Source organism: Streptopelia decaocto, assembly GCF_964273445.1.
Source record: "Streptopelia decaocto genome assembly, chromosome: 6".
NCBI lineage: Eukaryota > Metazoa > Chordata > Aves > Columbiformes > Columbidae > Streptopelia > Streptopelia decaocto.
In genome coordinates, this window is record NC_138660.1 from 3,325,837 (window position 1) to 3,392,788 (window position 66,952).

A 66,952-nucleotide genomic window follows, 5' to 3' on the forward strand; every position below is an offset into this window, starting at 1 on the left:
TAATGATGCAAACATACTCTTCTTAATTCATTTCACATAGCACAACTTTTCTCCCTAAAACCTGATGCAATCCTTGACCACTGACCTGTGGTACCTTACAATAATCCTTTTATGATAATATTATCTCTTGAACTGACCATCCAAAGGCCTTGGGAACTGCAGAGTGTTCCTAATTAACTTCTCTGAGACACTCTTTATCCCATTTGTCTTTTTTTCATTCTTATTTTTCAGTGTCACTGCAGCATCTGTTTGTTCTCCTCTGCCCCGATAATTGTAGATAGGGGAAATAAAAATCTAACCTTGCTGGAAATTCATTAATGTTAAAATATTCTCCAGATAAGCTGGTAAATTTCTAAGCTACACAGTTTGACAGGACCTTACCCAAGAATTCACCTTTAGAGTGAATGCAGATCTGCAGTACAAATTAATAATAATTTCTTGAGTATTTAAATTTACTTTTCAACTTAGAGACCTGAACATAACTTCTGTTTTCATGCCGAGAACTGGCAGGGATGAACTGTTCCCATTTTAAGGCAAAGTGAAAAAATAACTTTTAAGAAATTTGAATGTGAATATGTCCTTTTAAGAAGAACTCCACATTATTTGCTACTGTTAGTCATTATTAAATATACATGTAACACCACATAAATAAAGTGGGTACAGAGGTCAGTGTTCTAAAAACTAAGAATTAGACAGTTGTATTGTCATGGGACTTTAAAAAATTATTTCTTAGAGACTTTGTGGGTAATGCGAGATGGACGTTTGACTCTTTCCTATAGGTCTATCAGCATTTCTTTAGATTAAAAAATACAAATTTAAGAAGAAAAAATGCCAATGAAATAACTCCACAGATATTACATTCTGAATTATTTAAAATATCACAGGAGATGAAAGCTGCTTAGAAATGTCCAGGTTGGAGATAATGCATAGTGATCGATAGATGAACACTGTCCTTCCTAACCCAAATGCACTTGGCATACATTATTAAAGAGGTATAAAATTGTCTGATTTCATTAGCAATGCAAGGTTATGCTATAGTTTGTGTGTATAACCGAGGAGGTCAGACAGTATGAAGTTAGTATTTGGATCCATAGTTTTTATTTTCTAAATATTTTAAACATTTGTAGAAGACCAGATTCTGATCTTCACTTTCCCTTCAATTCTTCTGTCTCGGTTAACACCTTCTTTTTCTTTTGAGGGAAATGTGGGGCTGGAGGGGGGGTACCAAGAAGTTCTGAAATTTAAGAGTGCTTGAGGGTTATGTCTTTTTATAAAGACAATCCCTAGAAAACACTCTTGCCATTACAAAGAGCAAGAATAAATCAATGAAAAATAAATGTCAACACTGCACTTGCATTGTTCATGCCTTGGTGTGTTCATATCAATACACTGTATTTTTGAAATTTGCAAGTTTTTCTTTAGCAGCTCTGTTTCAACAGCTTTAGGATGTCTCCGTTTGTTGGGTCAAGCACCTTCTAGCACTTTCTGTATGACATATTTTCTTCCCTCAAACACTCTGTTCTTTCACTTTCATATCTACTCTCATCTCTTCTTAACAGAGATTGTAAATGTCAGTATGTCTTGCTGATAATTTGCTGTTTGAGGCTACTTGACTGGAGCAAAAATTCTAATTCTCATTATGGCACAGCTGTGTTATTTGATTGACTTTGCTCCTGTCATCGGCTAAATCACTTTAAAGCTATTTTTACAGTAATATGAAATATCTGCAGATATTTCTAAAGTTTTAGATATATTTTTAACTACATTGTCTGGCAATAAGTCCACGGACTCATCTGTAGTGGGAATCCCACTGTGCTGCTATGTCTTGACATAATTCTGCCCAGACAACTTTGCCTTGTGAGCCCAAATAAGCAAATCACAGCATTCTAAACTTATGCAGAGAATGGTAGTTCATTATTTTGAGACAAGATCACAGGCCCTATGGCTGTAGATGCAGCTGGAACTCTGACTTGGGGTCTGGGCGTCACTTAAGGGTTTCCATCTTTGCAGGTTACTGGTACTTGATGGGTAATATCTTGTGGTTTTGCTTGATTTTTACTTTCTCTGCCAAACTGATAGAAGTTCATACATTTACTGCCCCGAAATATTCTCTATAGTCAAAATGTTTAGATTAATACTGTGGAATGAGAGTAAATCTTATCCAGGATTGTTCACATGCAAACTTAAAAAGCAGGCAAAACGGAAACTTCTAAAGCATCGTACTTTACTATGAAATGAATAGGTACAGTGAAGACTTTTGCAGATTGAAAAGTGCTTTCACTTCCTATATAATGTATGAATTATCCTGAATCATTAAAAATAACCATATCTGTGCTCAACATTTTCATGAAATTCAAGAAGATATGAATTGAGGTAGAAACGTATGTTGCAATACTATTTGGTTTTATTAGTTTATGCAAACTGACGCTTACTGTGTTAAAAAAGATTATAGAAAGAAAACAAGAATCATTTATATGTCTATATATGTATTTCCTGCATTTCAGGAGAGATGTAAAACATATGGAAAGTGCCATCTTCACTTGTTTTACTGCTTGTCAGTCCCAGCAGTGATTTCTATGTTCCTGTTACTAGGTGCCCAGGCCACTTTGAGTGTCTTTTATAACCTTCTTGTATCCTTTTATCTATCTACCTTGTGTGCTAGAAAGATGAGGTGAGATCAGAATCACTTCTTTACACTGGTGAAAGTCAGTTTATTGGCAGTCAGTCAAGTGCTGCAATTTAGTTAAATATAATAAGATTTTAAAATTCTATTTAACTATGCAGATTTGCAAACTATTTATCATACCACAATGATTAGAATTTTATTACAGCTTTAGGTAGCATCTATGTGCTTTTACGGGGATAGAATTATCAACAGAGATACCAACAGTAGCAGGAATAAAGAAGAAAAGATGCATCTTTCCATTATCAACTTGCTCCTTTAAAGTACTTTCAGCTGTTCTGTCTCCTCAGTAGTCACTGCCATAATCTGAGCCAAACATAAATAAAAAAGAAAGAATAAGCAGCACTTACTTATCTTTTTCACATAATTTATTTTGTGGTTCCTTTTTTATAGATGTGCATCCTACCTTTTATTGTGTATGTATTATTGAAACTATGAAGTCATCGCTAAGCATGCGGATTAAACCAAATTTCAAATGTGATGGATAAAATTGATTAAGTGTTCTTACCAGAGATAAGCACTTCCAAGGTCTCTGGCTTTTCCGAGGCCACAACCCTTGCTGGAAATAGAATGCGGCAATAAATTGAAAAAAAAAACAATGACTCAACCTTAAAATTCCAGAAAACCTGAGAATAAATACACTTCAAGCTTGCAGGAGCAGTATGTGCACATAAGTTCCTTTTTTCCTTAAAGTTAAAGAAGATTTGGAGCAGATCTTGTTTAAAATATACCCAGTTCAGAATGCAGACACTATAATCCTTATCTCTGTCAAAAATTCATCCTAATCCTATCATGTATGAACCTACTATGTAAACCAAGGTCTGTGTTCTTCCATCTATTCCTCATATGGTCCATTGAGCAAGAGCACACAGGGGAGAGGGAGACGGGTACAACTTGTCGTAAGTTACTCAAGCCAGGAGGAAGATTGAATTATGGGTTTCTTGGCCATATAAGTTGATTTTTTAAAATAAAAGAAGGTGGAGGTTCAGTCCCTGGAAAGGGCTGTATCTGGTAATCCATCTCTTTGTGTGTAGTTCCACACATTTTTTATATGAGAATACTTTTGGAAATACATGCTAGGAGCCTAAATAAAATGGGAGAAGGATTCCTATAAAGGACTAGGATCAGCATTTGTGTAAAGACACCTTTTAATTTCTCAGGATGCTGCTCCTTTTTACTTTTGGCTTTCACCTCTAGGGATGCATAGGTTTAATTGGTCACTTTTAAAAATTCCTATGGCGTCAGGGTCTCAAATGTTGACAAAAAATCCTGTGTAGGTTCCATTTTTCTAAGATTGAGAGACTAAGCCTGGCAAATTTGCCCACGTAGTTAAAACTCCTCCAGATTCGGTGTGAATTGATCGCTCTGACCTGCACCTGCTTGATTTCTGCAATGACTTTATCAGAATTGTGCATAATTTTCCTGATGAGCTTTCAGGAGCATCTTTGCCATTGCCAGGGTGTCTCCATGATTTATGCTCCATTCTCCTGTTTGCCCGGTGTTGTGCTTCTTACTGTTGGACAGATGGTTTTATTATTAGCAATTACAACAAAAATCTCCCGTGTGATTTCTGTATTCAACAATGATTTCCATGTTTATTTTTGGTACCCAGATTATTGCCTTGCTTTTGCCAGCACTGGGCTGTCTGTATCCACCCAGAAACCAAATCTACTCAATCACCCTGTATCTGCTGGTTCTGTGGTATTTTACTATTTTTTGTGTTATTGTTAAAAGTAGTTATTCTCAAAACGAAACATTTCTGCCTCGTTTTGTATATTGAATAATTCCAAAATGCTGACCCAGCAGCTTTCCTTTAGATGCTCATTTTCTCTCTAACATTTTGCTACTTGCTAGTACCTCTGGCCTTACCTAAATACAATCATATTTTAATTTATCCACGGATGTTCTCTTTTTTCCTGCTTCATACTTACGTAACATCCGCAACCTTTTTCAACTTTAAGTACAAATAGGACTAATTTAATTCCCCACGATCTTTTTTCCTTCTCAATAATAAACTAGTTGGATGAACCAGAGAAAATATTTTCCCCCATTGGTAAATCTGTACCATCCACCAGGTAAAGTGGTTCTATATTTGTATTCATGCAAGCATTTTCTCTTTTAATATGAGTTTCTCTCTTAACATTTGGGGTTCTTCTGTAGCACAAAATCCAGTAAGAGCACTATCATCCCTTGAAACAGATAATGTGATTTAGTCTATTAGCGTAGATAGGTACTGTGTTATAACACTGCCCCTGAGTCAAGTTACATTTTAGACATAAAAATAGGGATGATTAGGTACCATGGCTAAAATGAGATTTGGTTATACCTCGGCTGCAAAACATTTTTAGCCTGGGCAAAAAATGATTTTCCTCATACCCAGGTAGAGTGTTGATTTTTGCAGTAATATGCCCATGTCCGATGCTGGGAGAGCAGCTCCCCTGCAGTCTCTGGGATTTATCAGACAAACACATCTATACTCTGCTTGTTTGCTTCTGCAAATCCTCTGAAAGTTCTCTATTAGCAGCATCTATGTGTCTTCATATCCTCAGATATAATTTTCATCTACATCTGATGAACAAAATTGCCTCTTTCCATGTACTGTCCTCTTCTGCATGGAGTGGAAATGACTTAAGCTTGGATAATAGGTACCCATTACTTTACCTCTGTAAAGCAATGTTTCAATAGTACAAAGGCCACAGGTTGTTTTATAAGTAATCTAGAAACTACTAGTAATTGAGAAAGTTGAATTAACATCCAAGTGCACTAGAAATGGTCAAAGAAATGAAGTAGATCTCCATTTTATTTCCGTACTTTATATGTTTAATTTTTATGCTAAGGACCTCCATTATTTCCTCATTCTGTCAGACCGTAAAGTCTTTATTTAACGGATATTTGCAATGACTTGAATAAATTGCTGTTCAAAGTACTGCCCCAAAATCACTGTTCTTCATCAATAGGGAAATACAGCCACACTAAATAACAACACTTGTTTTCTGGACTGAGATCATGAGGCACTTGCAGTCACCTTGGAATTGATTTGATAAATACACCGTTCCAATTAGTAACCCTGACGTGTCTTTTAAAAAAATTGAAAGAACTCTAATACATAGAAACTGCAGGGAATCGAAGTATTTTCCTGAGCAATTCAGCAGTCATTTCTGGAGTGTTTGCAACGATCAGCAGCAATGGGAATGCTGGGACATGGGAAGACAAAAAGGCAACGCAAGGGTTGGGTAAGGGAAGCGCAGTGTGAACTCTTAGGATTTAGTTGTCTCTTTGGACTTTGTGTGATATAAGATGCTTGTAGACAAGCTTTTTTTCAGCATGAGAAATAAAGCCCTGGAGCTTCTCTCGCTTCAGGACAGTGTGCCTGGTTTTCTGTCTGTTCTTGGTGCGGTTCATTAGCAATAGGTGATGGAACAAGTGAGCAAAACTATATCTGATGACACCAGGCCACTGTGTTTTAGATGTCTTCCTCTCTGTGATACGTTTGCAGTCACTAGTCATCCTGTCTCCAAACCTGGGTTGTGGTATAGGCTTCTCCAGTTCCAGAATATGTTTCCAGGTCTTTATTTTCAATTGAGACATCCAGTTAACTTGTGTTTATCATCGGATGTGCCTGCTTTTTGGTCTTGTGTTTTGGTTTTTTAGCTGAGCACCGTGATTAGATTGCTTTTTGAATGAAATCCAAGTCTTCTGTGCTGTGCTTGACAGTTTCCAATAAGCCTACGTTTCTGATTCATGGATGCCATGGCTATAACATTTGGCATGGGATAATTTTCCATAGCAGTAAACAAAATGAAAATCCAGAAATCAAAAAGACTCTTACAGGCAAAGGTTGTTGCCCCTTGTGGTCTCTTCATTTTTTTTCCATTTCTATTTTAAAGGCATTTGCAGAACTGAGCTTCCCTGTTGCGTTGTACTACACCCCAGGTTCATTTAAGTACAGAAAATACCTTTTCATTCATTCAGCTGTGAAGCTATTGCTGTTACAAATGGATTTTTCTTTACCAACATCATCCCATGCAGTCAGGTCTGGATCACATCAAAACAATCTACTTGAAAAGAGCTCTTGTAATGCTGCCCAACCTTTTGTTTCTCCTTTGCCATCAGAAGCTCTTCTATCTATTAAGTGCCTCAATAAGAAGTCCTCCTAAATCTTCAAATCTTATGTATCTTTATATCCTTTTTTTTTTTTCCAGTGCACAGTTTGCAGCTTCATCTGCCTCTGATATCTGTTTTCATATAGCTGATCACCACTTCAGAATAAAAGTGTTTCTCAGTAAGATCCAAATTACCCATCCTCTCCCTTCCTTTCTTCTGTTTCCTCCAGGAATATACCATATTTCTCCTTGGAAAATTACAGTAGACTTTCACTTCTTTTCTGCCTGAACCACAAACCTATTTTTAATTTATCAGCCTTTTTATTCCTTTGTTTATTTCTCTTCTCTTTGTGACCTCTGTAACCAACTTCACTTTTCAGAGCCGTACTCTAATCCAAGTGGTATCCAATCTAATAGCCTGTGGCTGTGGAAATGCTTCTTTTCCAATTGCAGAATGTGCTGTAGCATCCAGACAGAGCTGCTTTGCTTTGAGATAAAGCACTAATTCGAGTTATTTAAACTTTTCTTTGAAGCTAACCGGATGAGTTATCAGTTTGTGAAAATAAGGTGTAGTTTTCAATTTATGTTACATTTCCTGACTTCATACAGTTAAATCAAATAATGCCACTATGGTAAATGTAGATAGGGAGCATAAAAACAGAAAGCCCAAGGACAGCGGCAGAGTTGAAGGCAGAATGGTGCAGGTTAGAAAATAGAGGGACTTCATCCTGTGCCCATCAGGTGAGGTTGGTGGTTTAATCCTTTCTAGGCTGAGATGACTATCAAAAGAGTTAATAAACCATAAAAAGCCTTGGGTCTGGAGAAGGAAATAGAGCTGAATAAATAGTCAGAGCAGGCTGGTGGGGTGGCAGGAGCAGCTTGAAGAACGTGCTGCTTCTCTTGACACAGCGGTGGTGCAAAGTCTTTGAACAAAACTAATTAGGTCTCTCTCTTGCAAGGAAAAATTATAAGTTAAAAAAAAAAAAATTAAGAAGCCATTGTTGTATTTTACCCTTTGTTTTGTTCAGTAAGCTCTGGAGTCTGCCAGGAGAAGAAGACTTGAGAGGCTGTTCCAGTTGGAAATGGCAACCACGGGGCTTCCTTATCATTTGCAGCTCTGTTTAAGGTGCTAAACTGCGAACAAGTGGAAGTGTAGTAGTAAATCAGAAATAAAAATAATATGGAATTATGATACGGTGATTTTTATTTTTGTTCAGAAGGAGCTGAAAAGTAAAATCCACCTTTCCAAACTAAGATACCACAGCTGTCAATTTGTATTAAGACAATTTATAACTCTTTGTGTGTGAACTTGCTTTCTCAGCTTGTTAACATCTCTTCCTCCTCATTCTTAACCATGAGAATTAAACAAATGGAGTAAAACTTGCATCATCTGGTTCAGTAGAAGTTCTTGCCAGCTGCTATCATGTTATTGAGTAATGCATCGTCAGACAGATAGGGCATTTGTCATGATGTATTGCATTGATACATTATTAAGGAAACTGCATTCTTTGATATATTAGTCAATAATGGTCCTTAGGAGGAAAATATTTTGAAAAGTCAACCCCCAAAATCTTATTTTAAAAGCTACCCATAAATGCACTGCAAATGGAAGATATTGACAGCTCATGTTCTGATGTTATCTTTCTGTGTGTGGAAGTCTGTATAAGAGGTGACTTGTGGAATTACCAGAATATTTTGCACATTTTACATCCTACAAGCCTCAGTATAAATGGGTATAAAAGGAAATAATAGTAGAAAAAAGCATTTGTTGTCAGTGAGCTACAGCACGGGCAGAGACCGGTCCCTCACAACCTATGGGTGATGTTTTCCAGCCCAGTTCCCACGTCTGGTGTGCTGTTCCCATGGAAGATCCTTGCAGGTTTTAGACTTGAAATCAGTATCAGACTGTGTAATGATCCTTTTCATTTTCTATTTAAGTGACTTTTGAATAGAAACAATCTTAACACACTGTCATCATCTGTCTCTAATTAACATCCCATGCTGATGACTACAATTTTAGGCCATGGCACAGCTTTGTTACTTAGCTAGGTAATTGCTACACCTATTGATGTATCTATTAGAAGCAAATTAAAAGGGATAAATGGAGCTTAATATAAAGTAGTCGTTACCTCCCGTTGAGTAGGTGTGAATGTGAAATATGGGTGAACAATGACAAGTGTCAAAAAGTACACACAGGTGTGTTTCATTTACCATTCTTGTTTGTAATTCCTCCAGTTTTCAAGGACAGACAAAAATACTTTTTACTGTACAGAGACAAGAATGTAGCCTTCAATATGCAAATTACTTGCTAAGTATCATGACCTTATTAAAACAAAGTGTTTTCCCTCCATTCTTGGCTCTTTAAAGAAACTCTATTTAAGCAACACTAACAATGACATGATTCTCCTTCTATGATTATGAAGGCAAATAAATAATCTAGTACATGACTGATCTCATGTCAGTCACATTTTTTTCTATTGAGCAATCTTTCAAATGTATTTTTTTTTTAATTGGCCAAGATATATATGTGTTTTTTCTAAGTTTAGCGATAGCGAGTGAATCAAGGGGGAAACATGAAATACCAAAGAAGATAAATATTTGTCAAGTGCCAACAGGTTAAACTTCCTAAGCAAACATTTTTACAGTGCTTTGATAACTATGAATGAAGGTTTATAAGCTTTTGATGTTACTAAGCGTTTTGCAGTGCAGGGCTCCTTTTGCAAGCTGGTTCTTTCCAACATCATCGGCAGGTGCCTTAGCGCTCACATATTGAGTGATATCCAAATCCACAAAGGTCATAATTTGGAAACGGTGAGTTAGAGTTTCCGTATTTGATATCCCATCAGTGTGGAAAGCATGAAAATGGGCACTTACACTGTATTTTGACCCACATAATGTTAAATAAGAGGGAAAAAAAGAATTCGCTATAACTTCATGTTTATTTTACAGCCTTAAGACTGTTGTTTGTAACAAGTATTTAGGTTGAAGAACTGTAATTTTATTAAAAACAGTTTTCATACGTTTATTCTTCACTAGATGAACCTGAACCTACATCCAGGATCCACAACCACCTTCTCACAGTTAGGAGAGGTTGGGTCTACAGCTAAATTGCAGTAATCAATCTACCTTTAAAACCATATCATTTCAATATGTCCATTTCAGACAATGGTTCAAAATTATGCAGCTTTTCTATTTCCAAGGATTAATATATAATATCCAGAAAGCTGACATTGAGAATAAATAGGGTTCTGTTGCTGATTGAGAACACAAAACTTTACCTATATCAGGCTGGTCTGCATTTTTAGGTGAATTATTTATTCCAGAAGAAGCAGAAAGGGAAGAATACATCTCTGTGGTCAAATTGAAGGTTGGACCTTAGAAGCTGCCAACAATTTTTATGTATAGTTTGACCACAGCAAATAGCATGGTCCTATATACCTTAAACCAGTTTTGTATATATTCTCTGCAGCTGACATGGTCTGTTCCATTAAATGGGAAAACAATTCCACAAATCAGAATGAAAGACTGAAATCTCAGAAAAAAACTGAGATGGAAAACTAAATAAACCCCCTCAATTCACAAGCGTGTCTTGCTTCAGTTGTCCAAGAACATTGCCATTCACTTTTGACACTCTCGTGGTTGCTATAATTAGCGTGATTTCCAAACTGAAATGTTATTTTGCAGAAAAAGTCTGAGAAATTTGTCAGAACTGTCATTCTTGCAAAAAGTTTTGTCTTGGTAGCGTCAGCATTTTCTGAGTGAAATCATTTGTAGAAACAAAAACCCCTGACACCAGATTTATTAAGGTTTTCCCTCAGTATCAAGCCAACAGGAAGAAAATTATGATTCAGAGAGATGCATTTGAGACCCAGTAGTTCTCAAACTATCCCTGAGGACAGTGTAGTGCTGCACTAACATAGCTCTTTTTAAAAAATCCCTGATTAAGTTACTCAAATCATGGGTCACGCTTTTCTCTTGTCTGAAGAACTACTACAGAGTCTTGCTGAATAATAATGAAATTAATCCTGGTGAAATGTAGTTTTTCTTCTGTCAATTACAGACCCGATAGATGAAATAATTTTATAACTAAATTAACAAATTCTTACAATGTACTTTTCTCTATTTTATTTACCATTTAGCAGATGGGATGCAAGGCAAAAAATTCATCAGGTACAAAGAGAAAACTACATCCCTGATCAATGTTTATCTGTCTGTTCAATTTTGAAATTATCTTTAGTGTCTTGGCTCTCCAAAGCAGATGGGCTGTAGGCTTGCTGTAAATCAGCCTTAAAGGAGCTGTCTCAGTGCTTTGGGTTGTAAAATGTAGGTGCTACTGGAATTGTGTGGAGTCCGCAAGGCATCTTTCCCATTTTTGCTGTCATTTCCTTATTACTTTTTCACATCACATGACTTAATTTGGTTTTCCTAATAACTAAAATGATGGTTTTTGCTGAGTATTTTGCTGCTCCTGTTGCAGTGCACGGTGTCCACTCCTGCCTTTATTTGGAAGCTTTTCTGTTTCTACCTTGTTGCCACCCAACAGTTGTTGTCATTGCTGTGCCTAAATCCCAAATAAATCAGCAAATTGGCTGCTATTTAACAACACCTGAAGGTGACAGCACAGAAAACACAAATCTGAATATGCGGCTATTTGTTCCCTAAATTATTTTTCATAATTTTACTAATTTAAATATTGTTAATATTTGTAGGTTTGTAATATACTCCTGCCCCTGTTTTTTGCCATCCCATTTTTAGCACGTTTTGTGTAGCAGTAAAATACTTTCTATAACCCACAGTCTTAAAAAAAACAGGCTGGGAAGGGAAGAACCAAACTGCAGATGGATTACATGAATAACTCGGGACAGAACAGTCTGTGAGTTGTACAAAGTTATCCATCTCCTGATTTTTGCCAGGAGCTCATCATTTGAAGATCTGATACAGTAAAATAACTGTGTATAAAAACTTCGATCCAGTGAGTAAGAATTGAATGTGTTTCCAGCAGACAGAATACAATCCTTAATGTGTAGTTTAACATGATTTTGACTTTGTTTCCATTGTGCCTTCGGGTCAAATTTGAACTTGATGATGAAGATTCTAATACACTATTTTTAGCTTTGTGAAGTTGAACACTAATGTTTCTTCATCATGTCAACAAAGTCTTCAGTTTTGTAAGTAGGTCTCCATTGGGTATTTTTAGGAAAGTCTCCATATGTGCCATGTAACTGCTAGAACATATCAGGAAATATAGAAGAAGCTTAAGTTGAGATCTGAAATTATCACCTTTGAATTTTGCCTGAGTTAAAGAAAAATATTCCTTTACCTTTCACTTCTTAACCCCCATGTGTTTCACCAGCAGGCAAGGAACATCTTGGATGGTTGTAATTTTACCAAAACTGGGGAAAAATCCAAACCAACAAGTAAGGTATGGTTTTAGAAATATAACTAAGAAGCAGGAATAAAATGAAATAATTTTGGGGGGAAAAAGTCACAGCTTTGGGGTCACTGTAAAGAAGACACTTGCCCTGATCTCCAGCAAACTCATATGAATCAAACCTTTGCAGGCAACAGAGGAACTAGGGGATGGGAAAAAGGAAAACTTGTGCTCAGCCACTCTGAAAATGGGGTTAAGCTGCTATAGTTTAGCTAGTTTGTCACTATAATTATTCAACTATATTTAAAACACAGTGTATTTGAATTTCTTTAACTTTTGTAGCTTTCTTTGAGGAAAAATCATGCTATTTATTACTAACAGCCTCATACTGACATTCCTCTCTTTTCCCAAAAGTTTACCTGGTTTTAGCCGCTCATGCATTGAGCCAATCTGCAGGGAGAATTAATATATTAGATATACCAAGCCAGCTCATTTTTCTTCTGTCACTTTTGCCGTGATTAATGATAGTGAAAGTGTGTTTAACTCTGTTCCAAATGACACTTCAGGTATTGCTCAGTGCTTGGATTTTCCGGAGTCTGTTATCATTAACTAAAAATAAATTCAAGTTAAACCGCAAGGGCAGATAAAACTATTTCCATCTTTTTCTTGGTTATTCTTGTTTTGTCCTTTTGGAATGACTGTATTTATGCATTCAAATATTTTGAACGTTTCCAGCAACTGTAAATATTATGCTGTTAAACAGTATTGAAGCTTACTGTATATTATAAATATAGGATGATATATTGGTATTATCTTTAAATTGACAGTTTCAAACTCACAATTGTTAATGTAATAAGAGATCTGGACCCGGAGGTGACTGGGAAATGAAGATCTGTCTCCCATCTGATAAACCAGCTTTAAAGAGAATCAATAAGCTGAATCTATCACATGCTTTTGTAACAATATGCTGCCCTATAATGCCACGCAAAAAATAGCCAGGAAACCATTAAGTACAGGGAATAGTTGTAACCAGGTTTCTCGTAAACCAGAAAACAGGGTCAGAGGGGAGGAAGGATGGAAAGGCGTTGTTGATAGAACTGCAAAAAACTAATTTTAAGGCTCGGAGTGCCCTTGGGTTGAATGTAAATCCCCTCTTGTCAAAGGGCCCTGGGACCTCCTGGCCTCTGTTTATAACCTTCAGATCTTAACTAATAAGACCAAGGTAATGATTATCACCGATTCTTCCCTTCTTTTCTCTCTTATCAATATGAAATTATTTAAAATTGTATTTCTACCAGTAGGTGGGGGTAGAAATTCCCACCGCCGATTAGCAGGAGGGTGAACATTTCCAGGATTTATTTAGATGGTACTGAAAAACCTTGTGAGAAATGCTCGGGAGGTGTATATGCTCAATGCTTCTCTTAGCTAGATCATGGTAGATTGATAGATATTGTCTTTAGTGAATATTTACAACACATCGTGAGGCTCTCCTGGTTTTGAGTCACTGCAAAGCAAAACTACCTATTATTAAGGCTCGGTATTTCATAAGCGACCTGCCCGTCGACCAGCTAGAAAGAGGAAAAAAAATGCATTATTAATATAGATTGGTAATAGTGTGTGAAAACTGTTCAGCTACTGTGAAAACTGCTCATCCACCAACAGGCAAAAAGAAAATTTGAATTATTAATGTGTATTATTAATTCTACCCAAAATCCCTTAAAGGGAAATGAAAGGTTTCAGCATTTCTTTTGAAGAGATTTTCGAGTGGTGAAACCAGGATATGCAGAGTAGCTGTCTACAGCATATTAAAAGAACATAAATAATGAATGAGTTATGGAGCATCATCCCACAAGAAAAGCAAAATATGCATTGTTAATGTATATTATTTGTATTAAATGTAATCCCAAGAAAGATGAATTTTAGGAGCCGGAGAGTGACTGTCTTTGCAGACTTTTTGTATAATCAACGGACAAAATGAAATCATAGATCATGAATGTGCTTTATCTGTCTTGCCAGCTTGGCTTTGAGAATTTCCAAGTCCTGTTTGAAAATTGATTTGACCCAGTGGAAGTTACTGTGTGTGTTGCAGCGATGAAGGGTCAGAAATGGATTATGGCCCATTTAGTCATCCCCAAGTGTTGTCCATGTGGTCAAGGAGAAGAAAAACACTGTGAATTGGCAAACGGTTTGCTTGTCAAATCGATGGAAACTCAGCTGTTTGTTAAGGATGGACATATATATACATATATATATATATATATATAAATGTATATATAGATAAATGACAAGATTCAAGAAAACAGGTAGTATGGAAGTTGATGTGAAAGATGAAGGGTGAAGTGATATTCTGTTTGGACTTTGTTCTTCATTAGTTTGTGCTTTTGCTCCAAAAAGCTTTTCTGTTTTCCCTGAGGTTTAGGATGTGCCTGTGGCTTTAGTTGGAAAGCAGAAACAAACATGCACAAATGTCCTATTTACGTCATCTTTGAAACTGCAGAGAACAGAGCCCAAGAGCTACAGCAAAACTATTAAAACTGTAATCTATATCAAATATGCTGGGTCAAGAAAACAAATTAGATACATTTTATGTCTCAGAATCTCTTGGTTTCAGGTCACTGAGCCCATTTCTTTAAACATGATACATATCTGAGCCCATTTGATAGTATTTGAACACATTATCAGATGTACTCTGTAGATCAAGCCTTATCTCTCTTGATGGTTTACTGAGTCGTAATGTTTTTATTGACTGTCTAGTCTGTTTTGTCAACAGAAATTTCAAACGGGAAATGCCAAAGGCTGGATTTGGTCTGGTACTCAGAAGCCTAAAGGTGGCAGTGAGTATGTAAAGTGATTTTTCGGAGCGCTATCGCTGCACTAACACCAGAGCCCGTGGCGGCTGGGATGGGCGCGTGGTCTAAAACTGCACTAGATGTAGATGTGAGTAGGTCTGTGTTAAAACCAGGTAACTACTCCCTGGACTGACTTGTGTAGTTATTCATGCTCAGGTGACATAGTAGCAGGAGCAGTACTAACATCTGTTGTGTCTGTGCGTTTCCCTGCCACTGCACCAGTGGTGTGCACTTCACTGAGTGAGACCTTTGTCTGTAAAGTGCTTCTGTTGATCTAGTAAAAGTATTATTTTGAGGGTGAATGTGGTCTTATCCAACCTCATGAACTTTATACTCGCCTGCATATTCCCGGATGAGATGACCTATCTTGGTCTATGGTACTTTCATGGTTGTCACCCACGCTGGCTAAGCCCTCACCATCTTCAGTGCCTTGAGGCACTGGGGAGACCGAGGGGCAAATGGCTTTTGGAAGGTTGTTGAGGAAACTTATGTTGGGGAAGGGCAAAATCCAAGTCTCAAGGTGTATGATTAGCTCTGCAGCTACTGCCCTATCATTCCCATGAGAAGTATCTGTGGAGTAAGGGACAGCAGGTGAGTGAGGACCCAGTGGTGGGTTAGAACAAAGGGACAGCAGCACATTCCTTCTGTCACATACCGAGGGCATGAAGAAGGCTCAGACTTTCTTTGAAGCTGTATTCAACCATCAAATCTTTTCTCTTCATCTTCAATTTGTTTTGCAGGTTTATTTTGACTACATTGTTATAAACCAAAAATTGATTATCTAGAAAGAAACTCCTTTACCCAGCAGATCGTCTAAGCTTTTAAATGACACAACACATTTTAGTTTATACACTCTTGTTTTTGCAGACCTGAACAACTGCACAACAGATGGTTCAACTGGTAATGGAGGTAAAAGGCTCTGTAGATTAAAAAAATTGTTAGCTATTTTTATTCCATTTCTACTTGGGCATTTTGCCTCATTTTTGCATCATTGCCTATCATATAAAATGAGGCATTTCTGAATGTTTTCAGCTTTTTAAAACTCCTTCTAATGATGCCCAGTTTGTTCTGTGCAGATCAGACAACCTCAAAGGTGAAAGTTGATCCAGAGAAGATACAGAGTTAAAAGTAGTGGGCTCTTTTTGGAATTTTCGATGTAATGAATATTTTGGCTTAGAATCTTTTCTTTCTTCCATTAAGTCACTTGCCCTAGATAAACTGTGATAAGAATTCACTCCTTGAAAATATTTTTGTCTCAGCATATATTAACCAGTGTAATATGGACATAGTTGCCTTCTATGCAAGTTTGTCAACATTTGTTACCAAATCAGGATTTAAAGGAGTTACAAAAATAACATAGGTTAGCTTTGTGCTCATTGTTGATGTTGACTTAAAGAACTTGTGATTGCATTCGTTGTGTCTTGCTGCTAATGCCATCCTGCAGGAAAATGTCTTGCTCCTTTTGGGCTTCTCAGGTGACTCATTACAAGGTCTCTGTAAAGAGACAAAAATCTGTCAGTCTCACCCAAATTGGTGGGACTATTTATAAATTTCAAGTGAAATGCCCACTTAAGCGTTGTACTGAATCAGTGTCTTGATTTGAAAAGCAATGAGGATGATCCTGGAATTCCCTGCATGCACTTGTGTTCCATACAATAAAATCCCTCAGCTGCTCTGAAGGTCACACCGACCTTTGAGATTCATCAAATGTGTGTTTAATGAGTTGACCCGAGTGTTCGATTTTTCTTAGTAGCCACTTCCTTAATGCCCGAAACATGGATTTGGCAACAATAATTGATTAGACCAAAGAGACTGCATTAAAGTTCTGTAGAGTTTAAGTTTAAAAGTAGCTTACAACTCCCTTTTTCTATGGAGAAGTCTTCAGCTGTCGCTCTTCATCTCTGCTCTGTACCAATGAGACCCTTCTCGTGTTCTGTATGTAAAGGCAAGGGTCTGCTGGCTCCAGTTCAGAAGGGCTGTGTTTGGAGCAATATAGGCGAGAGATGCTCAAAAAAATGCCCGTATTTCCATGTGTGCCTGCAAAGATGCTCTGGCATGTCCTCAGTGCCCCTATACAAATCCCCACATCTTTCCCCTCCCTCACCATCTGTCCTGTCAGTTCCATTTGTTGCCTCTCTTCTCAACGTCTACCATTTTTTAATGATCAATGTGATATTCACAGGGATGGTATTCAAGAAATCTCAATACTTAAAATCTTCTTACCCTAATTGAGTGTTTATCTCTGCTGTTAAATATTCTTGAGAGTTCGTTTATAGAAAAACCTTGAGGTACTTACTAAAATTAATGTGTGCAGTTTGTTTATCTGCCAGAAAGGGAAAATGCGCACAAGGGTTTCAAGTCTCCCTGTTAATGTGCAAAGGTGAGAACTGGGATGCAACTGTGACAGGTGCGAGGAAACTGGGAACAGAAACAAACTGCTTTATTAATGATACAGATGTGCTTTTATGGTACAGCACAGGCTGACTTGCTGGGTAACGTGTCAAGTATTTTTACTAAAATATTCTGCAAAATTAAGGAGAAAAGGGAAAATTAAGGTAAATCCTCAATATTGAAACTGTAATGTTAGCAAGACTTTCTAGTCATGGGAAGCCAACACAGGCAGCTGTTCAACTTGGTTCTGTATCCCCAGGTCACAAAAGATTTGAAACAACATTGAATTTTAGCACTGACATGGGAGGCACTAAAAAGGCCAAGAAAAAATAGATTCTGTGGGTAGGGATGAATTATTTCAGACAAGCTAATTACATCATGCAGAAAATGTGTTATCACTTAATACTTGCACCATGCTTATAAATTGTTTTCTCCTTTAGAATTAATTTTCAGGGTTTTTTAAAATACTTTATTTTTATTTTTAATTTTTATTCCGAATTAAGGTGGTTTACCTTCTGAGTGCTGGCTGGTGCAGAGAAGTTAAACTTGCCAGTGTCAGAAATCAGACTTTTGAATGCTGAAAGAACATGAAATTGCTGAGATCACAGAGCCTCTCCTTTTATCTAGAAAGGGCAAAAGATGAAAGTGGAGGGCTGTAATCTGAGATGTGAGATCCTGCCTAGGAGTCACAAAAAGGTAAATACGAGAACTATGGTAATGGCACAATTCTCTGCCTGCATCACGATTTGTGTGTGTCGCTGAGATTGCAGTATTTAGTGAGGAAAAAAACCTCAGAAATAGTGAATTAGACCCTGAAATGAGAAGAGACTTCATAGCACAAGGACTGGCCCAGTGAAATGATGGTTCAGTGGTTTCTTATAGCTGTGGGTAATAGGGATGCTCATTTGTCACGTCTGCCTTTCGGAGTATAACAGGGCAAAAATCACAGGATCATTACTAGAGCAAGTAAAAAGTATCTATTATTAGCATGAATCAGTGCTAGACAAAGTTTTATCACTTTTCCCTGTTAAGCTTTTGCCATGACATTCTAATAGCCATGTGATTGCAATTTGTTAAAGCATGAAACAGAGATGATAATGGTATCTTACAGAACTAGACAGGAAAAACACAGATATTTCAAACTGGCTTACAGTGGTTCCTAATGTACTGGTTTGTCTGAGTTCAAGGGTACTTTGTGAAGGAGTGATGTAATTATTACTGGTGCTGATAATGCTGAAAACAAGGCTAATTCTAGACTTGATAGTAGAAGATAAAGGGAATTTGGCAGTCATTTGAATAATTGGTTTGAGAAATGCAAAATAGGCAACCAGTAATTTGAACAAATGCAGATTATAAGTAGTGAGTTTGGGGATTTCTATTAATCAGAATACAGAATAAAGAGTAAAAGGTTTAAAAGGTTAATTATTATTTTTAAAAGGTAGTGAATGGCCTAACAGAAAAATGGGATTAATAGAAAATTACTAAAGTATTAACTTAGCAAAATGATCTTACAGTGAATAAACTGACCTCTCTATTAAACAGATAATATATGTATTTCACTTGGATTCTTACAAGAAAATAAGCTTTACTCTTTCAGGATGAATATACTGAATTGTTTGCAAGAATATGAGAACTCAAGTAGCACAGTAAAGATTTAGTTAAATAAAATGGAGAAAGTTCATGGAAGTTGCAGTGTCTAGACTTAAGTGATACATTTGTGCAGAATAGCAATGAGGTTTTATGGCTTGAAATAATCTGTGGGTCATAAATCTGTGGGATGAGTCCCATTAATTTTCCATCAGGACCCAGGGAAAAGGTACTAGGAAGAAATAACGAGAATGTTCAGAAGACTTTGTAACTTCTGTCCCAGGAAAATGCAGCTGTGTAATCTGTGCTCACAATCTGCTGGACATACATTCACAATAAATAAATCTTTACTCTAATTTTAAATACATTAGTTGAAACTGCTAGAGTGGAAATGCTGATAGTTAAGGTGATTATTGTCAGTGTTTCTGTTATATTAACCAAGCAGATGGAGACCAAATTCTTATTCACAAGGTGCTCTCACCTGGTTGATAGTGTGAGTGACAGATCCGGAGCCTTTGGGCTTCATTTAGGGAAGTTTAGTGGGCTGATCTCAGCTCTAGAACACTGACATAGCTCCACTGAGTACATCACTTAACTCAGAATTCGGAGCAGTGGATGTAGTTTAACACAATGATTTTCCAAGGAAGAAGATAAAAGTTCCTTCCTTTGACTTGAACTGTTGATTTTTGGAACTGAAGAGTCATTGTTGACCCTCTCACTGTATTTTTTGCCCCTTTAATTATAGCTGGGGTCTAGGTTTAAAGGACTGTAAAGCAATTATAAAAGCAAGAATAAAAATGCTTCTGCTGCTGTACGTCTGAAATGTTGTTTGAGATCCTGCAAGTCCACACTCTGAATTGTAGAAAAGCAAAGAAATTGATCATCTGGTCGAACTGAATCACAAATAGCAGTGTTTAGTTTGCTGAAGTTCTTACGACAACAGAAATAAGACATTAGTAGTCATTGTTCACTTGCTCTTAATAGACAACACCTAAAAGAATAGGGACAGGGAAGGAGAATTGTCATTAGAAATGGGTTTCTTATTATGTTCCAGTCCCTTGTTTCATCCTCTGCTCCCCCTTTCCTTCCCTTCTCTGCTGCTGTAAATATTGATTTGTGGGCAGGAGGAACAAGGGCTTTGCCTGTGAACATTCTGATCTCATCGGAGAGGGTGGTGACTAGGAAAGGGCAAACCTTAATGGCATTTTCTTGAGCTCAGAAATTACTCTGATATTTAAAAAAACAGCATTATGCTGAAAAACAAAAATAGCTGTCATTGGGAATTATGTAGTCTTGTTCTGCTGAAGAGTTCTGAAAGGTGGAACTCTCAAAGAAGCTCCTTAAGTACTACATCAACTATCTAGCACTAGTAAGAACAGTTCTATTTTTAAAACATAAATGTAAGTAATGGAGTTGCATATTAGAGCAGGGTGGGGGAAAAGATATACTAATTTAATATGCATATATATATATATATATATGTATATATATGTTATAGCAGTGTAAAACTTATGGATTACAGGTAAGATTGCATAGTCCCGCTCACTGGAGAGCTCCAACACAATGCCCTCAAAAGTCAGGTCAGTGGCCTGACACCAGTCTCAGGGCAGGCAGAAACAAAAACATTATTTTAAGATTTATTGTGGGGCTGTTGCATTGTTTTACACAATTACATTGTTTTTATCTTATTAAATTATGTGGCAAAAGGATGGTTCTAAGTGTGAGCTGCATGGAGCGCAGTGTCTGCTCAGAGAATCACTCGTCTGTCATCAGCTGGAGAATGATCCAGATCACACCTTGACACTTCAGAATTAAGACAGCATATACTGGATAAATGGAAAATTCTTGCTTACAGCAGAGCCGTATTTCATCTATTTAAATGTCATACCAGTGCTGTTAGTATTCAGGGGTTCAGGGTTCTCAGCTACCTGTCTGACATCATGAAATGCAAGTTCGAAGTCAATCTCACAGCTCAAATGCTCAACGTGACTCAAATAACCACATACAGTAACAGTGATCTCAAAACCTTCATGATGTATTACATCATCTGCTATTTGATTTCTTTCCAAACCTGTCTATATTCCTGAGAAATCTCATTTTTGTATCTTAATCGTTTTCTTGTCTTGATCAGTAATGACAAACTGAGGAAGCTTTCCCCAGTGTAAGCTGGTTGGCTTACACACAGCTGCACAGCTCGTTTTACTGCCAAAATAAAACGCACAGGGCAGCAACACTGGAAAGAATGTGTTTTGTATAACTAAGACTTTAGAGTTACATTCACAAAAGCAAGCAGACTAGCACTTTACAATGGTATTCAATTTGTTAGAAGAAAGAAAGATTTGATTTAACAAGATAGCTAACTACATTTCTAACTTCAGGTACACTGACATTACATTTGGGCAGATGCCCAATTGCTTTGCTTATCAGTCCCCAGCTGCCATCCAAGTTATTACACTTGGTTGGTTTTAATTTTCCAAAAGAGTGTATAACTATCTTCCTGCAGATCTCTGCTGTTCAGTTTTAGTCGGTTTCCTTTTCTTCAGTGAATCTGAAACTTGGGCTGGTGTCCATCTTTGTGTGTGTGAACCATCTCAAACGTTTAATCATAAAAAACAAATAAATCAGAAACCAACTGGGAGATCTTCATTAGTGCCTAAGTCAGGAGCTCCAATAGTCAAAAAGAATTGTCAGGGTATTGATGACTTAAAAGACAAGTACTGATATACCAGGTGGTAGGATCCTGTAGCCCAATAACCTTGAGAAATTAGCAAAGAAGGAAAGATAAAGCCACTCTTAAGGAAAAAATCATTAGGTAACGCTTTTGTTTCTGATGCATCAATGGATGCAATTAAATTTTTGGCAAGAGCCATGGCATTAAACATTTTGTCCAGAAGGTTATTATAGCTTGAATTGAGAGGCTGGACAGCTGAACAACTATTGTCATCAAAACATACGGGAGAAAAGTTGGCTGTTTAGCAAAGTGCAAGACGAAGTGCTGACCTCCCAGTGGGGTACGTCAGGCTGGCGTCTCATCCGAGACGGTGTCCCCGATCCTACCCTGTGCGAGGCTGGAAGAACCTGCTTCCGCAGCCTGACCTGCAAAGACACAGTGCAGACATGGCACATCGTTATTTCTCCGTCATGTAAAAGGTTTCATTCAATTATCCTGCGTTCTACCAAAAAAGACCCCACACCCTAAAAACAATGCAAGACAGCCAGGAAAAAAAGGAATACATTATTTCTGCATTTAATTAAATCAGATCCTTTTTATAAAGTATAGAGACTTCATTTCTTGTCTAGCGACAGAGACCTTAGATAACACACGAATTATGCAGATTTTCTTTTGGAGACTATTTTTTTTTTTTTTCTGTACCACAATTGTGTCTTTTAACAAAAGCTCATTAAAATGATACGTACTTTAAAGAGAGAGTGCAGTTGTAACTGTTTCACACCCTCTTTGAACAACCTGAGGAGTGTTGTTTGTTGCCCACCAAAAGATGGATCTTTGCAGTGATGGTTTGGTGCCAGGGCTCCTTGGGCATCTGGGTGTAAAGTGAGGGAATTATGGAGCACAGTCATACTTCTTGTTACATATGAAACACATCAGAAGGATACTTGGTTGTGTAGGATGCTTGGCATGTAGTTTTGTTGCCGTGAAACACATCAGAAGGATACTTGGTTGTGTAGGATGCTTGGCATGTAGTTTTGTTGCCTTTGCAAAAAGAAAGCGTTCCTTGTCTTAGGTCCCTGTAGAGTATTTCATTATTTTCAGACCAAGGTAAAGGATAATAATCCACCCTTGTTTATCTAAATAAAGGATAAAACAAAGACTTTTCTGTTTTGTAAAAGAAGTTACAAAGGGAGACAAATAATTACATCGTTCAGCTGAAATGGATCTTTATTTAGAAGCTTCAGGACTTCTCATGAACTTGAAGAGTATGTCCAACCCCTCCGCAGAGTTTTGCTTAAGAACTTAGCTTAATAAAATGAATCATCAGGATATTGCACAGTGGTAGGTGGCTCCGAGCCTGGTAAACATGTATTACTTTTCCTTTAGATGGGGTTTACAGAATAACATCTTGCAATAAAAGGAAAGTATCAAAGCATTCTTCTGGGGATTTCCCTTGGCTGCCAGACTAATTAACCAGAGTGGAACTCTTTGTAACATGACTTTAGACTTTACTGATTATATTTGCCAAGGAAGATCAGCAATGCCTTTTCTGTTGTTTTATTTTGAGGCTTTCTACTTATGGAATTAAGCGAAGTGAAAATTAGACATGTTCTGGTTTGGGTTGTCTGCCTCTTTCCATATGCAGGGATGTAAATTCTCTGACCTCTCTGGTACTCCCCCTGTTAATCCACTGTTCAGTTTTCACTAATCTTGCTAAATACTGTTTCATACAGCTTAAAAACCAAATAGTTACAATAACATAACTTCAGAAACACAAGTCTATCATAAGAAGACAGCAAAAGTAAGACAGAATAATCCCAGCAGGAAGATGCTTGAAGTTTGACCCACCTGGAGTGTTTCTCACTGAAGGACTTGGGTGACCACCTCATGTGTCCCAACTTTGCTTCCTTGGAGATCAGAAGGAGAAATTGTATATAAGCAGGTTTTCAAGAAGGGCCATGCTTTATGGAAAAATCCCTAAAAACCCACGTATTTTGTTATTCAAAACTTAGCTTTTATTAGACCTGCAGACTGACATCATCCTCAGTTTGTACAGGTTGAGGCATATACAGGCTGCGGTAACTCCCTTTTTTTTTTAATGTAACAGACACCTAAACCGTCACTGTGAACCATCACAGCTTCATCTCCTCGAGTAGGTTGTGCGATGTCTTTCCTGAATTGACTGGGATGAATCCAAGGTTACCGCATTCACATATCAACAAAGACACTGAGGAAATTCAGTGTGAAATATATTTGCATAGATTTTAATTTTTTTGTCATGAATTTTATCTCCTACCTCAGTCATTTACAATCTAGTAAGGAACTCATCCCAATGAAGCACAAGGACTAAAAATTTTCCTTCTGGTAAAATCTCTGCTAAAAGAAGGAGAAATGTCATCTATACCGTCTTATCATCAGCCAAATATATACATATATAAACGTTAAAAGATATCTGTTTCTTGGAAAGGTCATCTCTGCTGAAATGTTAATTAGATATTGATGCTTCTAAATATTAATAGGCTAAAGTTCAGCTATTATCCAAAAAGCCTTTATCTCAGTGTCAGTATAAGTAACTATATGGTTTTTAATATTATCTGTGTCCAAAAGCTTACTGGGGATAAAGAAAATTTTTAGTTTTAGTTTTAGTTTTCTTCTTTTCAGTTTACTAGTCCCAAGAAAAGCAGGCTCTTAAGTTCAGGAAGATTGTAAGTGCTCATTGTTGTAGTGAATTTAAATTCTTGTAATAATGAATTTAAACCTAGAAGTGCTGCTGAAGAAACTCTTAATAACTTTAAATACATTAATTTAACTTTACTGGGTTATTAAAACACTTAAATATTATTAGATAGATACCCTAAGAGCAGCTGGTTTCTGTATGGAAATACGTGCAGCGTAGGGCTTGCAGAAAATCCCAGTAGATGTAGAAACCTTAGTCATTCGGTCAACTTATTCCTCATTCTTTCGGAATTCTCTCTGTAGCAGTCTGGATTTTTCTTGAAATTAATTGTTTTAATTATGGCAAATGGCTTGAATGGCTTCTGAGTGAAGAAAGAATTAAAACTCTGGGACAGTTTAGAGTGGAGAGGGGACATAAAGAGGGCACACGATGGAGATATACAAACAATGAATTGCATATACAGAAAGTAAATCTGGTACTTTCACTTATCCTTTCTTATAATACAAGAACCAGGGGACTTATAATGAAACCGAAAGGCAGCAAAATTAAAACCATTAAAGAAAATAAGTATTTACACAAATGCATAATTAACCTGTGGAATTAATTCCCACAAGAGTTCAGTGAAGCCAAGAGCTTAGTGGGGTTCAGAAAGGGATTAGACATTTATACGGATAATGGGAACATCTGTAGCTGCAGTGGATGGTGTGGGAAATAGAAAGGGATCGAGGGACCGCAGCTCCTGCTGGAGCCAGTGACAGGGAGATGAAGTGTAGAAACCCCCGGGTAAATGGCACCAGCACGACAAAGCTGACATGGGGAGGAAGAAAATGGCTGAGGGAGGGAGTAACACTTCAATAATTGTTCATTTCACTTAGGGAAAGGCAACTGTTTCATTTCTTTTTGAAGGAGACAACGCTGGGGTGAAGTGATGTGGAAATGGCATAGAGTTGTCTATTCATTTTACCCCAATTGAGCCAAAAAAAATAGAGGTTTGAACACCGGGGGAAATTAATTTACTGCAAACTCATTGTTGCTATCATATGCAATTGCTATCACAGCATTCCTGAAGAAATGTAGAATAAATAAATATAATTCATCTTTGAGAACCAGATTAATTTTCCAGGTGAGATGAGCTGTAGTGGGATGGGAGCTGTGTGGCGGCAGCATTACTAGTACCAAATTGCTGTGCGTGCTGGTTTGTTCATCCAGTGTTTGAGTGTATTGAATTTTTCTGAGGTGCTAATATTTTAAATCCTGTAAAAACATAATTTCTGCAGACATAAGTTGCCTACAGTTCATTGAGTTCCTAAAATAATCCATGTTAGCTTATCTTGTCATGGATCTCTGCCAACATTCTGGAGACCAAGGCAATTTGATGACCTACATGACATTATTATTAAGCCTATTTTCCCCTTTACTAATGATAATATTATCCAAACCAGGTTCTCAAAAGCTCACTATCCAGTGCATGCAGGGACTTGTTCACTGTAAACACAGATGTTGTAGAAATGTAGCAGACATATGGTAGGTTGGAGGTGGATTTCCATTTCTACTTTGTTCATTAACCTTTTCAGGATCTCTGCCAAAAGGAACCCAAGGTATTTTGACCCCTAAACTGACAATTGTCATTAACCTGTTTGTGTGAGGAGGGTTTTTGGTTGATCATAATTATTTTCAATCAAAGCAGGAATTCTACCTCAGCACTGCTAGCCGAAGCAAAAGGCATTCATGCTCAATTGATTTTGCAGCAATCTTAAACATTTCCCAGACCATTTATTTATGACTTGTTTCATTTTAGATCTTGCTTGAAAGTTCTGAAATGTGACAGGTGTGGTCTAAGATAGGTCAGTAGCTTCCCCACAGCTGGATGTCTAAGCTGTGATTGGTGTTACTCCAGGAGTAACACAAAATCTGAATGCTGTCCGCATTTCTAAAGCAGACATTTTAACTTTGACTAACAAATGACATCTGTGCTGGAAATTAAAACAAAAATCTGACTCAGCACTTTAAAACACTCTAGATTTTTAAGATTGAGTGGATTTAACCAGTGTTTGTATTTATGGTTCAAATTGTTAGGGTTGCTAGAAATAATATTCACTGAGAACTTGGACCTAGAAGCCTTCCTTGAGCTTGAAATGTCATAATTATTCTGGAGAAGAGAAGCTCTGGGGAGACCTTATTGCTGCCTTTCAGTACTTAAAAGGGGATGTAAGAAAGATGGGGACAGACTTTTTAGCAGTGCCTGTTGTGATGGGACAAGGGGTGATGGTTTTAGACTAAAAGAGGGGAGATTCAGGCTGGACATGAGGAAGAAATGTTTTACTCTGAGGGTGGTGAGAGCCTGGCCCAGGTTGGCCAGAGAGGTGGTGGATGAACCATCCCTGGAGACATCCCAGGCCAGGCTGGACGGGGCTCTGAGCAACCTGAGCTGGTGAAGATGTCCCTGCTCATGGCAGGGGTGGCACTGGACAGGCTTTGAAGTTCCCTTCCCACTCAAACTACACAGTCACCATCCTGCCTGGGCAGGGACATCTGTCGTCTCCGTGCTCCATGTTGCTGAAATTCACTTCTGTGTCTGGAAGAGCTGCCTTTAAACTTCAAGGTGTTCTTGCTTAGAGCTGCCAGAAACATCCCGGTACCACCTCATTATGGGTTATATTTATACACAGAGTGACATTGTCAGAGGGAGCATGCACAGCTGAGCGCTCTTTCAGAGCATTGTCTTCTTCAGACTAGTCTTTAATGTGTTCTTTGTTTGCGAGCTCCTTTAGTAATTTACTTGAAGCTGAATTATGAAAGAAGCTTGATCTAAATGAGTCACTGTCCTGCTAGAATGTGACAAATATTAAATATTCCTATGTAGCTTGCAGATCTGAAAGTAAAACTCATTCTTTTCCTTTAATCCTGTTTCTTCCTTTATATTCTGATGACTCATTTGGTGAAGAGTTCTGGTGCCAATTTTTCTCTTCTTCCCAAAGCTAACAGGTGTTTCTTGGATTTGCCTCATCTGTTACGAGTCACTGTTGAGTCCAACTGGAAATTTTCCATTCAGTGGTCAAGCACATTGGTATTCTGCACCTGGTCCCACCATACCCAGTTCACCCCCAGTTGAGACTGGCTGGTCAGAGCTTGACAGCTGGTTCATCAGATCCACATCGTTGTCTGCACAGGGTGGATTTATTGTACCGAGAGCCCAGGGCACCTGTATCACATTATGTAAATGCGACTGCTTCTGCCTTAAGATGTTGTTTACTGTGGGAATGTGATTAAAATAAAAGCAGGTACTAGTCCTGAATTGTTCCCTTTTCTAAAAGGATCAACACTTGAAAACAGTCACATCAACAATTATCCTTAGGCAAGAGTTTGTTTTTTACAGTGCAGTGAAAGCTTATTTTAATAAGGTGATATTTTCCAAATTCTAATCTTTTTAAACTAAAATGCACTGCCAGAATGAGATGAATGAGTGGATTATTCAAAATACAACACACATACAAGTTCTCATCAGTCTTTACTTTGGCAGACAGTGTTTACACACAACTAAAATCATATGGAGCAAAACTCCGTTTGGTAGAAAATGCCAAATGGCATCTGACAAATATTAATTTGGTTTGATCTGATTGTAGTGCAATATTTTATTTACAAGATGCTCAGACCTAATTAAAAAATATTTTTTTACATATCAAAAAATCATGGAAAACATTTGACTCCTTTAATTGCGATCTGATAAACCAAGAACCCAGTGTGACCAACTTATTTTAATCTGATCCTATAGGACCAGTAATTGCCATAATACTGAATAAAGAAGGATAAAAAAATATATATTAGAGTTCACTTTCTTTTGTGATCTGTTTCCTTGTGTGTGTGTTTTTTTTTTAAATATTTGAATTGTCTTTAGGAAATGTAGGGAAAATTATATCTTTCAAAATGATTATATTTTATATTTCTGAATGCTAAAAAGAGGGAGTAGTATATCAATTTACCTTCATCTTGTGAAACCAATACTGTGATTAAAGTATTGTTCCATTTTGCTATTTATTGCTTGCCATTAGAACAATTAACCTCTATTTAACAAAGCAGTTAAAACCTGGACTTTTTCGTATACACCATTTTAAGGAATGCAAGGAAAAGGCTTGACCAAATACCTCTTTTCTTTTTGAGAAGGAGGTATATAGAAAAGTTTGCAGCAGCTTTAAAATTTCTAAAAATGTAAAGGGTTCACAAAACCAAATTATATCCTTTGGATGCATTGCAGTTTGAGAAGACTCAAAATTAAAATCTTTCATCTTTTAAGCAATGGGAAGACCAGACAGACATGAAAGAAATCTAACGTGGCCATTGTCAATTGAACAAATAATTTCTGTGCTCTTAGGGAACTGGAATTAATTAGTCTTGAAAACCATTGCTGTGCTCCCCGAATTTGATCAGGCAATAGAAAGGATTAAACAATGTGCTCACTGTGACTTGTACCAGTGCTTTGCAAGTTCTCTTGCAAAATAAAATCACTAGGAAGGTTAATTAGAAAGAGGAATATTTCACTGTAGGTGTAGCACTTGGAAATGTGCTGATTCAGATGAGAATGCTGACAGACTTACTGCTATGGTTGATTATATATACCTTAATTGTTGTATAATTCAATTCAGTATAAATAAGACCTTCTTGGTGTAATGGCTCTCTGCCATTTGTGATTAATATTTCATTAGGCATGAAGCCATGAAAGCACTTAAGCAGGTGCTCAATTTTAGTCACTTTAGTCAATTATACTTAGAATTAGGCATATGTTCCACTCCTTCGCTTGACTGGGCCACTATTCCCCAAAGCCTGGCTGACCTTTATGTGTGTCATTTAGATCAGTGAACAGTTTGTGCATTTGTTATCACTAAGGATTCCAAATATAAATTCTCTTACTTCACCCACGAATTGTTGTCAGGATTTCCAGAAGGAGGTCAAATCTTTTGTACAGTATATCATGTGACCGAGAGGATGGTTTTCCTAAAAACCTTGCTTGTCTTGTGGCCTTTGTCTCCCCAGGTGACAAAGGCATTAGTGCGCTATTCATTATCAGTATGTAGAGAGACAAGATACTGATGTACCTTTTCCATAATCCAAATCTTACCCATTATCTTCTTCGCATGCTGGTCTTTGCATTGCCTATTTACACCTATTTTAATTACTTCTGATTTGCCAGTATTTCAAAAGATATCATAAATTGGCAACTAGAAATCATAGACTACAAAATGTAAGCCTAAAGTCTGTGGTCAGTTTAATACATATTTTCTGACCCTTTGGTGGGTCGTACTTCTGCAGCAGTGGGTGGCAGAGCCCATTTGAGAAATGCGCTGGAGCAAGGCAGACCTTTAATTATTTGTCTCGTAGCACAATACTGTGCAGTCTGATGCTTTAGCTTGGCCTAAATGAACTGCCTTCATGACCTGCAGCAGCACAGCTGATAAATTTGGGAATGGCAGAGCTTGACGAAACCAATTACCCAACAGCAAGGTGAAGTGGCATATACTTGGTGGAAAAATCCAAAAGGGTTTACAAGCACTATATACACTTCTATAAAATAAAGTGTAAAACCCATAATGATTGTGAATGTCACTTTTTTTCCCCTGTTTTTTGTTTGTTTTTCCCCCATGGGAGCTCTGCTTGGTGCCCCCAGCTCTGACATCTGCTCTGTGAGTGACGGTGCTTCTCTGGCCAACATGGCCAGTGTGTCTGCAAACCAGAGTCATTTTGTCCTGTCTGTTGAATTTCATCATGAATTAAAAAAATAGAAAGAAAGATAATTAGAATATCTTTCTAGAGTGCAAAAAGGAAATCTGACAGTGTTGAGGGTAGGAATTGTCTATGGTGAAGTGTTGGCTTGAGAACTCCTGAACCCACAGCTAGTCCTATCACAAAAAGCTTTGCTACATAGTGAGTAGGGATGGGACTCACTCTCTACTCAGGGCGGGGGAAATCAGTGCTGAGACTCCCATAAGCTTCAATTAACAGCAAAATCATTTTCCGACCCTGATCAAAGTTTACCTACCCTGTGCTGTGATGTTTATCTGAACTGCATTTTACTTGACTTCTATTTACGATAAAATTCAATAAATGGATGAAGACGGCTTGGATTGCTTTTTTGGATAGAAATCCCGGCTGCAGTTGTTAGCCAGCCATTGACCAGCCCTCACGGCACCAGCACTTAGACACTCAGCAGAACAACAAAATCTGCTGCATTTTGAAAAGCACTCAACTAGTTTTGATAAATGCTTTTTCTAATACTAATTTATTTATTTTGCTTGCCTACAAAACTGCTTTCCCCAACACGGAGAAATTACCCTACAAAATGTACTATTAGTATTGACTGCAGGTTTTCAACTCTGTATGGATGTTGCTGTTGAGAGCCCTGGAGTGTGCGGCTGTGTAGTTGGATCTGTGTAGTAAACAGGGAATGAGGAAGGGTTGAGGTGTCTCCTACTCATAGCTGGAGAAACATTAAGTTACAAGACAAGTTTGTGGACTATAAAAAGTCTTTCTTGATCTTATGATTACATTCAGTTGAGTTTCTTTGTTACTGTTCTCATTGCAGCTGAATAATTTCCAGAACCTGTGTTCTCATTAATGACCTGATTTTGACTCCTTTATGCTTTGATAATTAGTGTTGCTACATCTTGAGTTTCACTGCTTTTCTCTCTTCTTTCCAGAACTTTGTATTGCAGGCTTATCCTCCATTTGTACTTCTGTACCCTTGGGTTCTGCTCCGCATCTGTTGTTGCAAAAGAATGAATGGTGCCTTTTGAGAAATGGTCATTAAGTATATAGGCTGTTCTGTCCATTTTAAAAAGGAGTGAGGTCTAGGAAAAGAGCATAATTGATTTGTAATTGCATTGCACGGGTGAAAAGTGAAACAAAAGACACAGATCAAGTTGCAAATGGACAATTTGTCCATGAAGCAATTTCACTGCGGTAAAGGCACGGTGAGGACTAAATAGTTCAGGATGTATTAGCTGCAGCTTTAATGTTTTCAAATCTTTATGGTAGGAGAGGATGGTTCTATGAAGAGAGCTTTTGAAAACAGAGTTTGACTAGTTTTATTTGCAAATCGCAAAATCCTGTGAGAAGTCCAGCTGAATCTGAAAGGGTTCCTGGTATTCATCCACTGGAGAAAGCAAAGGGATTTATCTGCGATTTGTCAGGTATTTGGACCTAGGATTCCTCATCCTACACTGAGGAATTTGCAATTTGAAATGAAAGCATCAAAATGCTTTCTACTCAAAGAGGAAAGCCTTCAGCTTTCATGGCAACTGTAAATATTGGACAAATATCAGTCACAGTTTTCAAAAGTATCAGTCTATTGGAAGATTATATTGGTGGCAGACAGGATTGTGTAACTTTATGAAGATGTTGGGAAAACATATTTGTTTGCCATCATGAGATATAAGATGGTGGCTGAAGAGAAGAAAAAGAAAGTAGGAAATTGTTTAAGACATCATCTAGAGAGTAGCCAGAAAGGTAGATAGTTTGGTCTGGATTAGGGGTTTTATTTTGAATTTCTTTCTTTTGTTGCTGTCATTAAACTATAGGAAAAGCACATTGTTTAGTTTACTACAAATTTTTGGTTTATATTTGGATTACAAGAGAGACAATGTATTCACATAGTTTATATTACCACATGTAAGACATCACAAAGCGTTAACGTCTGAACAGACCACAGCCGGTTACAACAACAACAACAAGGTTAGCAAATATGTGGCATTTTTGTATTGTGTTATTTTGTTGTTATTGGACTATTTGTGTTATGAGATTGGAGAGTTATACAAAGTAGTTTTGAAACTCACATTGAAAACCTGAACCATTTTCCTCATTAACATACGCTCTATGCACTCATATAACAACAGGTAGCCCAACAGAATCCACACAGCTGGGTAGTAACAAAATTCTACTAGACTCCAGCTCACCTTCAAAAATGCTACTTCTTTTTCCTGGTAAAACCAACTCAGAATGCTACAGAAATTAATGGGAAAAAAAAAAAGAAATAAAAGATTAGCAAGAATAAGCAGAAAATTCCCACTTGTTGTCAATAGAAGGCAGAACTTTGTGCTGGTTCCTGCAGCCTGGACCTGCCTTTTCTTGCGGAGGACATCGATCCTTTGATATTCCGATCCTAGGAGCCGTCTCTTTGTCTTCCTTTTTCATCTCAGGACAAAGTAATGTGTTCTTCAACTTTGACCAGGGAGATTGGCAATATTACAGGAAGACTAATCTTATCTGTCCAAGCACCATTAATACTAACAAAATATGCTCTAAATGAGACATTTATACAAATCAATATACATTAAAATGTATGGCATGCCAAAGCAAGCCAAGCAGAACTTGTTCTTTCATCTTCATTAAAAATAAAAGATTAAAAATTTATCTCTTCCTTCCTAATGCAGAAAGGTATGGTGAAGGGAATGTGACTCAAAATCTTAATATAACGGCACTTAAACTATATTATCTATTAAAAAAAAGGGGGGGGGGGCAGGGTTTCAAAGTGAAGAAAATGGCTAATGCATTAAAAACAAACAAACCAAAGTGTTCATGATCTGTATTACTCTATAATGGAAATGACTTTTTAGAGCAAGATAGAGAGGGTATGATTGGGAAGAATTAGGCTTTTTAACATTGAACAACCTGAATTAAGGTTTCTGTCTCCACAGCAGTATTTCTCTTTTTATCTATTTGTCTGTAATATGCCTCAGATTCAGTTGGTTACAAAAGTCAAGGAAAATTCTAGGTACTGTGATAGGAAGAGAAAAAGAAAACAAATTGAGGGAGGATTAGGGTTGTACTGGTATCTGGTCAGCTGCCAGATGGTCTCAGTAAAATGCAGTGTTGGAGGAAACTTTGATTCACCCCAAACAGCCACAATTTGGTTTATGTTTTTGCTTGGAAATGTGATAGAGAGGCAGTAGGCAGCTCGGTGTGTTCACTGTACCAATTTGATGCCATATGTTTCTAGTATATGGGCTGACATATTAATGCGTTTGGTATTTGAAAAGGTCCCGTCCAACCTTCCAACTCAGGATATTCTATGATTTGAGAGTATTGATGGACCAAAACCCAGGAAAATATTTTGATGGGTGCCTTACAGCAAACGAACGTTGCCTTTGTCCTTTCCCTTGTTGCAACTCATGTTGCAGACTGACTAAATATATTACTGCCACCGATTGCATTTCATCCTGTAAAGTGGCATTTGCAACAAAACAAACAAACAAAAGCAGAGCTTAGGTAAAGTACTGAGCCAAACCTGTAACCTCGGGCAGTCTGCACCGTGTTGCATTAAATAAGCTGATGAGGTGGGCAAGATGGGGGCTGCGTGTGGTTGAAGCCTCATTAATAATCCTGAAGTGTTAAGTAGGAATAAAAGCATGTCACGAGTTTCCATTCCCACCTCTGTGCCTTTTGGATGATATTTTGTTTTCTTTCCCCATGACGTCTATCTGAATTATTTCTACCCATCATTACGGTCACTCTCTTCGCTTACTACGTGTCAACTATGTGGGCAACGCACAACACCACAAACAGAAATTAATCCTATAAGAAGCAGAAGAGGACTGTAACCCTTCCTTTTCTTCATTTATACTAATTTTTTAAGTGTATCTACTTTTTTACATGTGACCAGCTAAAGTACTTTACAGCTGTTATGCCTGTGGGCATAAACTATGGATTTTGGCCTTCACATCAAGGTTTGAGAATCTTTTGTATCAAAAACCAAGCAGCTCATTTTGCCCATTAAACTATCATGTTGCTTATTCTTTCAGATGCGCTTTTTTCTGCTTTTCTATTTCTTAGGACTTGCATCTTTGCAACAGTTTGGAGGAATTTTAGGGCGAGTATTAAGAATACTGTGTCAAAAGGGCATAAAATGCTTTGTAGCCATAAGATAAAACTGCTTTCCAACTAGATTATTTTCTGTAGAGATTTAAAGAGCGTAAAGAAGCAGTAGTGGCAAATCAGGACAAATCCTCAGTAACTCTAAGGATTATAATTGATTACAATCCTCAGTAACTCTGATTGTGAATTCCTCAGAAGTTATAATCCCGCTGACAGAATTTAAGGGCATGTGAGGAGGAGCAACAAAGTTTCCCTGGGGTTTTCGGGCAGAGAAATAATCCTACTTTCACGAGTAGATTGAGTGAATTTAGAGCTTGATTGGCTTCGTGGGTTTGTCTGCTAGGAGCTTGATACACTTTTTTTGGGGTTGAAGTAAAGACATCCACTAAAATATGGTCAGTCCTTGCTAGTCCTGCCTGGTTAGACAGGCTGGCTGTGGAATCTTGTCGACCGACGCCGTAATTACTCAAGAAGTTATCCCAGTATTAATTTCTTCCTCAGGTCACAAGGCAAATCCATCCTTGATTGAATATCAGGTTAGTCCTGCTTTCCATCATTTCCAGCTCTTCTTTTGCCACAAATTGAGAAATCCAAAGAGCTTAGCGCATATATATATATATATATATATATATATTCTAACCTCCTGTCACGTAGTTAGGTGCAGCTTTGGATTTCCCCTACCTATCCATTTTCTTTCAATGTTTCTTATTCTTAAATGCATTATTAGACATTGGTTTTAGTGACACTAAACTTCAGGAAACTAGAGAAGGAAAAAGATGTTATAGGATATTTTGCATACAAACAGAGAAAACCATCGCTACATCCCTCCTTTCTTTTATGTGCAGGACTATTTTTCAAGGTTTTTTCACTGTCAACAGCTGAGGCATCAATTTTTTCCTAGTAATAGGAAGACTTGCACTGTCACTTTACTTTTTATCCTCTAAAACTCCTGACTAAAAGCTAAGCTAGTCTGGCTCTTAGCAGGAAGCAGAATAGAGCTCAACTTACAAGGCAAATTGATAAGATTTCTATTGTGAAACATGCAGCTGTGGTGTGGAAACATGTAACTGCGGTTAGTATTTAGAACACTGGTGTAATCTTAGCTCCTCATCACTGAAGGCAAAGTAAAACCATCTCTTCCCTTCTTGTATGTTTTGGCCAAATGGATTAGAATTATTGACCCAAATAATGTCTTTCCTCAAGCTTATTTAACTGCCATCCAACTGCTTTGAGAAATCCCAAGGAAGCTGTGAACATTTTCATACTTTCAAAGATTCTTATCGCAAATGAAACAGGATAATTGAGAACTTACACCTCACATGCTGGGCCATCACACTTGTCTTTCTAATTCATTTTAGGGGTAAAGATACTGTGTGTGCCTGTAACTACTATATCACAAATGACTTTACAAAGAAAACCTAAAACTCAACAGGTGTTCTTCCTTTCGCTGCTGTCTGTGCTATCAGAAACCAACCATATGATTAAACAGTATCGTATAATACAACTCATTCCTCTTATTTTGATTGTTCTGTCTATCATTTTGATGGAAATACAAGATCAATCATGTGATGAACGCAAACCTTGGTGTATTCCATGGAGTGTGGTAAGAGGTTCAATGCTGCTGACAGCAGCTCTCATAGCTACCAGCTTTCATGTCAACTGGGGGCTCCTTCTGTTGCCTTGATGTCTCTCCCATGGCCCCATCTCAGGTCCTACTGGGGTTCTCAAGCCCCATTACCCTCCAGACAGTGGGGAGAGATATGAGCAGGGGCTCAGAGAGAAAAGCAAAGTATTGCTGAGCACTTTGATAATTCAACCCCTTCCAGGAATTTTTAGCCAACTCTCAGGAGCTCCAATGAGCCCTTCATTTTTCAAATCCAGTGAAATGATTATTTCTTCTCTCCTGTTGATTTCCCCAGGAGTAGGTAAAGGTCAGGGAATGTGAATGTTACTAAATGCGATAGAAATTACTCCAGTTCCTTTGAAATCCAAAGAGAATCAGACTATCAGCATCTTTCGAGAGTTACAGAAGATGAAGTTGGAGCAATTAAGATGTGAATAGTCCTGTGTTTTTCTTCAGATTCAATAAGAAGGGATTGCAGGTGCGTGTTTGCTGGGAACTGGAGCGAAAGGCAGGACACAGAAAAATGGACATTCTCTCGCAAGTTTAGTTCTGAGAGAGGCAGGTGGGCAAGATGATTTCTGGGGCTAAGAGTGAAACCCGTGTGTTTTGTTGAAGACTTGGAAATTTGCTTTAAATACACTGATAGCTTTTTGTTTCCCCCTCCCAAAAGACATAAATACTTGATTTCTGAAGTCAAATCTACTTTTCCGCTTACCCCTGAAGAAGCAGGTTAGCAAAGACATGATGCTTTGCACTGCATTTTGTAACGTTTTATTTTCATAGGGGAGCACATTGTTCTCTTGGTGTACAACTAACTCTACTGCCAGCACTTCTCATTTAGTGCATGTGAAATATATATATACATGCAGGTTTTTTTCCTCAGAAAATCTGTTCCCAAGGTGGGTAGAATAAAACTAGACAGCCACTGTTGCTTTAAAATCAGTCCACTAAGTATATCTGGTAGCCTATGCATGCTAAGTGATCATTCCTATCTTATTTATTTACTATAATATGTTGACATTTGGACGCTAGTTTAGGATGCCAATATCCTAAGGCTCAGCCACTGCAAATACTGAGGTAAGAAGCAGTTTTAACACAAGATGGGATTTCAGACAAGTAAGCTATCATTTGTTGTCAAAAAGTTTTACTGAAGTTCCTTGTTTATTGTTTTTGATAGAGATGGTTCTACATGAAGTACTGCATTAAAAGATAGTAACATGGGAACAGAAAAAATTACTAACTATTTATATCTGTATTGGCAAACCATGATCATATATATATATATATATATATATATATATATGGGAAAAAAATAGATTTCAACATTAAGCTCTTCAGATGAAGTAACAACAATGTTAAGCATTGACACAAAACAATTACTCCAAAATCTGATAGGAATTTTTGGAAGAAGGATAGCAGAGAAAATAAACAAAGATAGAGATGTTTTACCTCAATTCCCTTAGAGAAGCTCAAGGGCAGAAGAGGAAATAACTTAGCATATCTTTTGCATACAAATAATTTCACATTCTCCATACAACTGAGATGCTGCAATATGAAGGAGGGAATTGAAAACATGGCACTTGTGTAGAGAGACTCTGTTTCCTTGAAGTAAAATGTTCTACATCATCCCAAGCCCTGCAGTGGAAAAGCCGAACGCACGTTGCCAAAAGCGTAAGTAGAAAAGACATTAAACTGATAAAGAGACTCTGTTAAATGTCAGCAGGGAAACTCATAATCCTGCACGTGGAAAAAGAAGAAGTGCTCTCTATTACTGGTTAAAAAATAGGAAAAGTTACTATTAATGAGGAAGGTTTTATTATTACTAGATAATAAAAATAAATTAGGACTGTTAAGGTGTAAATTTGATTGTAGGTGTATCAGCGTTTGCTATAACTGAGAAGTTATGACTCCATTAGGGAATACAGTATGAAGGCCACTTGTAGAGTGTTTCTTATCAGTCCTTATGTTTATTGTCCATTTCAGTACTCAGTCTAGGTGATTTAAGTATAGCTTAAGTTAATTGACTATTTAAGCATTAAGATTATCTCTGAGAACCAAAAAGTTACATTTTGGTGTTAATCACAGTGTAGTTAGCACGTTTGTTTGTTTGTTATTGCAGATTCAAGACTAGTAGAATGTCCAGTAGTGGAGAGAGTTACCAAGTTTTTCACTTAATCCAATCTAGTAATTATCTGCAATTCATACTGAAGGTTAAATATGTACCAAACGATGTGACTGTACTAGGCTTATAATTGAAAACCCATCCTAGGACAAACATCATTATTTACAGTTTAAAATAAAATCTGGTGTTCAGTAACATTATCCTGCTATTATCCTGCACTGTAATTTCACCTGAAAGGTTTTTGTGCTCTATTATTTCACAGTGCTCATCTTCCTGGTTAGATTTTTTCTCTAGATTGCTATTAATGCCACTGAGTTTTTTCTGAGTAAATGAAAAGTTAATTTCTGAATCCTGTGGTAAGAGGAATAAATTTGAGAGCTGAACTTCTTACGCCACACAAAGACTAGTTAGAAATCTGTCATACTTATAATGGTGGGTAATAATTTAATATGTGCTGGTATCACACAGGGTTCACCTTCCTGATTAAAAGTACAAGTGTTACGAGCTGGATCCAATCTTTGGTAGCAGTACGGTCCTTTGGGTTTGCTTCGTGGTCGTGGGACACATCCTGGTGCTTCTCTCCGTATTCCCCATTACAACGAAGTGTCTCCGTGGAATTTCTTTCTTGTCGAGTGAGATGCTTTGATTACCTCCTATGATTTTGCGCAGTTTGAAACGCAGCTTACTGTAATCTTCGTTTAACAGCCTCCTCGAGAAGGGTCAGATTTCCAGCTAAGCAGCTCTTAGAAACCTCAGCTAATGCTTCTTGTCTCAGAGTAAAGCAAAAGATTTTGCCACCCTTGATTGTAAGATAAATGGATCAGATAGTACTTTTCCTGAGATATTTCCCAGGTCTTTCACTCGAATCTTCTCACCATATTCCCTTGATTTCAAAGGTGATGCATTAGCTTATGTGTTTTATATTGCTCTTTGTTATCTATTCAACACACTCTCTCCATTTCTCTCTGGTTTTGTTTAACTGTGATTGCACATCTCTTCTGCCTCTTGGTTACCTGCTGTGATTTTTTTTATCTAATCACAGAAAGATTTGATGGTTTTCAGGAGCACTGCTGCTCTTAAGATATATCTGAAGAGATGAACTTTCTTCTCTGCTTGAATGCATATTTACTACATCTGCGCCCATTATTTTACTGAATAATGGTCCAGTCTTGCAAAGACTTTAAAGCATGTTAAATTACAAACTGCCTGTAGTTTGTGGATGCCGTGTTTAATAGTTTGCAGTATTGAGACATAAAATGTCTAAATACATGACATAATCTTTAGGACAGCACACATTTTCTGTCTGTGTTTACCCTCTGAAAGCACACTGGGGTGAAAACGGGTCTTTAATTCTTAGCCTAAAGATGACACTAAAGGATTAGTCTTTATTTTAGACTGGAAAACTTAGTTTTTCAAAAGTGTTCAGAAGATATACATTTTCTGCTGCATGTTATCAGAGTTTCATACACATTCCCAGCCTTGTGGAAGCCTGATTTCTCCCTCAGACTTATAAGCAGCCTTCAAGGATACTTTTTTTACTATATTTCTTTTAGTTTATTCTCCACCTTTCAACGTAGAGGTGGATGAAGTTGCATAGATACCAGAAGAACCAACTCAGAGCTCTGTCGATATTTCCAGACTTCAGAAGTTCAATTTCTGCAGCTGGGCTTCTTTTCCCCTCCGTTTGCACATCCCTGTGACTGAGGCTGACGTCAAAGTACAGGAACATGGTGTGAGGCTCCATCAGGAGTTCTGGTTTGGCATCTCTAACAAAACTGTTTGAGATAAAATTTGCCTTCTCTATCTCTGGATAGAGAATCTGTTAAGCCCAGAAGATGAATCCTATTTTCTCCAAGCAGGAAAAATCTAATATTCTTCAAGTACATTTAAACAACTTTAAAAGTAACAGTTCCGTTAGTACAGAGAGGTTTTGTATGATTTGTTCTTTGTTCTTGTAACAGCTCCTTCTTCAGAAACACCCCACAGCATCCTTCACCCCATGGTTCTGGCTGCAGAAGTACAGCATGGCTATGGCATGCAGAAACTTATTTTCATACCCTTCTAACTGCCAAGAGCATTTTAAAAATACTAACCCTCATGCTTGCCTAACTGCGAGAGCTAAATTCACCTTTTGAAGGAGGTATGTGTGGCTCTTTATATAATAGAAATAAGATATCCCTGTAAGCACATCTTGTTCTTCCGCATGGAAAAGAAAGGAGATTGAAATTGTCCTGCTGTTTTTGAATGCGTCTTAAAAACATAAGATGATGGTCAAGTTATTTAAATATATATAACAGGAATAAAATAGGAAAACACTTGAACTCTTCAGCAGCCAGCAGCTTTTGGCAGCAGTATATACCTCCACCAGCATGAATCATTGCAAACATAAAGAGAAACACGTTGAAACCAAGACAAGACCAGATTCAGATAGTGACTCCCTTTTGGCAGCTACATTTTATTTTTATTTCCTTTTCCATTTTTCCTGAGGTTGCTGGCAACTTGCTAATGACAGACAACACTGATTTAAATTCTCCATCACAAAAATGTGATAGGCACTCTAAAGAAGACAGTGATTGTGTTTTGGCAGTGTATTTTACTTTATTACCTGATAAACTCAAAATCAGAAAAGTTAGACCTGGAATGGTAGATACTGGGAGGCTCCACTGCGCAGATGTACCTGCATCTAGATTCTTCAAAATTACAGAACTTGTTAAAGTTCTGTGTGGCCCGTACAAACAGTCTGTGCTTCAGTAAGGAACAATTTTAGAATCAGATTTTGACTCTGCATAGCCTGTAATGAAGAGAAACAATTCCCGCTGAGGGATTCTCAGTGTATGTGCCTATGCGAACGTTCAAATTTAGTGTAATCTGAACATTCAGGAAATAATCTTTCCTTTGGAAAACCAGAACTGGGTATTGACTGAAACAAATACAACATTTACTGAAAAACTCTCAATTATAATTTCAATTCTGTTTGCATGAATTCTCCCTGCGTTTGCAATTCTGAGCCAAATTTTAGCTCAATAGAAATCATAGTGGAGGTAGCCATGACAGAATTGCAGCTTTTTATTTGAATGGAAAGTGTTGAAAGAGTTTCACAACCACGCCAGACCGTTTGTTTGCTGTTTTGTAGTCAACATTTTACAGCCTTCCTTTAGTACTGTTCATTTCAAATAGGAGGGGGAAAAAGGGAAACTGGTCCTTGAATGAGTGCCAGTGGTTATCTGCTTCCCCTGATTGGAAAAGTACCTTTATCTCCCTCTACAAAAGGTTATTTTAGAAGCCTTCAGATTCGAGGTGAAGGAGAAATCTGTGCTGCTAGACTGGAAATTCAGTGTTGACATTGCTGTTCCTGTCATGATATCTTCCAAAAATAATCAAGTAATAAAATGTTTCCTGAAAGGAGAGTCCACTGAGCTGCACTTCAGATGTAGTTGAATGTTGTGGGGCTTTGCTAGAATCTGGCTAATTTATTTGTAAATTAATTACCCAGTCCTGTTAGCTCCAAGGAAAAAGTCTTTGGTACACTGAGGTTCAACTTGTGAGAAACATGGGGCTGGGAGTCGCATTTGAGATGTGAAGAACAAAAAGTCACCTCTATGGTAAAGACGATGCACATGCCAGTAGTGTTAAATGAAGAAAGTGCTTGCTCACTTTTTTACTTCCCTTGTAGCTTTGGCCAAGCCATTGAGATTTGGTTGCTAAATAGGATTTGCATCTCATGGACTCGACGTGAGACAGGCTGGAGATGTCCTGGCCAGCAAGATGTTGGTGTGAGAGAGACCAGGTCACCAAAGCAAAATGTGTAAGAATTTGGGCTTTTTTAAGGGAAAGATTTTAATTCCTTAAAGCAAACCCAGTGGTTTTTATGTCTTTTACATGTTTTTTCCTGGGACAAAGCTGTAATTGAATGGGACTGGGAGTAGGTGTTAAGGCAAGGTTTACTCAATGGTGTTCTGCAAAATGAAGCAGTTATTTTTTAAGCCTTCTGTCTTTCACAGTCCTGTGCTAATGCCCTTTCAGTGCTTGAAAATATATTCCATATTGTAAGATGTCATAATACTTTAGCTTTGACTTATTCTGAAAATCTTCAGCATTTTCTTCTGTAGGTTTCCTGCTTAGCAATTTTACAGCGTTGCAGAGAGAAAGTCACCAAAGGTCTTGGCACTTCTGTTCAAGATGATGCTTTAGGGCACTGAGCTGCAATGTGGTTAAAGGCTTTTGGATTGTCAGTGAACGGACGTATCGATGCTTTCTGGCACTGCATTTAAAACATTAGACTGTCTCTAATCTCCATGCAAATTCCATTTTTAATTTCTTTCTGAGTCTGATCTGCTTTGCTTCCTCACGTGCTAATCAGATTGAAAACTCAGTACACTAGTGTTCATTCTTAGCACCTTTTGTCTTCACTGACTAAACAATATAGGACTACTAAATAGAAAAGTGATTTTTTGGTGGGGGAAATCAAGGATTACCATGTGGTTGAAGAAAAATGTATGTGGAATTTTGCCTATATTACTATTCTTTGCCAAACAGCAAAGCAACAAAATTTCATGCAATTATATTTGCAAGAATAGTAAGCCTAAAAAAAATATAATAAAAAGAAATAAAAGGAATGCTTTGAGGTTTTGGCAGTTTGTTGTGAAAGCAGGTGCCTAGTTCTAAATCTGATTCCTGGGTTTTTATAGTGCAGCAGTAACGAGGAAAGCAGACAGTGTTGGTACCTACTGAGTTTGAATTAAATTCAGATTTGTTTCAGCAGGGTATTAATGGGGTTCCTGTGAGAGCGAATCTCTGGTTTTGAGTTTGTTACTGGGTGGAAAATCAGCTGGACAAGTTTATTTTTTTAGCTGTGAGAATATGTTTACAATTTAAATCTTTACCAATCAAATTCATTATGCCCATTAACATTTCCATATGAGAAGTAACATTAATTATCTTTTTTTGTTAAGCCTTTTATATAATAACTAAGCAAGGTTTCCTTCTTCTTTACTTCTCATATATGTGTGGTTCACATACATATGCTATAATTACTCATTATTAAATTAAAATATCCAGGTAGTTCTACTGAGTTTTACCTTCTGGAGAATATGTTTTGAAAAATGTTCTGAAACATAAAATATATCAGTTCCAGTTGTCCACTTCAGGTAACCTGCCAACATGCCTTCTGAGAAGATTTTAAAGACAAAATTTTGAGTCGAAACGCTGATTCACTGAAAAAAGGTTGTCATCACAAAGATGCCAGAACATCATGAGCTTGCTAGACCTGGACAGGCTGGAGAGTTGGGCAGGGAAAAATTTAATGAAATGTAACAAAGGCAAGTGTAGAGTCTCGCATCTGGGTAGGAACAACCCCAGGTTTCAGTGTAAGTTGGGGAATGACCTATTAGAGAGCAGTGTAGGGGAAAGGGACCTGGGGGTCCTGGGGACAGCAGGATGACCACGAGCCAGCACTGTGCCCTTGTGGCCAGGAAGCCAATGGTACCTGGGGTGGATTAGAAGGGGGGTGGTCAGTAGGTCAGAGAGGTTCTCCTGCCCCTCTACTCTGCCCTGGGGAGACCACACCTGGAATATTGTGAGGGTGACAGAACACTGGCCCAGGCTGCCCAGGGAGGTTGTGGAGTCTCCTTCTCTGCAGACATTCCAACCCACCTGGACACATTCCTGTGTAACCTCATCTGGGTGTTCCTGCTCCATGGGGGGATTGCACTGGATGAGCTTTCCAGGTCCCTTCCAATCCCTGACATTCTGTGATTCTGTGAAAACCCATTTGCAGGTGTTCATAAGGCCTGTAGTATTTAGGTGGAATAATGAAAGCAGAAATGTTCTGTACTGGTCTCACCCAGCACCACAGGCACCCAAAAGAACTGATATAAATAATATTTGCTTTGCAGTAGGAGTTTTGTGTTTCATATGGCTTGTCTTCTGCATATTGTTTCTCTTCTGTTTAAATCCTTATTTTGATATATTTTCCAGTTTAGCAGGAAGACGCCTTTTGGTCATACAATTCCAGTGAAATTCTTTGTGGATTTTTGAACCTTGTTGTTATTTACTACTATTTTGGTCAAATTGAAAGTCAATATTGTCCTTCAACAGCTTCTGGTAGAGGCTGGATGTTGATATTTTTGGCCTTCTTTAAGGTAAAATTATTTAAATAGCCGTGCCAATTTACTTCCATCCCAGCTAATGACATGAGCATCTATAATCATTACTGTATTTTTTGTCCTCACACTTCCCATATTTTAAAGCTCTGAAATTATGATACATCTCTAGAGCCAGGATGGAGCACCATGAACTATATTGGTCCTACAATAACAAGAGTTGAGATGACTGTAACTCTGATAGATATTAACAGATGGATAAATTGGTCATTTTTAGCTGGTATCTCACCCTAGTCAATCATTTTAATTTGGTACCTAGTATCCAAAGAAGACTATGGATTAAAAAAAGAAGTCAGAGCTTAATCATAGTAGTATTTTAGGAAACTGAGTAAGCACGGATGCAGATATATGTCCTCACAAGGGCAACTGAATAGCACTTATTTCATTCCATCAGCAAGACAGATAGTGGTAAAATCTTTTGATAATATTAAAATATAGTCCACATGTACATGAACCTATTACTTTACATAGATGCTTGATTAAAAAAATGATAATTTTCCTTAATTTTACTGGTCCATGCCTAATTTGGATTATATAAATATGCTTAAAATGACCAGGGTTCTGAAATGAATTTTTCTGTTTCATTTTTTCAGACTTTTGCAAGGGAAGGGAAACATTTCTTAATCTTAAACCAGAAACTCACCTGGAAAAGGTAAGTGGATTTTTACTCAAAGACAACCCTTGGCTTCAAATGTCATGAAAAGATTAATGACACTTATGTCTTGATTTTTAATAACAAAGCAGATAGAGAAGATAAAATAGCCGGTTACTTTCCTTTTCTGTCCTCTCCTACAGAAATATCATAAGTGTGTGTGTGTAAGCAATTTTGGTTTAACAGTAACGTAGTCATTTTTTTTCTTTTTAAGAGGCATATTTTAAGAATTTGAGAACTGATGAATAGAATAGTGATCTCTTGCCACTTCAAAGCGATGCAATAGCTCTGATGGAGGTTTCCTATTCTTAGAAATTAGCCATTTATAAAATTACATACTTTGGGATGTGTGCCATGTATGATGTCCTGACATAATTTCTTATGCCCTGAATATCCGGCCTGATTTTAAAGTCCATTGATTCATTCATTTCAGTGCGTATTTTTGACACTTCGAGAGGAGGTACCTTAATTCACACTTAAGTGCCAGTTGTTTCGATTGTTGGCCTTGGATTGCAGAGGTGATTAGCGATAGGCGGAAAGAAATTAATTCTGTATTAATAAGAATTGGTGTGGTTTCTAGGGTCTGCCATGTCACTAGAATGTGTGACGTGACATCCCTGTGACTGTTTGTCCCCATGGTTTGCGATGCCTGATACATCCCAACACATCTGCAGAATTTGGTTTATCTGGAAAAGGATCACATGCTGCTGGAGTTACGTGTGAATCCCTAACACACATGCACTCTGCATCTCGCCATAAGTAGCAAAATGAGTTTATGTTTGGAAATTTGATAAATGGATGAGCAGCTGGTGGTTTGTACGTGTGATGAACTGATTTGCAGTGATTAAGACAAGTGTAAAATTGGATTTTGAGCATCTTAAAAAGTGCGTGGCTCACTTACTTTCAATTTCCTGTAAAATCATCATGAGTTCTGTGACAATTTGTAAATTTGGCTGAAGGAAAAGCCTTTAATAATCCCGGTAGTTGTCTCACTCCTTGAATGATGGAAATGTTACAATCTGCTGTGGTGACAAAGACAAGAATTTGCTATATTAGTGAGAGTACTTTTATCCAACTGGAAACAGGAGTTCAAAATAAGCTTTCATATTATTTATTGTTTAAAACTTTATATTCATTGCTATGTGAAAAACTAACTCACAGAATTGGGGATTCAGGCCCTGTCTATGATTTATAGGTAAATAAGTTAAGTATTTCACATAAATATGAAAATTTCGTATGTATGTGATTATACAGGAAGGACTGCACAGATTTTCAGTATTTAATCAAGTTTGCCTTTAGGTTTCAGCGTTAGTTTTCTAACTCTTTTGAACTTTTGAATTCATTTTGACTGATGCATTGTGGACTTCAGTTTGTTGTTTGTACCCATCGAAATTTGCTTGAAGGATTCTTATTTAGTCAGGATTGGATTAGATGACACAAATCAGCCTCGACAGCTGAATATCACCATCTTTGATTCCTTTATAAAGTCCTATGTATAGCATTTAGATGTATTATAGCTACGGCAAACTCTGTAAGGGTACGTACCTGTACCAGTATTTAAAATTCTCCCTCACGAATGTCAACGATTGCATATTCACCTCAGATCTGCTCCTGTATATTTATGATGGTTTCTCTCTGAACAAACAGTTCCAGCAGATATTATCAAGGGGAATGCTGAAATAATATTACATAGTCAACACATACCTTAACTTGACCTTTTTTTCAAGTCTAGAAATACTACTGTAGCCAGTCTGTGGTTAGGAAAGTAAATTAGGCAAACCATTAAGCAGCTGTAGCTCTGTCTTGTTATAAGTTTTTCTGATAATAATTTTCTAGTCTAAAGAAAACAACTTCCCATCATCCAAAATTCCAGTTTAGGACTGGGACACCCTGTGCCCAAGGCACATGGGCTCTGAGATCAAGTGTTGATGAAAATAAACTTCCCAAACCCTCTCAGAATTCCCAGAATTGTGGTCAGTAAGGACTGGATCTTCATTTTAATGGTGTAGCTAAAAAATGCCATTCTAGCCCTTACAGGACAAGGTAAAAAATCCAAGTTTTTACTCGTAATCACATTACAATTATCTAAATTGAGATAGATATGGAAATACTGCTTGAAAGGGACCCCTGAGTCAAATACGCCACCCTGCTGCCTTAACACTGCTTGGAAAAAAATAATAATAATAAAGAAAATGTAAAAAGTGATACACAGATGTCTGAATTAAATCATATTTTCACTTTCTATTGAAGTTAACATCTGTGGCCTTTGAAAGAATCTAGTGAAAGGGAAACTAGCAGGATTTTTGTGTAAATAAATTCATTAAATCTTGTCTCTCCAATGCTGAAGAAACAAACAGATGGTGCAATTGGTGTACCCTGCAGTGCCAGTAGACAAAATAATGGTAAAATACACATATTGGAGAAAAATACCTAATTTCAGTGTGCTACTGTGCTAGTAAAGGCAAAATGGAATTAATGTAATGATCATTTAGAACACGTTATTCTACTTTTTGTTTATACAAATGCTGTTGCCTGCATGCCACACAACATTTACCTTATTCACAAATGCGAATTTTAATAGAATGCTTTTTTTTGGAAATGATATTTGCATATGCAGCCATAGTTTGTTTGTTTGTTTTCCTGGGAGATAAACTATTCTCTTTAATACACAGGAGAAATAAACTGACTTCCCAGTAGCATCCACAGAAATGCAGTTCAAAAGTCCTTGTGATGTGGAGATGAACATCTCTACCCAAAACAAGAGGCTGGGATTTTTTTCTTTTATATAAAGCAATTCTCTTTTTTCTTTGCTTCTTTTACCTGTAGCTTTATTTATTGAACTCACACCTAATTTGATTTCAAAGAAAGTGTAATAAATGAGCAGAAAAAATAATTGATATATTTTTCTGCTACAAAATATCTTGCACCAGGAAATATTTATGCTTGTAAATAAGATAACATTGAGTATTTTTCTTTGCAAAGCCAGATGTTTTTTTACATTTGGAAAAAAATACGTCTGCAGTGAGATGTATCTGTACATGTTGTGTGGGATATTAGACAAAAATTTATACAGCTGAAAGCATGTTCACCTATTTTCAGTTTATGAGCACAGATATATTGGGAACAAAGATACACCTTCTGAGAAGATAAGTGCTTTTTAGAGATCTCTGGGGTCTCTGGGGTTTTAATTAGGGATTTTTATAGCTTTTGTATACTAGCTTCTAAGACCTTTTTACTTCAGAATAAAATTTAGATTTTTTGTGTCGTCCCTTGATCAATTTTAAGGCCAACAATAAAGGTGGAAAGAATCTGTTTCTAAATACTAATGAGTGCCTTTCTAAAAGGAGAAGGAATCTTTGGGAGTCTGCATGGGGAGATGTATATGGATCCTATATATTAAATAATTCTAGAGCATTTGTAATTAAAGAAATCATTCAATTATATTCCAAACCTTAGGTACTGGCTGATAAATGGTACATTGTATGACATCATGTTCCATGCACAATGTGAGTGATGTGTGTGTATATCTATATATTCCACTGCCTAAAATTTGTCCTATTTCTTGTGCTGTGTATTAAATTGTTGTGTTTGGTTGTCAGTGAGGTGGTGGTGGGTTTTAAAAAAAAGCCCAAATATGCATAAGGACCTTGGCATTTAAGCTATTTAAGTGTAAGTGTAACATAGCTCGCTCCCCAAATGGTCATAGCAGCATCCTGAGCCTCATCAATCAGGCAGCAGCCCATGGCAAGACTCAAAAATGAAGAACCTGTAACAAAATATGTGAATATATAAACAGAGCTTTACAGGCAGGACTCAGGCTCTCCTGCCCTTCCCACCAGGTGTGCATCAGTATCTGCTTTTGCCTTGGGAGCTCCCATCTCTCCATGAGAGCCTCTGCACCCTGTTGGCAGATGTCCCATGCCACCTGCGTGGTTGTCTTCCAATGGTCACCTCTATGGAGCAGGAACCTTTTGGTGGCACATGGGTTGTGCAGGAGACTTCCCACTAATCAGTGGCCACCTTGTATGGACCCGCTGGGTGCTGAGGTTTTGGGGATGTGAATTGTTTTGGGTTGAGCAAATTTAATTCTCGTGGACCCACTGGGTGCTGAGGTCTTGTGGATATGAATGGTCTAGGCTTGGGCAAAATTAATTCTCCTGGACCCCCACTGCGTGCTGAGGTCTTGTGGATGTGAAGTGTCTCAGGTAAGGTGAATTTAATTCTCATGGACCCACTGGGTGCTGAGGTCTTGAGGATGTGAATGGTCTTGGTTTGGGCAAATTTAATTCTCATGGACCCTCACTGTGTGCTGATGTCTTGTGGATGTGAATTGTCTCAGATAAGGTGAATTTAATTCTCATGGACCCACTGGGTGCTGAGGTCTTGAGGATGTGAATGGTCTTGGCTTGGGCAAATTTAATTCTCATGGACTCACTGGGGCTGAAGGGTTCTGGATGTGAATTGTCTCAGGCAAATTTAATTCTTCAGAGTTTCAAATGAATACTCATTCAGATATCTCGAGAGCTGAGCGCGATACATTCAGTTAAGCAGTTTCATAAGGGTCGAAATTAAATGTCTTGCAAAATAATTATCTGCCAGGGAAAGCTTGTGCCGGTGATGAAACCGCCTGCACGGGAATTCCGAGAGCAGAATTAGATCACATGCTAAGTGACAGGTGAGCTTAACGGGTTTTGACTGACACAAGCAGAGCTGACACATAAAGACTGCATTTCTCAGCCAGTCTGATTACTGGCGAGATATTAAAAATTCTCTCTTTGCAGAACAGAAGTGGCTTTGCAAGGTCCCAGCTATTAAAACCAGCCTCTGTGGAAGGCACTAAGCGGTCAGGGCAATGCAGTCACCCTGAAAAATAAAGTTTGTTCATGTTTCTAGTGTAATTGGAAAGCTAGAAACATGTCAACAACCATGCCCTTCATGCTGAGAATTCTTTCTGTTACAACTGCAAATAATCACAAGGAATAAAGAAATGGGAAAGGGAAAAAATTGGCTGTAGTCCTAGATAACTGTAACTTTCAGAAACTGCGGTTCTGCCTGGCGCTAAACAGACTCAAACAGGTGCAGCAGCAGTGTGACCAAAAACAAGCAGGTGAAGAACAAAAAGGAGAATAAATCCAACAGACACCACATAAACAAGAACCTATTTTCTATAGATAGTGCTAAGGGCCCGGTGTTGCCTCGGAATGCCAGGGAACCACAGTTAAAATGTGAATTATGGAGGGATATTTTTTAACAGGATGAGGAAGGTGATTCAGCAAGGTTGGGTGGTGCAGCTTTTCTTGGGCTCTGAGACTGATGGCACCTTTCAGTGGCACCCATGGGTGCCCCATCCCGTTTGATTGAGGAAAGGGATGGGGACATGGGAGCTGCTGGAAGGGAACAGGGAGACTGGGCTGGAGGTACCTGCTCCAGCTGGATAAAATCATTGAATCATAGAATAATTTTGGTTGGAAGAGACCCTCAAGATCATTGAGTCCAACCATAACCTAAATTTAACACTAACCCATGTCCCTAAGAGCCTCATCTGAGTCTTTTAAACCCCTCCAGGGATTGTGACTCCACCGTTGCCCTGGGCAGCCTGTTCCGATGCCCAACAGCTGTTTCCATTGAGAAATTTTTCCTATTATCCAATCTAAACCTCTTCTGGTGCAACTTGAGGTCATTCCCTCTTGTCTCCTGTCACTTGTTACTCAGGAGAAGAGACCAACCCCCTCCATTCTCCAACCTCCTTTTGGACAGTTGTAGACAGTGAGAAGATCTCCCCTCAGCCTCCTTTTCTCCCACATCCAGAGGAATTTCCTTGAAACCTGGTAGTCCCTGTGGTAGTGGAACCTCTAGTATGTGTGTTCAGGAAAGGATGAAAATTCTGGGTGGCACAGCTGAGAAAGGATATTCTTCTAGCCTGAAAGGAACTGTATCACAGACTCACAGAATGTCAGGAGTTGGAAGGGACCTCAAAAGCTCATCCAGTGCAATCCCCCCATGGAGCAGGAACACCCAGATGAGGTTACACAGGAAGGTGTCCAGGTGGGTTGGAATGTCTGCAGAGAAGGAGACTCCACAACCCCCCTGGGCAGCCTGGGCCAGGCTCTGTCACCCTCACCATGAAGAAGTTTCTTCTCAGATTTAAATGGAACCTCCTGTGTTCCAGTTTGCACCCATTGCCCCTTATCTTGTCACTGGTTGTCACCGAGAAGAGCCTGGCTCCATCCTCCTGACACTCACCATTTACATATTTATAAACATGAATGAGGTCACCCCTCTATCTTTCCAAAGGAAAATAGCAAGTTAAAAACAAATAAATAAAAACCAAACAAACAAGGGAGTCATGGTCACTTTAATTTGATTATTCTGGGAGAAAATAAATAAAAAAGAAGAGCTGTAGTTAATGTTTTTCAGCTGGTGCAAGTGATACCGTTCTCGGACACCTGCAATCAGCCCATGGACATGGCACAGGGAGACCCACATGTGCAAGAACTCCAGCTCTCATCTCCACTGTCTGATGTTTAGGGGTGAAGAGATGCTGAGGCAGGTCAGCATCACCCCAAACACAGCCTGGTGTCCCCTGATACCTCATAAGGCTTGGTGAAAAGTGTGCTCTGGTCCCAGCCATCAGAAGCTTGTTTAGAGGTTAGAAGGATGTAAAGTTCCCCTTGCTACAAATAATTCATGGACTTTAGTTTCCGTAGCTATTTTGAAATGTTATCTTCAGCTGTGGTTTAGATGATAGCTCTGTCAAAAGCTTTCTTAGCAAAATATTAATAAATAGTTCATGGCAAATATTGTAACGCATATTACAAATATGACTTATCTTTGAAAAGAGCATAAATCAAAGTAACTGTTGACAATCTATTTCATAAAGACTCTCCTTTTTTTTTCGCACTTTCATGCAGCATCTGCCAAAAGAAACCCCAAAACTGTGGAAGCTGGACGCAGTGCGTGACACAATAGGGGACAGATGGGAAGCTCTTAACACATTTTAGGTTTAGGACACATTCAGTGTAACACTTTAGCAAAAGTGACTTTTTAAATTTTGGCAACTGCTGGCATAGAATGTTTATCTCACATATTTAATACTTTATGTAATGGAAGGAAATACTTACTTTAAAAATAGGGATTTGTGGTTTCCGTTGCTGTTCTTTTCTTTAGTTTTTGTCTTTGGAATAAAAAAAGTTGTTTGAGAAGTTTATTTTGAAAAAAGTAATCCAAGATATTTGCTCAGTTCCTAAATGTTCTTATGACTATTAGTGTAGGATATTATTGCAGTTTTTACAACTTTGGGTCTATAATTTTATCTTCCCAATTATTATTATTTACTTCTTATTTATTAATTATTGTCTTCGCTTGTATTTTATATACAGTCTTAAAACAGAGGCTCTGGCATGGATTGTGGAAAAAGGTTGGGACTTACAGGATAAACCTATGATGACAAATAGGAAAAAACCCAGGAACTTCTGAAATTAGTTATTAACTTTTGTTAAACTCAAAGAAATATTCCTTCTGAAAATACCTTAGACAAAAATATTAATAGCTGAATTGTCTGAAGAGTCAGGAAATCAACAGAAAACCACGTGCAGTGTCTTCAGCCACAAATATACATCAGAAGTCTTTCTGAATACAAAATGACTTCATGTTATACTGTGTTTTTATCTTGTATATTTGACTAAGTTGTGTGCTAAGAGACAGCTGCAGATTCCTTGGTTGAGCATTCCTTGCAACTCTGAAAATCATTTAAGCGTCTCATCCTGAATCTACATACGGTTAAAATCTCATTTGACTGCGGTGTGCATTGGGTCTCCCAGTTGCTGGTTCTGACAAACAATACCTGCTTAAGTGAACCAAAGAAAATGTATTTCTTCATGTTGTCATGGGAATTCGATCTTCTGCCATCACAGAACCTCAGAAACAGGTACTTACAGAGGTAATGTTGATAGTGACATCACTGTATCTTGATTATTTTAAAAGTAATTGCTTTCAGTCATCTGAATCAGCATCTTTACAGGAAAAAAAAAAAAATCCCTGAATTAAATAACAAAAGTTACATTTGTGGATTTTTTAGCCTTCATAGAGGAATTCTAAAATACAGAGAAAGATACTGATGTGATCTAAACTTCCCACAGAGCTTTCTCCTCTGATAGAAGCTGTATTCATTTTCACAGCTAAAGTCTTCACAGAGATAAAGACATTTGCAAAAGGAAAAAAATTAATACACTTACATGGAAATATAATGACTTCTCTCATTAATTGTATTTTCCTGGAGGGTGGAATTCATTTGTGGCAAGAGCTTTCTAGGTGATGCTGTTTGTGCTGGGTAGTGGTACCTCGGACATTCTGAGTGGGGCTCCAACTTCGTGGTGATGTGTCAGTTGTTGTGATTTATCCGTGTTGGCTTTCTGAGCTGGGCAGCCTGGGAAGCATTTGTTGTCAATAAATCTCTGCTTTTCCATTTTGTTTCACACCTAATGTTTTTAAACTTGTCAGAAGTTCTGCATGGAGTGTTTCTGGGGGAACCCTTGGAGATGCTGTGTGTGGTTTGCAGCTCCATCCCTGCTGCACTCACAGTCATTTTTGCTGTAACCTCTGTGCACCTGGCCTGGTCTTGTGTGTCATGTCGGTACCCACCTGGCTGTCACCGAGGTCACTGCATCCGCTCGAAAGGAACATCAAATGCTTTAATTGGGGAACGTCTAGAATCATGTTATTTTAATGAAGCCAAGGGTTTCCATTTGGCTTTGGGCACATTTCTACGAACTCATACGCATGTACTGCCGTTCTTTTTATTGAATGACAGGTGATATTTCAGCAGTCAGTCAAGCGGCTGTTTTAAGATGCCTCAGATGATTTGTCTATGCTGCGATGATTCATAGTTCTATTTTAATTTCATAATAAAGAGAAAGGGAGAAGGATTCTGACTTCTACTGCAAGCCTCCCTGTGCTGGATTGCTACCTGTATCCATGACCTTTTTTATTATATTTTTTTAATTCTATTTTATTCTATTTCTAAAGTTAGAGTAGAAAGTATCACAAGAGCTTCTTTGTAAAATGCATCTCTCTCATTTGTTTCTGGCAATTGGATGTTTGCTGCCGGCAAGTTATCTTTAATACCTGGCTCTGTCTCGAGTAAGTTTTTGGCATCTTAAAAGCAAACATGGTATAGGGCTGCCTAAAGTTAGCCAAACTTCTCAGTATTTGAACAGTTTTTCTCTAGTATGTCTCTGTGTTGTATTTCATGTCACAGCAAGGCCCCTCCTTTAAAAAACCATGCTGACTCCCATATATCAATAGCATCAAGGGCTAAGTATGCTAATGAAATTCCTCATCCAGAAAAAAAACATTTATTCTCACAAACAATGTTACTTTGTATCATGAAACAGCAAATGTAGTGTATGGTGATGGATGTGAGACGTTACATACAATTTCATATATCTTCAGGTTCTGATTTATGAATGCAGCTGATTTTACTGGAGAATTATGCGTTCTGCAGAAATCCTAAGGTCTAATTATCAGAGGTGGCTTTCATGTGCAGCTCTAACTGAAATGAAGTCATAACCTTTCTGAAAATTGTCCTGTAAATGATTTTCCAGATTCTATCCAGATTTATCAAATGAACTCTTATGGCAAAAAAAAGGAAGAAAAATTGATTGGTGGTTTGTCTGCTTAGGACAGTCCCATAGGTGTGAAGCAATATATGATTAACATCATTAGATCACTTAATGCAGCATCCAAAGGAATATTAGAGGGCAAATATATTATTTAAAAAAAAAAATCCACTCTGAGTTGTAGATAATGCTATAGAAGAGATAGAGGTAAAAAAGGTGGCAGTGCTAAGGTGCTTGTATGCAGAGGTCCATATTTAAAGTCAGTGTATGTAGAAGGAATAGGTATTTTCTCAGTTCATTGGGAATTCTGTCTCTGTCGTCAGTCAAGTTGGGACTCTAAATCATAAAATATGACAAAAAATTTGTTATCATGTAATCCAGAAAGCATGGTTTAATTGTCCAATTTAAACTATCTTGTGATATTTGGAAAATGCTGTCTGGATTAGAATATTTTCAGGTTTAAATAATCACTATAGTGTCATGATCAATTCTAGTCACTATTTTAAAAATATCTCTAGTTTTAAGTATATTTTTCTATACCAGTATCCAAAAACTGAATCTTATCTGTTTCTGCTGGGCCTGAATAATACATTTTCAATCTTGTTCGGCATGTAGTTTCTGGTAGGCTTTTAAGTTTGTTTTGATTTGCACTGCGAGGAACTCTGAGACTCAAATGTGGAATTTCTGAAGAATCAATCTAAGAACTGATCTTATTTGATGTTTTCTCTGTCCTCTGGAGAAAAATGGAAGTATGCTAATGGAACTGGTTGAAAAAATGGAATATATTGTGTAAGTGGAGGGCGGCAATATCACAGAGAAGTTCTTGAATGACATTTGGCAAATGAATAGTAGATGCTGTTTAAAACCTAACAGGATGAAATGCAGTTTTATACATCAAAGGATGAACAATGTAAAAATTAACAAATTGAAAGAGTTTATCAGGTGAACATGACTGGTGAACATGGAGATGCATGACTCAGACTGGGACAGGTGTGGGATGAACTGTAGGGATCTTTGAGAGGGGAGGGGAGATTGAGAACAGAGAGCAAATGAATATTGACAAACATTCGAAGTGATAATTTAGAGCAGTTTATCAACTATTATACCACTCACCAACTTTCCCAAGAACTGGAAGTGTTCTCTTCCTGCTCCTGCTGTTTTCTGCAGTGTGTGACTGTCCTGTGTTGGTGATGACCCAAAAGGAACCTCTCAGTCCTGCATCCTGGGCCACCACATCCTGACTAATTGTTCACAGTCATTAGTCTTGGGAGGTGATCAAGCTCATTTGGTTGTTTACCAAGTTCATTTCTAACTTTACTTTTTTTTAAATGAAGCATTCGGGACCCAAAATAAATGTTTGCTATGTTTTCACCTTTCATTAATCAACCCATAATCTTACAAGGAGGCACCTTGTTAGTAGGGCAATGATCTAGTCTTTATAAATTTGAGTTTGATTGTCATTAATTACACTTTTTTTTTTGTTCTATGCTTAATGAGCTCTGCATCAGTCATTCCCTTACTTGGCCTAGAATCATTGTCAGACTGATAATTATATAATTACTTAGTCATTCTGTTTGTCTCTTTTGTATGTTGGCAAAACACTGCATTTCTCTTATCTAGAAATTTTCTGGTTTTTGCATAGGCATTGCAAGTCAATGATAATAAATAAGACTTGTTTGAAACCAACAGAAGGAACATACTTTGGCCCTCCTCATTTTATGATACTTATATTTAATAACTGCTGCTTGATATTTTCACTTAATTTTTTTAAAAGTGACTTATCCCACAAACAGAGCAAATCACTTGGGTTTTCACAAAATAACAGGTAAACTATTATACAGTGAATTTGTTGGTGTTAATTTTTGTGTGGTAATGGAGAAATCCCTTTGTCCTACATCTCTACCATGCATTACAGAGGTTTCTGAACTTTAGGGAAGATGCTGTAGTTTTAACATTAATGTTTTTTTTATAAAGCAGGTGGCCAGAGGCTTAATCCTATGTCCTTTCCTTATCAGTTTTGCATGGTTTCCAGCTTTTGCTTCAAATTAATTCCATTTGCTTCTCACATTGATGTGTATTATTTAATTACTTTGCTTCCCAAGCTTCCTTCTATATTATTGTTTTTCAGGTTTGGTTGTACTTGTCTGACATGGCCTATTTATTATTAGAGACATTTACAATTTCAGTCTAAAAAAGTCAATCACAAGTATAACTTACTAGTCAAGACTTAGTTCGTAATGGGCAGCAGCATTTTAAGTGATAAACTACAAGAAAAACCCTGAACCAGATCTTATACTTTGTGGTTTATAATCCAGGTCTGATACTATCATAGGAACCGTGGCATCCAGACTTGTAGTCTTGGAACCTATTTCTTCAGCCATTTGCTCAATCATCTGCACATCAACATGTTCTTTCCACACTACAATTTTTTGTCTCTCTCTTTTGTATTACTGCAACATTTTGACTCTGTAAGCAAATATTACTCCAATTAATCATGTCTGGGTTTCTGGTACTGTTTTGTTTTGGTTTTTTTTAAGCTGTTATTTTATAAACTGGTGATTATGGTTTCCTGCTCTTCTGTGCAATTTGGTGTTCTAAAGAGCAGCGGTTATTAAGTGTTCTTTTTATGTGTTAGCACATGGCTCCATAAGTTCTTTGGGGTATTTTCCTAAGAAATCTGAGTTACAATGTGCTGTTTCCTTCTTCCTTTTGGCTCAATGATCTTTTCTAAATTATAAATTTAAATCAGTGGCCTTCACTACTCCCATGGAGACTTTACACCAGAATTTGCTAAAACCAACTAAGTCAAAAGTGCTCATTGAGGGAAAACAAAATGGATCATCTTACCTAAGCTGCTATGTAATGTCTGTGGAATTGATTCACATTCATTTTTCCTCTCATGTTTATCTTAAAGTACTTCCAGGCACAGATTAGTGCTGCTGATCCCTCAAAATGATTTTGCAGTGCTTCCCAAACCAGAGTATCTCACTCAGTTCCTTCCTCCAGGTCTGTCCTTGTTCCTTTTTACACAGCAAAGAAAGAAAGTGAAGAAAACACAACACATCCACAGCCACTGCCATCCCTCCACACAGAGCAAAGCTGCCAAGGAAAAGAGCCACTTTCAATCATTTTTCGGACTCTTTTGTTCGTTAGTCACAGTTTTGACAAGCTGCTAACGCTCTAAGGTTTGCTTCATCTCCACGCCAGAAAGGAATTACAGATCACTCAAAGTTTAGGCAACAAGTTGATCAAAGACTCAGCAGTGATAACGTTGCAATTCTTAGCAGTGGTAACAACCCCAGCTCGTTACTAAAATAGCTTGTCAGCTCTGCTTCATTCAGGTGTTCAAATCTCCCAAAATACAGATGAATAATCTGGTAGACAAGTAAAATGCCACAAACAGGAATGGATTTGGCATTGGAGACTGAGCTCCCCACCTTTGCCAATACTCATTTCTTTGGTTCACCCCTTTGCTGCTTGTGGCACTTGCTATTCTCCTTTCCCCGGCTCTGCAGTGGTGCATTCACTCAATATTGATGACTTTGAAACTTCAAAAAAAGCAAACTTTATAGCCTTTCCAAGTGGTTGTAACTTGGTTTTTAATGCATGTACAGAGCCAGATTTTGGCTACGTAAATTCTTGAGTCCCAAAGTCACTTGAGTGAGTATCCACATTTAGGAGATAACGGCTTTCAAAGTGCATCTGATATCCTTTGGAAATCTTTATTTTATGAGGATAATTTGGGCTTTTTTTTCCCCCTCTTTCCTCCACTGTTTATGTCATGCAGTAGAGGAGACAGCAGCGGCATAAAAAGGGAATGTAATGTGCAGTAAAATGGAGAGAGCTATTAAGAGGTTCTCTTCAAATAAGAAAGTTTACCTTCTAAAATTCGCATACTAATCATAGCTCAGGGACACAGACTGGTTTATTAAAATGAAAACACGTTATTGTAGAGGATGAACTAAAAAAAGAGAAATCATCTTGTGCTCTAGTGCCCAGCCATTATGCTGTGTAAATACAGATCCCGTATGTGCAAACTATTGTTAGCAAACATTTGTGCAGGTTTTTCTTATAGCAATGTAACAAGACTTAAAAAAGACTAGTCTCATTGAGTAAAGAATCCATCTGATTTTTTATAGACTCCAATTGCAAGAGGTTAGATACGCATGTACTGGTATTGCTGTCAGTACCCCTATGGGTTCTTTTACTCATCAACAATTAACCTTTCTCTGCTAATAACCCTCAAACCATCAGAGTGAAATTTGGATTTTATGTCCTATTACAAGCTCTGACATTTCAGTAGTTATTCTTAATCTGGACATGTAAAAATGCTTCCTTGCAGTTCCAAGGCCAAGAGGATACTGGATATTTCTGGAATAAAACTCTCAGTATTTTTCTGTTGACCACCTTTTGAGGTAAGCCTGTGTTACATTTTATTTTCCCATTTTATTGTTGTTGTGTAGGACTGATCTACTCAATCTTGCACAGTACTCTGTGGATTTTCCCTCCCTTCTCGCCATGTTTGCTCTTGTTTGGCTCTGTATCCTCCCACACTGTGAACTCAGTTGACCAAGCGAGCCATAATAACAGCTTTCTTCTTTAACAGACTATTCATTTTTGGGATAATCATGACGATTAAATTCTGCCTTTGTTTTCCACATGAAATAAAACAACAGCGGGTGTTATAAAAATCTGAAAAATGTCAGCCTCAAAACTACAATAAACAACAAAACCCCAGTCGTGGGCTCCTGGTCCTTTGTATTCTTGATCATGCATTATCAGTTACAATGCTGTGTTTATGAACTTATTTATGTAATGTTAAACTACATTGGAATTTTTAAGTGAAATCTATTCTGTCGACTTATTTTTTTCATGTATTTGGGTTGTATCTAGTGCCCCATAAACTAATTTCACCCTGAGAATAAAGTAGTAATATAATAAAGTGCCCATGAGGTGTGACTTTTTGCAACAGCACAATTTGCTGTTGTCTTACCACTTATAACTCTTGTGCACTGAGGGTGAATAATATAATTCTATTTTTTATTTTTAAATAGACAACTGTAAGACACACTGTTTAATTTATTATGTTTGTATCTTCACAGAATTCCCAGAATTTGATTCTAGTTTTAATTGCAGATGTTTATACAGCAATTCAGTTGGCAGTCCTCCATTTCTTGGAAATCATTTATCCAGGGAAGGAGAGGAGGTGAAATACATCCATAATATCAGATCATATTTTTAGACTTTAGACAGCAGTGACTTGGATACAAAATCTATTTAAAGACATCCTATGTGTCCCATGTACTCGAAGATGAACGTTCATTAACTATATTGTAAACGAAGCTCTAATATTTTGCAAATCTAGTCCAGGATTTCATTGTGTGCTATAGATTTGTTATTTTGGTATCTTTTTCAGAACAAAGCTATGCAATAGTAAATCAGCATTTCTGCAGACAGTTTGTGATATTGTTTGCTGCACTTACTGGTTTATGACATGTATCAGAAGTGTAGCATTGAAACTCCCAATGACAACTCAGACTCCTTCAGCTAAAAACTAATATACTGAAGAAAGAGGAGAAGTCAAAGAGAAAACGGGGATGAATTGGACTGAAATAGCAGAACTCCATAATGATCAGTCTGGTTTCACACATGTTGAGCAAATACACAGCAAAGTCAGCAGCTCTAAAGGTGAGAGTATCCTTCTCATCCACCAGCCATAATGGCAAAGCTACTTCTCTTTATGGAGATGTTGTTTAAATATTTCTGGTTTTTATCCACAGAATGCCATTCTTGGATGGTTGAGTGGAAATTTGATGAAACAGCAATCTAATATATTTCAAGTCAATATGAAAACCTCATACCTAAAGCAGAGCTAAGGTGGAATTGAAGTGTTGAAGTCCAAAACTCCCAGTCCCAAAACGCATCAGTTACCATTTATATACTGAAACTGGGTACCTTTCCTGGGATTTTCAAGTTCTGTAGGGATCTGGAATTACCTGGAATTATTCTTTCATGCTGTGATTTTGTGATGCTTTCCCATTTGCATTTCTCTCTTTCAGATCAGTCTCCACTTATTTATAAAACAGCTTCGCTTGAAATCCTAGTGCAACCCTCTCTAAGTGCAGGTAAAAGAATTTATCCTTCTAAAAGACCTGAAAAATACTTTATTTTCTAATCACATACTTAAATATCATCTCTTAGAAAAATAACTGGTTTTATTACTGTGTGAATACACAAGTTGCTAATAGATAATGTTTTTTAATTATCCTAATTTTCCTGTGTTCTAAGCCAAGTTCAATTTACTTAATTATTGGTTGCATCTTGTTCTGACTGTGCTACATTTAAAGAGGAAAATGAAACTGAGACTTTGATTAAACTTTTGTAATAACTAATTGCAAACCAAAGAGCAGTAAAATTCAGTGCTGGAAAAGTAACAAACTGGATTTTGCTGCAAGAGTTTTCTTGTGTGCTGCATGCCTAACACTGTGAAATCACTATGAAATTGCCATTATTCTTCTGCAATACAGTGCCCAGAAATTCTTTAATACAATCTCTGCAGGTAATTTACTCTGAAGAACAAGTAGGTGTTACAACATGATAAAATGATATCTCAGTAAAAACTGGCCAGTGTTGTATTCCCAGTGGTTATCATGGCAACTAAGGTTTGGCTTATCTTTTTTAAATAAAAGTGCACTTGACCACCATACCAAGGGGGAAAAAGAATAATAAAGTTGCAGCAATCTGTATAAAACTATCTTAATTTTCCTAGGGCTATAGCAGCTTTTCGCTCACACTGAAGTTAGTTTTTGAGGCAAGTGATTTCCATTTAAATAAAGGTAAACTATTTCTTATAAATTAGTTAACGTGAACTGACAGCAGGAAAGGAAAGGACAGTCTTGCTTATCCGTTACTTGTGTTGTACTTGAAGCTGACTGAGAAATTAAGGAAATCCAGAATGGCTTATCTATGTCTGTAAAGAAAATCAGCTTTTTAAGTGTGTTGTCAGCACATGTTAACTCCCTGCTTACTGTAACACATCACACAAGTTGCATCTACATCCCATTCATGCTGGGATGTTTTGCTGGTGCAATCTACAAGTCTGTACTAGAAAAGAACATTAATTTCTTCTAGCCAAATGTATGGTATTCCTAAAAGTGACTTTTTTTACATCAATGTAAAATAACAATATTTGACCCTGATATTGCATTATGCTGCAACACTCCTGCTAAAATAAAAAATAATTGCATCAGAGCAAAAACTAAATGGAGAAACAAACCTGTAAGGAGGTAAAAAAATGCTTTAAATAAACCAATATCTTGTGACATAATAGAGCCCAGTGTGAAAAGTATAAATTAATAGAGCCCAGGCATTAAAGAAAGTGACATATGTCAAAGTCTCATATCTGCGTTACTTCACCAAGGGACTTTGCAGGATACTGAAGGGGCTGGGCTGTCCGGATGGGAACAGCGGCTGCTGGGCTCTGTCAGAGGGTTTAATCGCACCCAAATGAACCATTTTACTTGAGTTTTTCTTCCCATATCTTCTGGCAGGGTCAGACACCCCCTTCCCCACCCTTCCTGTGGTTTTGGTAGAGGTTGTACATGCTGGTGAGGGTACAGCATCCTCTTCATCCTGCTCGGCTTTCTACATCGTGTGGTTTTTGCAGGTATCGTGTTCATCGCTGAGGTTATTAAAATGATATTTTATCCTGGGAGAGAGGCAAGTACTTACCAAAGCATATTTAATAGAGTAACATTGCTTTAGATACATGCTTAGGGAAATCAGTCAACAAGTTATGTTAATTGCTTCACTTGAGAAGGGTACAGGTTATATTTTTGGAACAGCGTGTTTTAAGCCTTGATGTGCATTTGTAATTCTGGAAGGAGAAGCAGCAAAGAGATTTTTTCTGCTTTGTCAATCCCTCCACGAGCCTTTCCCAGGGGCAGGGGTGGCTGCAGGAGCATCAGCGAGTGCTCTGCCATGAAAGGGAGAAAACCTCACAGCACCCCAGGACAAGGTTTTGGAAGCTCTCTGTGGAGCAACAACTCCATGAGCTGTGGCAGTTGGCTCCATGACATCTTCTCTACTCTAAAAGTTGTGACATCGGGGGATTTTAGGTAAGAGCTCATTCTAGAGCAGCCCCTGAGGTCTGATCTGATGCTGCTGAAGTTATGAGGGATTTTGGAAGAGCAGAGAGAAAATGCGTTTCAGTCTTGTTCAGCCCCCCCCTGCTTTATAGACTGTAAAGGTGATGGTTTGCAGCCATTCCCACGCAAATACCGCTTTTTCTTTTGTAAATATAGGCAAATAATGGTGTCTTTTGCAAAAAGCAGTGGTCTCTTTTGCTGTAAATACTCCTTTTATGCAGTGGATTTTTTTTCTGTGAGCTTCCGACTGTACATGCTGGCAGCACAGTCCCATCCATAACACCATTGCCTTCCCACAGAAACATCCAGAACGAGGGGAGGGGTGCCCAGCACTGTCACGAGTAGAATTATCATGGGGGAAGGGATCATTCATAGCTGGTCTTTCACAGGATCATAGAATGGTTTAGAAGAGACCTTCAAAGCTCATCCTGTGCCCCGCCTGCCATGAGCAGGGACATCTTCACCAGCTCAGGTTGCTCAGAGCCCCGTCCAGCCTGGCCTGGGATGTCTCCAGGGATGGTTCATCCACCACCTCTCTGGGCAACCTGGGCCAGGCTCTCACCACCCTCAGGGGCAACAATTTCTTCCTCGTGTCTGGCCAGAATCTCCTCTCCTTTAGCTTAAAACCATCACCCCTTATCTTATTACAACAGGCCCTGCTAAAAACTCTCTCCCCATCTGTCTTATCGGCCTCTTTTAAGTACGGAAAGGCCGCAATAAGGTCTCCTTGGAGCTTCTCTTCTCTCAATCCCAACTCTCTCAGCCTGATGGACCTTGTATTGCTCTTATTATGGTCTTTCTCCTGTACTTGTGGATATGCTCATGAATTATTTACCTCTCTCTAATCCTTTGAATTCCTTAAGTCTCAGCCTCTCTGATATTTGTGGCTGAGAATGTCACAGATTATCGATGTCACGCTGTGTATATAAAGACATGCACTTTTTGCCTTTAGTTTGTTCCTGGAAGATTAAATACCTTTGGCTTTTCTTCCCTGTTCTTTCTTCCCTTTGTCCTTTCTCTCAATTCCCTCTTCTCCATCCACAGCAAAATTTAACTTAAGCGTCCAAGCATTATGAAGTATGTTTGAGGGCAGAAAAAAGATTCCTCAGAGATCTGAGTTGAGATATGGTGCTAAGAAAACAGAGAGAAGTATGTGTGCTTTGCTTGTTCTGCCTCCTTGTGCTTTAAATAATCCATCGAGAAGCCGATCTCTGGTTCTGTTGAAACACCGTGATTTCTTGAGTGGCTTAAAAGAGAGAAGTGAGCAATACCTCTTTCCAGATTTCAGAACGTATGAATAAATGGGAATTTTCTCTACCTTCAGCAATATTGATAATTTCCTCCTACAGCCCAAGGAGATGTTGTAGCTTAGAAAGCAGTTGAATTTAATTTTACCTTGGGCTACTTTCTGGGAAGAGATACTTTACATTTCTGTTGCTATTTTGGTTTGTTGTAACTGATTAGTGCTTCTTTAGTGTAAGTATTGAATATTTATCGCATTCACAGAATGTGTGTCCATTCACGTACCTGTTAGTTTGAATACACTTCAGCAGAAGATTTTGTAAACAATAAGGTAATTTGCATCTTTTAGCTTGTAGTGCTTCCAGATGCAACAACAAAATCATATTTTCTATGTTTGCTCAGAAAAAAACTAAAAGGGAAGCGGTGGGAGATTTTATTTTCAGTCTTTTTAATGATTCATAATTAGCTTTCCAGGAAAATGATATTTTTAGGTTCAGATTTGCATTGCATGTCAAAATCGATCACTTAGCCATTATAGAGCTGTAGTATCAAAACTCTACAAAGACCGTGACCTTTTTTTCTTGGTTATTCTGTATCCGGCTCCAGCAATGGGAGAAAGGCAGCAGTGACCCCCCTGCAGCACTTGCACAAGGTCAGCACTATATTCTTTTTTGACATTTATAAAAAGAAAATAGCAAACACAATGTTATTCCACTACAGCCATCCATGAGTTTGTTTTTCATGTTGCCTTTGTCGCACAAGAGCTGAGGCTCAGAACCACAGTGGATTTCCATGAGGACAGGGAGGGAAAGGTGGATCCCTCTGGTATTTGATTTCCTCGTCCCACATGTACGCAAATCTTACAAATGATAGCATCTATATAAAATAACCACAAAGGCAGTGAAACACGTGAGGTTCCTGCATACAGGCAAACTTGTACAGTCAGTTCTCCCTTTAAACATGTACTTTTAGGTCAGGATGAGTTTAAAACCTGTATTTAGAGGATGGGAGAGAGATCTACTTAATTTATCACACATTTGATTTATTTAAGCCTACTGAAATGAACAGATTTACTTCAGAATAAGACTGGAGTAACATGGGATTGAATCAAATTGCATCTCCCTTCTGCTTGAGTTCACTCCTGATTTTCTTATTTAATACTAAATGCAGATAGTCTGCTAAAATAATAAAATAATGTATTATTTAATACGGAGTTGTTATAAATATTTCAATCCTGTTGAGATCATTGTACGCATTATTATTATTATTTTGAATATTACACAAGTGTATCTCTTGATACAAACAAATGAAATGGCTTTCATGTATATAAAATATAATTATACCCCACAAAGGATAAAATACTATGTTTCAGTGCTTGATATGCAATGTTTAACATTTATGCTATTGATGAAAGATGCAGATTATCTGTTCTGCATCATTTTGTAATAATCAAATTCCTTCCTAGGAATATAGCGTTACCGCCTGTGCTCTGTGCTGGTGGCGCACCAGGGGATACAGTAGATTAAAACTGCTAAGACAACAATAATATATATTCCCTGAAATGGAGGCAAAACTTTCACAAGGTTTCTCCAGAAAGTAAAGAATGAGTTTCCAGAAACTAAAGAATGAGTTTTCTGAATTACTTCATTGTCAAAATCCAGACAACCAGAGCAAAACCCATGTTTTCTCTGTCTTTAAAACACGTGCTAGGATTGAGGTCAGGAGTTGTAAACCAACGGGCCATACTTCAATATTTAGTAAATTAGCTGAAAAGTAACTATAGAGTTCTAATGAGTGTGATATTATAAGGACAAATTGCAGAGCTCCCAAAAGGAAAATTTTCTTTCCTCTGGAGTGTCAGCAAAATAACAGATAACTGAGAAGTGATACATGTAATTTATTTTGGGTTTTAAAAAGCTGAAGGGGCTATTAAGGAAACTAAGAGTAATCACAGGGTAGGACATAATGGACTTTCATGGACTAGAAACTGATTAAGGAAGGAAACAGAGAATAAAATAAATGGCCTTAGAGAGTCAAAAATTAGACTGAAGACTTAATTTTATATTAATATTTAATGGATTTTATTTATGGCACTGGGCGATATATTGTCATATATATACACTCAGAATTCAAATAAATAGGTAGTGAAAAGTCCATTCTGTCAATCAAAACAAACTACTTCTTGTTTAGTTTTGTTTTCAGCTTTACTCAAGTACCAATAACTGTCATTCCCAGGATATCCAAATAGCTGTAGATGGGAAATGTTTTTTCTCACTTGATAGACGGATGACATTTTCAAATCTACAGTTTAGGTGTTGCAGTCTAACAAATCCACCTTTATTTATTTGCTTTTGTTATTAGAAGGACAGCTGGTGTAATAATTTGCATTTGAATATAAACCTGCAATTTAAAAAGATCACAGATTTTATGGGAAAAAAAATTACAGTAGGTTATAGAGTTGATGGAAACAAACTTTCTCAGGAATGTCTCTGTGTATTTTGTGGAGGCAGCTTTTAAGTGACAGCATTAAGCATTTCATGAGTTTGCATTTACCAGTCTCATGAATTGTTTCCTTGGACTTGTTCACAATTAGAGCTCTTAAATTACCTAGAATTTCAACAGGAAATATTGTTCTGTCTCAACACAAGGAAATGCTTAATAAAACAAGATTTCTTTCATTTTCAGTCTCTAGGTTGTATGTGTGCATGGGAATTCCTGCATATAAGTGCCTGGAAAGGGTGTTTGTTGGCAGAAGGTGTTTCATGTGTTGAAAGAACATTCCAAGGGCTGTCACATCTTGGGAAAGTTGCAGGACAGCTGTCAGATATGATGAAGGGTTTTTACAATAATGGACAATTATACATTGGGGTGAATATTTTTCAAGAAAAAGTATTTTGGACTGAATATTAGGAAGAAAGGCTTCTAACCCAGGGTGGTGAAAGTGACAGGGGTGGTTTACAGGTGGTGGTTAGAGATGCTGCTATACTGGAGATTGTTGGAGCTGGAGGAACAATCCTGAAAGGTAGATGCAACAACAAAGTTACTTTAATTCAGAATAGTGTCTTGAAATTTAAGCTCAATTATGTCAATTGATGAGACAGTTAAGGTCAGGGAGTGGTTGGAGCCTCTGCTTTGAGGGTTGCCAGAAGAGGCAGATGTGCTCTTTGGGACAGCGCCTGAATTTCTCTTATCAG

General features: G+C 37.7%; 1 long non-coding RNA gene across 1 annotated transcript; it reads left to right on the forward strand.

Moving 5' to 3' along the window:
• The first annotated feature begins 44,716 nt into the window (after window positions 1–44,716).
• Window positions 44,717–60,470, forward strand: LOC309441077. The gene is made up of 3 exons (XR_014184312.1): window positions 44,717–44,752; window positions 58,712–58,784; window positions 60,429–60,470. It is a non-coding gene; the product is annotated as an uncharacterized lncRNA (long non-coding RNA).
• Window positions 60,471–66,952: the final 6,482 nt, after the last annotated feature.